This window comes from Sciurus carolinensis, chromosome 11 (assembly GCF_902686445.1).
Source record: "Sciurus carolinensis chromosome 11, mSciCar1.2, whole genome shotgun sequence".
Classification (NCBI taxonomy): domain Eukaryota; kingdom Metazoa; phylum Chordata; class Mammalia; order Rodentia; family Sciuridae; genus Sciurus; species Sciurus carolinensis.
The window spans coordinates 49,595,597-49,667,685 of NC_062223.1; the positions used below are offsets into that span (position 1 = coordinate 49,595,597).

A 72,089-nucleotide genomic window follows, 5' to 3' on the forward strand; every position below is an offset into this window, starting at 1 on the left:
ACTTTATAATTATTGAGACTAAGACAAGATGAACTGAAACTTCAAGTTTTTGTTGACTCCTTAACTTTAACTATTAACTTGTTACTATTAACTTGTGTTTCAGAGATTCTTCATTTGATTCTTTTATCTGAGATTTGACAGCAGCTTTATGTTATTTTCAGCAAAAAAAACTTTTAGTGCTCTCCCCGCAGAAGAAAACAATGGTAAAAAGAATTTATGTCCTTTAAAATGATCAAGAAATAAGAGGGGAATCTAATATTAATTGTATTTATTAAGATTCCTAGTCTTAAAGATGTTAGAAAATGTTTACTCATTTAAAATTTACACATTTTAACATAATATTTCACCAGGAAATACTCTTTATGATTGTTTCTTTGTTCTTTATATGACATCCACACATAATTGTGCCTTTGTGATGAATTTCCACTTTTGAAAACTGGAGTTGTGCTCTTATAAACATCAATTAACTAAAAAATAATTAGATATTTTATAAATTTTATGCCCAGATAGATATTTTATAAATATATGACCAAAGTCATATAAATAACAATATCAATTTTTAAAGCTACAATAATAAAAAGGAATATTAGAAAAAAATTAGTCTAGCAACTAGTCAAGAATATGCCAAACTTCTACATATTTTTTAGATAAATTGGCATCCTGTAGCTTAGCATGATTGTCTTACGGAATTCAACTTATTTTTATTCACTTTACTCTAATTAGTTTTTGTGTGCAGACAAAATGGAAGGCAATGGAAATTTGGCTTGCAAAGTAGTTCTAACATGATCTACATCCACAATCTGGTTGTAATGCTATAGGAATATGTTTATCATGTGAGAATGGTAATTTAAGTCAGTATTCAGTATCGACATAAAGCAACAAGCGATTCGAAGCTAGCTTCAATTATTTATACTGGGAACTCTCTTTTTTTTTATTAAAAGGTCAGTGGATGATAATATGTTTTGTTCATTATTCCCAAGGCCTCCAGGAAAACATGCCTATGAAATAAAAGATCCTCAGTACTAAAGATTTTACTGCATTTGGGAGAGGCATGAAATTCGGGAGTAAAGGAAATGTTTGGGTCTTTGTGTTTTCTTCTTCAGCACAGAGGCTGCCTTGAGGAAGGATGACTATAGTCTGAGTTTGTGTCCTAGAAATGTATTTAATTTGTATAACAGCATCAATATCTAACTTCCAAAATTGGATATCTAGCCATAAACGACCCGTCTCCACACACACACAACTCCCCCGCCCTTTAGAGCATGACTATGGTTAAAGTAGCATAAAATGGGTTTCCCAGAGTGCATATATAGCAGTGACTACAAGAAAAAACTCAGTCAAGGAGTCTTGGAATTTCAATGCATGGCTCCGCTCTTCCCCACTCATTCTTCATTCCACCTAATCTCCCTGTCTTCAACTTTTATGAAACATTTTATTTGCCTTGTTCATCTGCATTGGCATCACCCTTTCTTATCGACAACTAGATTTCCCACTTATGGGTGCCCTTCCTGGCAGACCAGGGTTTCAGAAGTGCCTACTTGCAAGAAATGCTCTTAGTAATCCTTTTCTGGCCACCATGTCCCTCAACAGTCTCACAAAGTGACCTTATGAATGGGAAGTAAATGTTCTCCTCTCCTGCCCAGTTTCATTTTAGAATGTAGACTTCATTCCAGATCTAGCCTAATTTCTTCTTGGGACAATTGGATTGATTTTATGGTCACCATTGAACATGCCATAAACAGACTACGAGTAGTAGGAATGAAATCTGTGGGTCCCATGCCCATTAGCTGGCTATAGAGAACAGGAAGGCCCAAAGTATTTCGACACATTGGGTGGTGACATCATAATGGAGATCTACCTGATGAGGGAAATATTCAGGTAAATTTAATTCCAGGCACCATGTAGATTTGCATAATTCAACTTATTTTTATTCACTTTATTCTAATTAGGTTTTGTGTGCAGACAAAATGAAACAAAACAAAATAAAGTGTTCCATATTGGAAGAAGTGGAAGCTTAAAAAAAAAATAGTGTTTCACAGACCTGACCTCCTAAGAGAAATCATACCAAAAAATAAATACTTTCAGAATGTGAAAGCACTTTTCCAATTTAAAAATTGGAGGTCCATAATTTGGGTTATTAAATGGAGATGGAGTTCAGAAAAATTAATTGTTTTTAGACAATTTTGTTTGAAGGGGAGTAAAAATGAAATAATCTATTCAAGATCTTTTGGGAAAAAAATCTTCATCTACAAGCTAAGAATAGAAGATACAAAGCTTTGATACAAAGACTCATCCTTTTATTAAACAACCTCTCTGTCTCCAACTTGCAAAGGGGGGATTTGTCAATCTGATTGAATCTTCCCTTTAGTTTTTCCCAGCAGCTGTGTTCTGATAATTCATGACTCCCATGTTTCCTGAGCCCTGGATAATTTCACACACATGGTTTGGTTTGGGGCTCTACATTTTCAGAAGAATATGGAAATCTTGGAGGAGGTCCAGGGTAGACCAAGGGAAATGATTAATGGATTAGAAGTTGGACTTTATGAAGGAGGTTGTGAGATCCGATCTTCACTATGAGAAAAGTCTGAGTGGTGACTTAATAACATAAAGAGGTTAGTAAGCAGCTGTTCTCCATCTTCACTATGGTTGGATGAGCTGAAATAAGATATAAATTTCAACAAGAACAAAAATGTGTTACAAGCAGGAGTTTCCAAGCACCAGCATTTCTGGATTCTAGAAAAGTCCTCAGAAGAAGGATATGAAGTCTTCTTCCCCAGTCTGCAGTGATAGGCCTACAAGTAACAAGGAAGATGAGATAATCTCTTAAGATCCCTTTAGACTATCTTTTGAAAAGTATATCTAACCATCTTTAGAAAAAGATACTTGTTTCAAACAAAAATCATTTGCCTCCTTTCTTCTTTACCACCCCCTATCCTTTGCCTACCTTTTGAAAACACTGTTGACCAAGAATAACAGGACACTAATTAGCTGTGGCCACACCTCCCTACCTTCTAGGTGACTCTCCGGCTTTGGGAGCAAGTTTCTTGTCATCAGTATTGTCCCTGACCATGAGGGCATGCTGACAGTCATCATTCTCCATAGAACACCAAACCTATGGTAAGGCAAAATGAAACAATTTCTTACCCCTGACAAATTCACAAGCAGTCAAATGGATTAAAATGCAATTCATGGCCTATGGTATGAACTCCTAAAAGGATTGAAATGTACTTTATTTATCTGCCTGTATCATGGCCCATGGAATAGTGCCTGACTTGTAGTAGGTAGGTGTTCAGCAAGTTTTCATCAACTGAATGAAGCCAGTTGCATATCCTTCCCAGGTCCTTCTTCAATAAGATCATTAAAGGTGGGCATTGCATAGACTCATTTATCAGAATCACACAAATTATTTATTTATTTATTTATTTAGTACTGGGCATTTAACCTGTGAGTCTATCTACCACTGAGCTACAAGCTAGTCTTTTTTAATTTTTATTTTAAATTTTGAGACAGTCTTTCTGAGTTATGGAGGCTGTCCTCGAGCTCGTGATCCTCCTGCCTTAGCCTCTAGAATCTCTGGGATTATAGGCCTGTGCCACTGCATTTGGCAGAATCACACAAAATCTTAGCGTGTTTCTAACCCGACTTTCTACATACTTTCTTTCTCCATTTTTACATGAAGAACATAAAATTTAGCAGTAGAAAAATCTCTCATTCCAATCTTCACACAGTCTAAAATAGATGGGTCTCAAAAATAAGGTGATCTCAAAAAAAAAAAAATGGTCATCAATTCCAAACATGTGATTCAATGTCCTGAAACCCTTTGGTTGAAATTTGTTAATTCTTCTCGTGTTCTCTCAGCACAACCAACAAACACCACAGTAAATTTTAATTGCCAGCTCTAACTTATTTCCCATTCCATAAATTCACACCACTATTGACTGTGCTTATAGAAATATTACAATGAGTAAATCAATTTGTTCTTCACTGTTAATTTTTCTCAGAGAAAATTTGGTAATTCAGAGGATTACAAGTTAATGATTCATATATGTTTGGGGGTGTATCTCAGCAACTTCATGATGATTTTTGTGCTGTTTTTTCTTGATCTAAACCAATATTATTCTTAGGTGGAATTAGTTTTTTTACCCTTTTGCTGTGCACTCCAAATTTGGACCCTAGTAAAATTTTCTTCTGTGATTCCTTGCTTTCATCTACCACTCATAGCCCTATCTGGTTACATAATGCCTGTAGGTGTTGACCAATTTGGTCACATTTAAGTATGACATAGAACAATTCTCATGGTTAATAAAAAACTTACAGAGAAGTGCAACCTAATAAACGGGAAACTATTTCTTTAGTTTTTTCTCAGGACAGGCCTTATGTGATGACAGAATTCAACACTAGAGTGGGGCCTTTGAAGTCATCCAGCATGAATTTGAAAACATCTTGGCCACCCTGCTCAGCAGGGTTTTTCTTTTTGCTTATTATTTTCCTTATACTAATTACTTACTCCAGTTTTCAGCAGTGTTTGAGGTCAATTCATTCAATAGTACACATTTTTTTGTTTTGTTTTTTGCAAGGAAGAGTGAAGGCAGGAGTAACTAGGAAACTTAAGTAAACATAATTAAACATAAAATGCTTACAGTGATAGTAGAATTGACCTCAGCCAATTAAAATTATTAATAGAAAAAAATATGTCAGTGTCAAATCTGAGCCTACTGCCTCTGTTCCCACTTGGGTAATGAGGATTAGTTTCTATTTCCTGACAAGAATAGATGGGAATTCACATTTCTTCCTGACCTTTCGTCCTCTTGGCACATTGTGTTAGGATAGTATTAGACCATATCAACAAAGAAATAAAGACTTGGACTAATTCAAAATTAAATTTTAAGCTCTTCAAAAAATATCATTTTCTTTTTAAGCTGTGAAGTTTTTCCTCCTTTTAATGATCAATTATGACAGAGACCAATCTTTAAGAAGAATCCAAAATGCACACTTTATGTTCTTAGTGTCGCCTTTGATCTCAAACACACACACACACACACACACACACACACACACATTTGACCTTAAACTTCTAAAACTATCTGCATATGTTATCTGAATTAAGCAAATAAAAAATATTAGAATTCCACGCAGGTCACTGGCACTTAGTTCATCTTGGCTTTATTGTTTTTTAGTGTAAGATGTACTTTTAAGGCAAGGTGTTTTAAATCTGGTCTCTTACTGTTTTGATAGCACTTTAATCACAATTTGGGAAATTTGGAAATTCTCAGAAGTGTTAAGAGGCTTGATTCATCATGCTTATCTGAATTGGTAATTGATCTTCTAAATATTTCTGCCTTTACTTTATCCCTTGTCTTTTCCTCAGTAAAACTGCACCACACACTGGAAAGTGAAGATACAAACATTTATTTATACAATGTCAAGTGAGAGTAGGAATAAGATTGGCCATAGACCCACCCAATCAGAGCCTTGGTTGCGAGAGCACTTTTTCCTTCAGCAGAAATGCTGATGTGGCAATGTGAATTTAGTGGGTAAAAGATTTGCCCTAACTTCTAATTCAGCAGCATTGAGAATGCTGGTAAAGATTCTGGACCTCCAGTCCTTTATAAAGTAGCACAAGTATTTCTTTAAATTCATAATACTAGCCTCCTAATTTGTATTGAAATATGAAAAGAAATTATGTCTGCATACAGCCCACATCCTGGGACTCAATACTGAGGGTCTTTGAGATGGCCAAGCCCAGCTTCCTGCCCTAGGTCCTTTACTGCTCTTTGGTTACACAGCATATTTCCCATACATTAAATATTCCCAATAAATTCCACCATCGGTGCTGTAGGGTAGTTTGTATTGACGGTGTAGTCCATCAAGTTGACAGAGGTGTAAAGCTAAATTCATGATACTCTAAGAATATGCATATATTTGAATAACTTGGCTATTTAGCCCAATAATTTGCAAAGGTGCGCTGAATGATCACACATTCTGTTAACACTTCCAAGGAACAGATAAATTTGTCTATTGAAGGGGAGAGAGTAGAAACGAGAATTTCTGCCTGGGGTTTTTGAGTTCATTGAAGTTTTGTCTCTAGTACTTAACTGTGTAAACTTGTGTAAATTGCTTTGCAGCACTGAGTCTGTTTTTTCATTTATAAAACAGGAATAAGCTCTTTCACTGGTCTTTAGAACCTCTAAAATAGATAGTGAATTTATTTTGTTAACAGTCAATCCTTAGATAAATTGAACCCAGTATGTAATAATATTATATATTCTGTTCAACAGCACATTCTGGATAACCACGAGAAAGTCCAGGAAAAGAAACAGCTTATAAATCTTTCCCTTTACCAAAATTAATGTTGGAGTGTTTAGGGAAATTCTTATAGCCATGAGTCTTAGCTTATTAGGTCAAGCCCCCCTTAGATGACAAAAAAAAAAAAAAAATGCACATATACATAAAACTGCCTGCAGAACTTGGGGAGTGGATACCCATTTTTGTATCCCTGGGGAGTGGTTCTCAAGGTATAAATTAAGATTGTCTGCAACCGAATTGCTTGGGTGCTTATTAAAATGCTAATTCCCGAACCTAAAGCACAATTCCAGAAGGCGAAACTTCAGTTTTACACTTTGGTGGTTTTTATGTTCTGTGGAGGTCCGGAAACTCCATGTTAAGTACTGCCGTCTCGTTATTTATTCTAAATTTTAAGATCTGTCCTAATGCATAAAGATTGGTTGAACTAATTGAGACGGACATTCAGCTTTAAAGCAGGAACTCAGGTAGACAGTTGTCAAAGTTCGTCAAAAGGCTAATTGAAAATAGTCCTCTGGCCGCTGGCCATGCATATTGTCTCTAAGGGTCTTGGCTACCGGCAAAGAACTCTAAAGACTGCTCTTCCGTATCCGGCAAAGGGTGGGGGTGGGGTGGGGTGGGTTAAGTGAGACAACCTGCCCCCACCCCACTCCGACCCCAACTCTGATGGAAGCAGTTTTTAATTTATCTTTGCGACCCAGTTTCATTATTAAAAGGGTTGACTTATGTATGTAAGTTTGCTAGGGCTGGAAGTGAAAACATCTGCAAAAGCAGGCAATGCCCTGGAACGGAACTCTTCTAATAAAAGATGTATCATTTTAAATGCGCTGAATTTTGATTCTGGTAATTCGTGCACTAGAGTGTCTATTTCGAGGCAGCGGAGGTATCATATGACAGCGCACGTCAAGGCACCGTGGAGCCCTCTCGTGGACTCCCACCCACTTTCCCATTCACTGCCTAGAGGACTGCTCGCGCTGCCGCTCCCCCCGGCGAGCTAGCATGAAATCTCCCAGCCTCTGCCGAGATCAAATGGAGCTCCTCGCTCAAGGGGTGCGAGTATTACCTCCGCCATGCAATTTCCACTATCAATAATTTAACTTCTTTGCTGCAGAACAGAGGGAGTACCGACTGGGCACTAAAGACTCCCCCCTTCTTTTTTAACCGAAAGGAAGGTGAAAAAATAATATAGTCTGGGAGTTTTGGGGCCGAAGTCTTCCCCCAGAGAAGCTGCCTTGATGTTTACTTTGACAACTAGTGACTGAAAAGGTGGGTTTCTTTTCTTTCTTTCCGTTTTTCTCTAGTCTGCTAGGAAGCGCGTGGTTTTAGTGAGGTCTATCATTGCCTCGGCTTCCTGCCTGGAGCAAGTAACTTGGTGTAATGTTATCTGGGGGCGTTCATTAATAAAAAATGCTGTTATTATCTTGATTGAATTCCTATTAGGCAAACTCGGGAGAGGTCAATGTGCGAACTCTGTTTAAGCCGGCGTGTTTAAGGTAGCGGAGTAAACCAGGAGCCCCCATGCTCTGTGCAATTTCATTGTGTGCTCGCGTTTGCAAGCTCCGTTGTGCGGGAAGGTGCGGGAAGGTGTGTCCATGGTCCGGGAAACGCACACCCTTGTTCCACGGAACTTGGGTGCTGGGATAGGGAAGAAGGGGAGACCTGTAAGCAAAGGGATCCAGACCTTGGCGCGTCGAATTCGCACTCGCGTCCTCCTGTTCTAGGGCAAGCACATTGCCCGGGTTTCCCCGGAGGGCGCGGGACGCGGGGTTCCCCGGAACCCGAGCTTGACATCCCTCTAAGCCGCGGACTCCAACTGCGGCCCCGCGGGCGGGCGCAGCAGGACTCTCTGGGATACATGGCAGACCCCTGGGGAACCCGGATACTGGACAGGCGGCGCGAGGCGCATAGGGGTTCCCCGGGGTCCCCGGGGCTAAGTACCAGCAAGGAAAAGGCGCGGCGTTCCCTTTAAGCGTCCGCCCCGAACGGGTATCGGTAGCGCGGGCGAGCCGGGGGGAGGCGGGCAGCGGGCGGGCGGGGGGCGGCGCCGTTTGACCAATCGAAGCTCAACCGACGAGCTAAATAATGTCTGACCCGAGCGCCAGGCGCAGGCTGGAGCTCCGGGTCCCGGTCGCTGCCGGCGCCGCGCCGGGGCGTACCATTGCGCTTGCTGTCCCGCGCATCCCGTCGTGCCTCGGCTCCCGGGCCGCGCGGAGAAGCCGCCCGGCGCGCCCCCCACCTCTTCTTGGTGAAGCTTTGATGAGACCCTTGAACTGCAGCCGCCACCGTTGCTGTGGGGCCGGTGGAGAGCAGCATCACGACGGGGACCGGGGTTGGGCGCAGGGGCCAGGAGCGGGACAACGATGTGACTCCGCTGCCGGGGACCCGAGAGCTTTGTGTGGACACCGAGGTAGGCGACCGGCGGGCGAGGGCTTGGCGCGGGAACCGCCTGTCCGCCGGGGAAAGTTGGCTGGGGGACTACGAAGTTTTAGGAAGCACGAACTCCTCCTTTCCTCCCCTTCAGGAGATGAGAGGGTTTGGAGTTAACGCTGGGGAGTGTTCTTCTATCCCACAGCACCCTCAGGGAGAGGGACCCCAGGAATCACTGAAGTGAGGGAGAAAAGGCCAAGGAAAGTCCTCTAGTTGCGCCACGGGAGCTAAGACGGCGCCCTGGGGAACCCCAACAGTACTTCCTAGCCGAGGAGGGGTTGTGAGAGGAATTTAGAGAGCCAGCTGCTGGGGACCCTGACCGAGGGAAGGGTGTTGATGCTGGGGTATGAACCCTGATTGCGAGCTGGCCGCTTTCAGCGTGGAGTTTGGCCGAGGCCGGATGGGAGTGGGAGAGTGGGGGTCTTTGCGCCCACTGTTAGCATCTCTTTTCCCCGGACTCAGGCTGGGCTGCACCCAAACACCTTCCCCCCCAGGAGTTGAGACCAAAGCGAACTTACACAGATCCAAGGCTAATGTGTCTTGGAAAACTTGGGGGGCCTTCCTGCCTCTTGGACCTGGAAGGGTCTAGGAAACTCCCACAGGGGAGGGGCAGACTGTACCCACACCTCTCCCCATTCTGCGCGCCTCCCTTGGGGCACCCTCCAGGGACGTAAAAGTTTTGACTCTCGGGGAATGGGTGGGTGTATATAGGGGAGGTCCTGACTGAGGTTGATTTCTGAGGATGCGAATCCAGAAAAAGAAGTGGGTGAATGAGCTGCGCCTAGAAATAGCTGAGAGTTGAGGTCTTTGTGCCCGATGGTCAGGGAGAAGGGGAAATTGAAAACTAGGGGCTCCCCCAGCGGGAAAAGAGCCACAGGCTGCGGGGGTGAACTGGAGTCGCAGTGGGAAATGAGTGTTCCTGCGTCGGAGTTGGAGAAAGGATGAGGAACCCCTGGCGTGGGGGGCGTTGAGGAGGAGAAGGGACAGCGAGAGTGGCGCTAGGGAAGGTAGAGGGTGCCCTCTGCCGACCACAAGGCCAAGAGCAGCTGCTGGGGCCGGGAGGCTGGGGGTGGGGAAGTGGTAAGGGATGGTTTTTGCGGAATCCCTTAGGGAGCTTGTAGGAGGGACTTGTTGAATGACGCTTCTGACCAGTTCTTTGGGGCGTGGGACTCGTCGTTGTGGATTGACTTGAAAGCTTGGTTCCAATGCAAAAATATTTCCTTGTGCTTAGGGTGCTTTGATAAGCGCTAAGGTTGGTGATGTACTAGGACTTCCTGATGTAATTTTAGGGTCACCCGGTTATCTTGCAATACTGAGTGGGTAACAACCAGTGAACATTTTTTGACAAGAATGCCGGAAAGTTCTTCACCAGAAGCAAAGAAAAGCATATTTCTGAATGTTTATTAGTCCTTCTAGTACAGTTATCTTTTAAAGCAAAGCAGTATATAATTGGGAAGCTTTGATTTTTTTAAAACTCATATAAAAGGTGCCATGCTATTAAATGAGACTCCCCCCTCCCCTGAAACTGGCTAACTTCTTGGGAAATATTTCCCTCTTCCTTTATTTTTGTCCAAATTCGATTTTTATAGTTTAGTTATAAGGTCAAGCCATTTTGGTTTTACAACCGATATGTATTTTTTTTTATATTTTTATCTGTTAACGTGTAATTATGGGTTAAATTCTTCTTAACATGTGAGTCCTCAATGTTTATTTCACGCAACATTATCATTTCTGGGTTGGAGTTTTCTGAGCTTATGACATGAGTTTCAAGCTATGATACATAATAGGTCCCACAGCTGTTGAAATTACAGAGTTTTGACCCTGGGAACAGCACCCCTTTAAAACTATCACTCCTGTTCTTTGATTTTGGAAATGCTCTTTGCTTAAGACTTTTTTTTTTTTTTTTTAAGTTTACCTCTGAGAGAGACACTTGTTGAAATGTAACCATAACCTTTACTGGAATTTGAAACATGTTGGTTACCATTACTGGGATTCCAAGACCATAAAGCTGTTTTTTTTTTTTTTTTTCCTTCTACTTTATTTTGCAAAATGTGATAAATGTTGGTAAATATAGACTAGTAGTAAGTATTATGACATGAAAAGCATTATGTATATAGAACTATTTTAAGAGATTACAGAGCATTTTCTATTTATAATGGTATAAGCAGAAAGAAATGATTTCCAGATAAACAAGACTTACGTACATGTTTTGAAGCATTAGAACATTGCAGACACACTTAGACATCACATTTTTTTAAAAAGCAAAATAACAGAGTAATTTTTCACATACCTTTGGAGCCTTTCATAACCCATTCAGAGCTGAATTAGTAACTGGAAATATTGTTTATTTTAAGATGATATTTAAGACCACTTAAGAGGTTAGTGCACCAACATTTGTGTATTCAGAAAATAAAACATTTATTTTAGGATGTCCTTCTAGCAAGTAACTTTTACTTGCAAACAAAATGAAGCAAGAAAATGATCATTTGCCTTGAATATAGTACTCACCATCACCTCAAAACATTCATTTATACGATGTGAGTTAACTATGTGAGTTAATTGTTTAAACCTCATAGTGGCCAAAGAAGGTAGCAGGGAGATGGTGGTGAGCTATTGCTGGTTCATTTTGACTGACCAGGAAGAGAAAATTGTGTAAATATAAATGCAAATTTCTAAAATCTTGGCTCATACCCTTGGGTTTCCTGTTTAAAAGGGGCACCATTAGAATGTAAGCTATTCCCTTCTTCCTGGACTCTTTTTAAGAGTCCCTGTGTTTTAATAGTCAAAATGTGGGTGATTGATAATCTCATTTCTTTCAAATATAAATAGCTCTGGTTTGTAGCTCAGCACACAGAGCAAGCTGAACACGCCCAGCTGATAGTATAGCAAAGAGCTTGTTTACATTTTTTACATTCACTTTTTAAAACCTTCTGTAAATCTCCCTCCCCAACCCTTTCTCCCAAACACACGTGCACACATCCCTCATTATCCAGATAGTGAACTGGTAAAATGTAATACAGCCAACAACCTTGTGTCTCAATCATAGACTTAATCTTCTAAACATCAAGAAAATTGAAGATGTGTACAATGGAAAGGTCAGGTACAAGTAGTTCATTAACATTTTAAGATTTAGGAAGTTAGTCCCAGAGTAGACAGAAGAACAATTTCAGACCGAAAACAGAGAGCGTGGGGAGCAGATGATAGCTAAATCCTGAGTATCTTTTATGAAAGTCACTCCCATTCAGACATCCATAATGCTGATTTTATTTTACTGGTTAAAGCATAATTTTCAACTCGTGTCTCCGGTGTGGAAGGTTTCAGTTTTGTGTGAGGGGGCTTTTCTAGCCCAATGCAAGTGAATATATCCCTTTAATAGGATAATTGCTCACTTGTCTCAACTTGTTTTCAAACAATTGTTATGGAGCACTCTGTTTCCACTAATTGCAAAATTGCTGCTTAATTGAAGGACTCTCAGCCATCCAGTACTGCCATTCAGCCACTGGCAGGCTCTGTGATCTCAAGCTGTGAATTGCATTTTAAAGAGGAATGAAGGAGAGAATTCTGTGGAATTCTAGGCTTAAAAGGCTGGATATTGTTCAATGGAGGAAGGAATTATTTGAACAAAAATTACATTAAGTTATGTCGTGATAAATTTTCTTTATTAGGATGAATAACATGCACAGATGGGCTTCAGAAGTGAGTAAGCAATCTTATTTGGTTACACTCTGCCTCCATTTACTCTATTTTCTATGGAGTAATGTTAAGCAATAAATGATGATGGCAAATGAAATCCGTATGTCATTTGCATGTACATTTTAACCCGAGGAAACATAAGAAAGGTTTGGGTATTTTTAAGCTTAGGCATGTGCATCTTGAAAGTCCCCTTAAACTTCTACTTAAGGCATAGAATCGTTTAATCCTGAATAATGTTATGCTTAAATGCATCACTGGATTTCCACAGTACTTATACCAAAAGACTTAGAAAAGTCTTAGACCCAATTATTGAATATATGAAGTTGTTATTGATGACAGATGCAAAAATAATGGAGCTCACTAATGTATTGACATTGAAAATCCCTTTTGTGAGGGAGAGGTTAAGTAGGTATGTTTTCTAAGTGGAACAGAAGATATTCCCTTTTCTGTAGAAAAGTGTCTGGTCAGATAAGAATTATGGGAGCTTTCATTTGCATGTAATGACTTAAGTTCAAACACAGACAATGAGACACGTATGTGAGACAAATTTGACCAAATATACTGAATGCTAAGAAGTGGTTCATTGCTCTGAGGTTTCATTTACAGATGGCCTGAAGTTGGAGGAGGGGTTGCATTAGATGAGTTGGGGCCAGAGTTTGGGATGGGAGAGTGATTGGGGAATCAATGGAAATTTACAAGCTTTAGTGACATCCATAATAAAGTAAAAGTTTATTTCCAAAGAGCCCAGAGAGTAACAAATGTTATGTAGTTTTCCCCAAAGGTTCACTTGAAAGAACTTTTCATTGCTTGTCATGGTTGTAATGTCCTGATTTTGAAAGCTTACAGAACCTAGTAGCTTTTAAATGTGCTTTCATCTTGGTTCCTTTGGTCTGACTGAAGCTTTATGACGACCTTCTGTGTTTTTGACGTGCCTCTGCGTTTTTGGAGGGAGGAGCCAGGCAAAGAAGGATTTCTTAATTCTAAGATAATATAATAAAGGAATGTTTAAATTACATAATAAAAATGACTATACTTCAAATTGGCATATTAAAATAAAACCTAGAAGGCAACCTATTTTAATTACAACTTGTATACATGAAATTAAGATTTATATAATAGACATTCAAAGAAAAGTTTCAAATTAATTTAAGCAACTCATCAAAAATTGAAGTAATAGTGCCACCTAGAGAACAAAAATCACCAGTCTTAACAGCCAAAGGGCTTATTTCCATAGGAACCATTTTCCAAGGCTGTAGTTACTAGGATTTCCTTGCCACGCTATGCAGACCTGGTGTGCGTGCACTGAGGGTGTGTGTATAAGGAGTGGGGAGGGTACCTCTAGGATTGGAGATGAGATATTAAAACAAGCAGATCCACAGATCAGTGTATATATTTAAGTCTTTTTAGCACTTTAATATAGTAACCAAATGTAAAATAGACTGCTAGGAATCAAGGGCTTGCCTCCTTTTTTAACATATATTATTTTCAAGGGTATGTACTGAAGTATTGAGTACCATGTTCTGATTTTATTCATTTGCCAAAGGCAATTGCCATTACACTTTCTGATATACAATAACACCAAATAGAGTGGAAAGACCTTTAATAATGCCTTTGATCTCTGATGTAATTTTAACTTTAATGATTTGAGAAGACATAAGAATAAAGGGTCATATATATAGCAGAATTTTTAACAGCAAGATCAATAAATAAGAAAAACAAAAGGAGAAGGGAAGAAAACGATGAGGATTGCTTCATCCTTGGAACAGGTAAAGATAGACACCTGAGCCAGCCTCAAAAAGTAGTGATGGAACCAGGAATTCTTTGAACAAGAATCACATTGTTACATTGTGATAAATTTTTTTATTAGGATGATAACTATAAATTGGCTTAAAATTATTCTATGATGAAATTTGTATTCAGTTAGTTTCTGTATACTACCCCAATAGCATCCAGAACAGTGCTGGTGGCAAAGGATACACATTGGTAAATGTTGTTGAATGAACAAATAAATTCAGTAACAGTTGCTTAAGATTGTGATTAGTGATGTAGACAATGAAAAAAACTATAATTATAGAAAAATGTTTGTTTTGCTGGCAGAAAGGTAGAAATTGGAGAAAGTAAGTTTTAATACTTCCCTGTACCTATTATAAAAGTAATTTAACTTAGTTTCTCAACTTTCTTTTTCATAATTTGATTCACTCATGAAATCAGATTGGAGACAATTGAAATATTAGAGTTTAGACAGCAACTATAAACTTACTGATAGTTGTCTTTTAAATGTCTGTGAATTTTTGGATGCCAATAGAGACACCAGTTTCTATGCTTCAGGGACTGAAATATAGTGTATCTTAAATTTGTGCCAATTTCTGGTAAGGAGAGAATAAATAGCATGATAACCAAAGAAAGTCGTTTTACTAGTCTGTACTTTGCGTCAGCCATAGACATAATCAGATACAGAAAACTTTCTTATTCTGAGGAAAAAAAAAAAAAAAAAAAACCAAGACTCTGTGTGTGGAGAGAGAAACTCATTCAATAAAATTTTTGCCACATGGGGTTTAGTCTAATCAGTCTTAGTTTTGGAGCTGCTACCATCAGCAGTTGCATTTTCTACTGCCTTCTTCTGCCTTTGGAAACTGAAAGTATGCCCAAATTGAAACACGTTTCTCTATCTTTTCACATGTTCACTTATTTCTTGAATGTGTTTTTAAACACAGACAAATTTCTTTTACATTACGTAGAATCTGAAGTTCAAGAAATTTGCAGTCATGCTGTTGAAGGGAGATGCTTGGCAGAGTTCCAGGCCACATTCCTAGACCAAACTCTCAAAGGTGTTCTCTCTTATGCAACATTGGGAAAGTATACCCAGCACTGGCCTGTTGGCTGATGATGTGTCTGAAGGCACCAATGATATGCTTATCATATTGAAACGTGAAGTCGGCAGGCACTGCAGACATTCTGTTGAATGATAGAAGCTGGATCATTTACATTTACTTTTTTAAATGTAAACTACTGTGATTGAATTTTAGAAGTCTATTGCATAAATATAGATAGAATGGGGAGCTGGGAGCATGGTTCTGGGGGCTGATTTATCAGCAGATTGTAGAAAGGAAACCTGGATACTTTAAATAACTGCAGGTTCAGTGTGAGCCAGTGCCATAACTAGGTGCTATTAACATAACTACTGAAATTTTGGGCTGCACCAGTAGAAGCGTAGTACTCAAATGAAGAAGCTAATAATTCACTTCTACTTAACTGTGAAGTCAGGAGGTGATTTTGCTCAATTTATGTGGTATAAGCTTCTGTGTGTGGTGTTCATGGATCATGTCAACCTAATTGGAGCACAACTCAGTCATTTCTGTAGTCAACTCAGAAATGTTTAACTTCTCAATATGCAAGGAAGCAAACTTTCACATAGTTCTTTTGTGAATCTTAAACAAACAAGCAAAACCCCACAGGATCAGTAGTTGGTAATAGCTCTTACTTTCCTTCTGATACCAAACCTATAGCCACATTCCTAGTCTTCTCTCTCACTCTTGAGCAGGGTTATCGGAACAAACAGTAGGTGAAAAGTGGCAGAAATTACTCTTTCTCTGCTCTTTAAGGCAAAATTAGAAGGATAGATATGTGTTTACTAACCTGTAAGTTAGTGATATATATGTGTGTGTGTGTGTGTGTGTGTGTGTGTGTGTGTATGACATACATACTATAGGGCTGTTTTTTCCCCCCATAATATGGAATCCCAACACATAAAACAAAGATAAGTATTGCTGGTCTAGTAGAACTATGGGTAGGAACCTCAAGGCTCTGCTCCTTTACCTCAACTTTGTCTCTTTCAAGAGATCCTTTGACTTCCTGCTCTGTAAAACTCCATTGGAAAAGTATTGTTCTAGATCAGAAGTCAGAGGTAGAAGTCCAAAGCAAAGAGAACCTAGAGGCTGTCTTCTTTCTCATGAATGTGACATTTCCCCTGCCTGTTCTTGTGGTCCCTCTTTTGTATTGAGAGCCACACTTGCCTACTTGTTCAAAGCAGTCACAAAAAGATAACCTGATACTGTAGCCATTTCTCCAAAAATGTAAAATTTCCCCCATTGTGTAATTTTTAGAAATAATAATGTATATTAAGCAATACGGGATGACCTTATCATACATAGTTTCTTAATCATTAAGCTGTAATATCAAAAACATTTATTTTAAAATATTTTCCTATAATAGATTTTTTTCTGGTCTTCTCATACCTCACAATGACTTTCTTAAAATGTGATAGATTTGTTTTTCAGAGCCTTTTTTCTTTGAAGACAGTCTCATAAAAAGCTAGGGAAATCCTCCCCATCACAGTTTCATGCAGTATGAGAGGCTATGAAGAAATCCTAGTGCAGTGCCCCCAAGGAGCATGCATGCTAGGACCAAAATTCAAGGGTTGTTGTCACTAAGATTCTTACACAACTTTACTAGTTAAAGTCTTGGGTAGAAAAAAATTGCACTGTCCCAGCAATTATTTTGTCCAAATATATGGACAAAATAAAAAAAAATGCACTAAAAAAAAAATGCATTCACATGTCTCATTCCCTTTCATATTTTAAGTAACCCAATGAAAAAGATTGGGCAGATGTTATTCCTGTGTAAGAAAGAAGAAACTGAGTTCAGAGAAGCTAAATAATGGACGACAATGCACAGCCATACAGGTAGAGCAAGGATAGTGACTTGGGAGTCTGAGACAGGAGGATTTTAAGTTCCCTGCCAGTAACTTAGCAAGACCATCTCAAAATAAAATAAAAAAGGACTGGGGATATAGTTAAGTGGTAGAGCACCCCTGGGTTCAAACACCAGTACTAAAACAAAAAACAAAATCCCAAACAAAAAAACATGGAAGTAGGGCAAGGATAGTCCAGTGACTTCTCCTAACCCTACCATTACTCTGGCTGTCTACAAGCATGGCCTGCGGTATTCCAGGGAAGACACCGTATTTTGCCCTTAGTGCATTAATGCAAGGGGCTGGAGCAGGTCTAAGTAGGGATAGTGTCACCCTTGTCTAGTATCTGCTTTCTCTCTACAGAGACTGGCACACTTCTGTGTGCAAGGAGGAAAGTGGTGATGGAAAGATAAAAGATGTTAATTTTTAGGAGTTTTGAATTTAGTTTCTTTCCTTTTTTATTTTAGGGGAAAAACCTCTTGAATACAAGGAAAATGAATATAGAATTTTTGATATATTGTTCCTTGAGCTTCTTAATTATGTCTAGTTAAAGCTAAGGATCTTAGTAAATGAACTATTGGAGGTGCTTCTATGAACAAGAACATGTGTAACATTCCTTCCCAAACATGGTGGTCACCAGAATTACCTTTGAAAATTAAAAAAATACATAGATATGGGCTCTTAGTCCCTGAGATAAGGTCTAGGAATAGGTTTAGAAACTTCCACAGGTGGTTCAGATGTACAGGAAAGTTTGAGAAGTGCTGAACTAGAAGCCAAATAAACTGAATATTCTGTGATTTAGAGAGACTTATCATTTACTTCATTGTCCAAATAGTTGGATTAGAGCCTGGTTAGAAGGGATTTGCAGCCGTGTAAATAATTAGACATTCAGAGGCTTTGAAATGGGAGGCCTGTTGAAGATTCTTCTGACTTGCCAAAAAATTTACTAATCAAAAATTTCAATGTGAGAGCAAAAGACTTGGGACAATATTCCTGAGCCAAGGATGACTTTTATTTCTCTTCATATGTCATGTACAACTAAGTCCTTTTGACATGAGAGGCTGTGATTTGGATGTTGAATGTCCTCCAAAGGCCCATGAGTTAAATGCTTGGTCCCCAGGGTGGTGCTTTTGGGAAGTGGGAAACCTTTAGGAGGTGGGGCCTAGAAGACATCCTCAGGTCTTTGGAGTCATGCCCTCAAAGGGGACCCTAGCCCCTTAATTCCTTTTTCACTTTCTGGTCTTGAGGTGAACAATTTGGCTCTGATCCCTCATTGCTATCCAGCACCCCCACTAGACGCCTAAAAGCATTGGGTGTCACCCAGTCATGGAGTAGAACCCCTAAAACCATGAGCCAAAATAACCCCTTTTAAATTCATTCATTCATTCTCTCTTCTCTCTCTCTCTCTCTCTCTCTCTCTCTCTCTCTCTCTCTCTCACTCTCTCTCACTTTCTCTCACTCTCTCTCACTCTCTTTCTCTGTGCTAGGAATTGAATCCATGATCTTGTGCTTGTCAAGCAGGTGTTCTATCACTGAGCCACTTACCCAATCTCCCCTTTACTTAATTGTCTCATGTATTTTATTATAGTGACACAAAGTTGACTAGTACATGAGAGAGAAACAAAATATTGACACAAAAGCTGGTTATGACCTTTAGCCCAACTGATCGGACCAGAGCACTGCTGATAAAATAGGAGTTTGTGTCTGTGTCCCTGACATACGCTGTGGAGATGTCAGTTCATTCAGTGGTCCTGTGCCCACCAGCTATTTTTTTAAAGAATTGCTTTTGATCTTGTGAACCTCTAATTAAATGATCAACTATGTCAAACTGACCATCTGGGTTAATACTGAAACCCTTATATAAAAAGCTGTGGCTCAGTGGAAATTTGCCCCCTTCCATGGATCTCTGATTTTCTTGTTATGCTTGAAAATTGGTGATGATTTAAACTCAAGATAATCACTTACTGAATCTTGTTAAGAATTACCAAATTAATTATTGCCACTTTACATGAAGCAAACTTAAAATCATTCTCTTAAGTAAAGCATATCTAAGCCCAGTAAGTTCTTAGTACCCTTCACAAAATGAATAAATGAATTGTGTACTAAAATACAAGCCTTAATTCTTTTTTTCTATTTTTCTTATTATTTTATTTTATTTGTTCTAATTGGTAGTCCTAATTCTTAATTGGAGGGTGGTTAAACCTTTTGTGCAAGAGGAGGCCCTGACTTCATAGGACAGTGAGCCTCTTTGAGAAATTTCTGTGAAGAAACATGGTCTGCCATGAAGCATGAAACTGGAGCTGAGAGGACACTGTATTTGACCCAAAGTGACCGCAGAGCTGCTCAACATGACCTGCAGTTCAGGTTTCTCATTTCATTAATAGAAGGTCTCAGAGTACATTGCCCAGTTAGATGTCTTAGACCCAGTTGGAACCAGGCACCTTGCATAGGGGCCTCCCCCAATCAAAACAGAAAGGAGTATTTTACTTGCTTTTTCTGAACTTCAAGAGGCTGGGTCTGGATAGCAGTACCAAGTTAGGGCATCATCAGTGAACTTCCTCTAGCCTCTTAGAATGTTTCACTTTGGGAAGGTGAGGAAAGCAATGGTTAGATGTCTGTGATTAGTTTAGCATTGTGGGGCAGCTATGACCATCCATTAATGGGAGATCTGCTCTCCAGATGACTGTACATATGGATATAAAAGGGTTTTTTTTTTTTTTGGTGGGGGGTGCCTTTTATAGAGTGGTTTTTCATTCAGTCTCTAAATTTGGAGCAAAAGGTCCTCTAGGGAGCATTTTCAGAAGTGTTTGAAGTTTGCATCTGATTTTGGTATTCAGTGGGAGGCCTACCTGTGTGTGACAGGCACTTGTCTCCGACAGCTACACTGATCACAAAGAATAAGGGCCATCCTTTGGGTCCTTCATTTAATCTTGATCTCATATTTTTATTCATTTAAGTCTGTATCCCTGAAGTTTGCTCCCTACTTGTCTCCTGATTTCCGTTAGGCTTTGTAGAATTTGTAGTGTATTCGACTGCAGATGACCACATATGGAGTCATTTAACCCGTCTTCCTCTTCAAATCTTTCTTTGTCAACCTGTCTTGTTTTCTGTTTATGTTTAGATTCTATCTTTTGGAAGTGTTCTTTCCTCCCCATTATTTCAGTGTCCCAGACACTGGGGAAGGGGTCCCCTCCCCATCCTGTGTTTACCCATGGTCACCTCTCAGCCTTGTGTTATGTTTCACAACAGTTGTTTATGAAATTCCTCTTTCTAGATTCCAAAACCCTTTTCCAAATTCCCTCTTCAGCAATTCTTGGTGTGATGCGGTGCGTCAGGCAGGATGAGTATTCTTATTCTTGTCATATCACAGAGATCAGGCAGCAGGGTCCTTAAATTTGTCCATTCATGAATTTGTCCAGTTGGCTGGTAAAAATAGTCAGATAGCCATTTCATGGGGTCAGCTTTATACAAAGTGAGAGAGGCAGGATCAGGACTCAGGTATTTGGTCCCCAGGTCTCAGTCCCAGGGACTGTCATCTGTATTCAACTGCCCCACCTATGTACTAGCTTCTTCCAGGGAAACCTATCAAGAACTGAGATGGTACCCATGAGACTTTTTCTTACTTGTAGTTATCATTAATCATAGTAGTGTGGGAGGTTGGTGCCAAAAATGAAGCCACTAGATTAAAGGTTTTTAAAAATTTTCTTAATTTCTGAGAGTTAATTTGTTTACATGATTCAAAAATCAAAATCATATTAAAAGAAAGTTGACATGAGGAGTCCTGCTCCACTTGGGACTTACCCTGTCTGGTTTCCCTACCCAGCACATACCATATATAGTTGGTATTAGTACAATACTAGTTTCTTGTGAATCTTTTTTTTTTTTTTTTTTTTTTTTTTTTTTTTTGGGTGCTGGGGATCGAACCCAGGGCCTTGTGCTTACAAGGCAAGCACTCTACCGACTGAGCTATCTCCCCAACCCCTCTTGTGAATTTTTTATGGTGTGTTTTACAGAAATGCAAGTAAATATGAATATTATTATTTTCCCTCATTCTAAAAACAAAAGGCAGTAGGTCATATACATGTTATTTTAAACCTCTTTTTTAAAAAACAACCAGTTTACTCCAGAGCGCTTTCCATTTCACTTTATGGGGAAAGAACATGTTCTTTACAGTTGCATGAATTCTATTTTTAACATGTACTATAGTTTTTCTAATAGAAAAAACTGGGTTGTTTCTAGTATTATCACTCTTATATACCTTGTTGTAATTAATACCCTTATTTATGCATCATTTTGTACATGTGAACCTGTGTCTGTACATTTGTTCTCAGAAGTGGAATTGCTAGGTCTGCAGGAAAATTCTAATTTTGATAAGTATTCCCTAGTTGTCCTACAGAAGACTTGAACTGTTCATATTCCCACCATTAGTGTGTGAGAATGCCTGTTTCTCTGTAGCCTCATTAACAGAATGTGTGAGGAGAGATGAGAAACAGGAAGAGAACTTCAGGTGAAGTCTTCTACCTCACCTCTAGTTTGCAGTGGTGTTATTGTTTAGCTCCAAGAACCACAGGCATCAGTTCCAATGGAAATAATGCATCACCATGGACGTGGGCTTACACCAGCTCTAGCGACACACATGGAATGGACCCACGTTGCCACTTGCAGAATTTCCTACAATGGAAAGTTGAGCATGCATTCATTATTCACTTAACTAGCAAATGCTGGCTCTCAAGAGCACAACAGTGTTTATTGGACAAGAGAAGAAAATTGTTCCACCACAGTGCACTGTGTACCAGGCTTCCCAAGCTCTTTTCTCAACTAGTAACATTATTTCCAAGGACTGAGTTCAAGATATATATCTCAAATTACAGAGGAAGTCTTGCTAAGCTTGGAACGTTCATACCCAAGGGACATTCTTTTGAGAAATGATTGTGCACTTCCCCCAAGATTTGTAATTAAATAATTAGTGTGTTATAAGATAAATTAAAACTGCCAGGGTACAATATAAACAACAAGCTATGATGTAATATTGCTAGATTTCATCCTTAAAGTTGCCAGGCATTTTCTTCCCTTATGCAAATAGTGAAACATGTGAAAAACACCATGATTTATGACCTAGATAACATCTCCACATCTTGAAAAGCATATATTCCAGGATATCCTCATGTAGTTCTTTACCACTGCCTCTGGAAGGATGGATTCTTAATCCTGTTCCCTCTGACAGTGTGCTCTGTTTAGAAAAAAAAATTCTCTTTGGTTCCATTACATAGAAAAGTATGGCAAATGGAGGCTGGCAGAGTGGTTTTTCAATCCAAATGGACTTTTTAAAACAGAATTTTGAAAGGGCCCCTTTAAAGGGGAAAGCCACTTCTCTTCCCCTCTACATAACAGCTGCATTTGGAGAGTCCCAGTGATGACCATATCTGGCCTACACAAGAGATCCTTCCTGGACATAAGGATGGGCTGCCAAAAGTGAGCTGGCACACCCCTGAGAAACACACGTTATCTTTTGTTAATAATGCCTGGGAAGGCTTTCACGACAGACATTTCCAGTTTCATGCTCTTGCTCCTACTCCTGGCATGCTTCTCTGTCTGCTCTCTTCCGAGTGCTGACCATGGCCAGGAAAACGGTGTTTCATATTTTGTGCCATCATCATCTAACCTGCCACCACATTCAGGATCTCAGCCCAGGTGTGTGTTTTGCATCAGCTCTGCATGGCTGTGGGGTCCTTTGCCAGTCATGCAGAGGGCCTCTCGGTGCCAGTTTGATGGGAGATGAACCATTCCCAATGCCTGGGCTCTTTTGACTTGATTGCTTATGTCTGGGAGTCTGCAGCTTTCTTCTGACTGGACCATCCCTTTTACTGTCTATGTGTGGTCTTCACTAGGTTTCCCATTCCTCAAGAATACCTTTGAGGTTGTTCTTTTTACTCACATCTCAGCCCTCCAGCTGTACTCTTAAAAAACAGGACAAAGATCACCAGTATGGTAGAAGGGGGTACCAGACCTCTAGGAGTGGAGGGAATTAGGGTTGGATGTTAACAAGACAGATTTATGTCACAATCAGTTTTTAAAAAGCACTTGGGTCTTGAGTCTTGATTGAAATCATTCTTATTTAAGTGGATTTGGCAGAGAAGTATTTGGTAGTAGGGATCACTGGTCTACAAAGCATGTGGTTCTCTTCCAATGCCCAGAGGTATCTCCGGGGTAAATGTTCAGACATCTCCAACAAATTACCTTCATGTATTGTTCTGACACTCTGTCCTATTAAGTATGCGTGTATGGTTGGTTCCTGGAGGGCATAATTCCACTTTGGGAATTATGTTTGGCAGTAACAGACGTTAGGGTTATATTCAATCTCCATGAAAATTGTTTGTAAACAAAGTGAATATCAGAAATTATCCTATGGGGCTTTCCTTACATTAGTAAGAATCTGATACACAAAGGCTACAGGATATCTTTGCCAAGTAGACCTCCCTTGAAATAGAAAATATCTGCATTTGACCCTGTATGGAAGGAGGCACTGCTGTCCAGATTTAAATTCTGTAAGGCGTATGGTCTTAGGCAATTTACCCCTCTGAGTCTCAGTTTCCTCATCAGATTATCTACCTCTTAGTTAATGAACACTCCCCTTTTTTTTTTTTTTTGGTCATTTTTAATATAAAGATAAACTTGGTATTATTTCTCATTTATCCTGCTGCCCAGAGCACCTTCCAAAAATCTCCCCCATATACACTACCACAGTCAACAATGCTGTCCTTATGTAGAAATACTGCCCCATTCCATTGCTTAGGCATTTGAGTTTGTATGTCATCTGTAGCAATCCAATTTTAGCAGAAAGAGGTAGAGATCATTTTTACTTCCTGACATTCAGAGTACTACAGAATTGAATGTTTCCATGTAGGTACATTCCAATGGCTTAAGTGATGTGAATATTTTCTGACCAGCCATATGGATCTTTTGTCATCTGAGATGTTAATATTTTCCTTATATTTTATAGTAGCTGGGAGCACAGCCAGTTTCTTGAATAGGGTCCACATGGCTCATTATGCACAGAACTCAGAAACTCCCTTCTTTGTATTATTCAGATGAACAGTGCCACTTAGAAGAGTAGGGCACTGGGGTAGGGCAGTGGGCAGGGGAACATATTCAATTATTTTCCCTCCTGCATTGAGCTACAAATAATGAGCACTTTCCTGTGCTTTACTGTAAGTAATTAAAAGAAATTATAGAGTAGGATGCAAAAATAACCTGAAGGACAACTGGATGTGTGGAACCACCAGTTTTCTCCATGTGTGCAGGTTAATCCTTGTTAACTCTCAGAACACTGAGTTTCTACAGAAAGGGTTGCGTGTCCACACATGTTCTGGCGTCTACCCACACACTTCTGTATGGTATGACTGTGCATCCCAGAAGAAGGGCTGTGGTGTGTGCTGCGCTTCAGTGGAATGGAATAGACTGATTCCTGAAAATGGTCTCATAAAGGTGAGCAACAGGGAGCTAATAGCCTTCTCTTGCTAATTTTATCTTTCCCCTAGGATTTGGCATTAGTATTTTGGAAAGAAGCATTATTTTTTTATTTATTTATTTTTTGTCTCTAGAAGCAGTTTATCTTTCCAGTTTCTTCTCACTTTTACCTCTCTCGCTTTTTAAAGTTTATCTTCTGAGTACTTTAGAAGAGAGGGTCTAGAGAGGTTGCTTCTTTAAGTGAAACTTACCTTTTCCTTTCTCATCTTAGCCCTTTTGAATTAATGACATTGAAGCCTGCCGGTTTTGTCTTCTGATGGGTCTAATTATGTGCAGGTATTCTTGCTATAATGGAAATTGCTCTGATAACTAATTAACCACAGGAATACATTGGCCATGGAAAATTTCAGGAGCACCATCTGTGGAAAAACCAGGATGGGCATGCCTTTACCCCAGTTCCCGGGTCCATTAGGAGCGTAGTTATGTGCAACCAAATCTAGTGGGCTGTGGGCTTCCAGCTGACCAAATTCTCATGGAATCTCATGGCAGGGACTCGGGGGTGTCCAACCATACTCTGTAAGTAACCTGTTGATTATAAAGTTGCCAATTCTGAAGGAAGAGACTGACATAAGACAGACGGGACTTTCTTTTTCTCTCCTGTTTTAAATTGTGATTGTTTTGGCACCTTCCAATCAGCACATTATGGCAAACTTCTTTTCTAAAAGGGGGATTCCCTTTATCCTTATGTCAAGAGTTACCACATGTTCTCCCCTCAGGGACAAAGGATGTAATTGCATCATCCTTGCATTGTTTTTTGGTACAGAGCATGCTTACTCTTGGAGGCAGGAAGACAGTGCCCCAATTTGCTCTCACAACACCCCCTCCTAGGAGTTGCCTTGTGTATAATTTGGAGCAGGCAGTCCCTTAGCTGTGTTGACATCTGTACTTGTCAACATGAGGTTGAAGGTGGAACCCAACAACACTCAAGATGCCACTAGGGAAAATAAGGCTCTGTGTCACCTCAGCCCCATCTGTTTGAAAATGGATTTGCCATACCATCAAGGTTGCCAGTGCAAGTCACCTGCATTTGGACTGGTGAACTTGGTTCTAGGTGCTTGAAATCTAGCTGTCACTGCTGTCTTTTGTAAAAAACCTGAATGGTGGACCAACCCTCAGTTCTTTTTAGAACTGCTCCATCAATATTTACCCTCATCTTTTTTTTTTTCAATGCCAAAAATCTCAATCGTTTTCTTGGGTTTTCTAATTTTTTTTTAACCTATTAGAATACTTCAGTCTTGAAGCAAATGATTATAAATATTAGACACCAACTGAGAAATTGGGTTGTCTGCTGGGCATTTTGTTGTAGAGAGAGATTTCATTGTAGGGGCAGGGAGTTGATGCTTGGTACATACACTAATATATAATAGGGTTTTGTTGTTTCTTTTGCTGTTTTGTTCAGTGGGTTATTTTGTTGTTTTTTGCTTTATTTTGAATTTCATGATACTTGGTAGGTCAGAGTTAGATCTGTTGATTTCAGGACAAGTCTAGAAATAAGCAATCTGCCATTGAGTGGGTGAGTTCTCCCTGTCTCTGTTTCTAATTCGCCATTTCAGAAAAGAAGGAATTCACAAGGACCAGAGACATCTGGCTGAAGTAAAAGTACCTAGAAATCTCTCACCTCTATAGCTGGTCACATCACTCCCACTATGATTCTGATTGAATGAGTGTTACTAGGCTGTGTTAAGTGATTAGGGAGGCCGCATGTGCTTGTACTTGTCTTGGAGCACTTAGGCAAAAATGAACAATTAGTAGATGTCCAGATTTAGATCAGTAGTACTCTATAAATTTTTATTTAGCCAATCATGTTTATAGGTATCCTGCACTTTACGGCATAGACACGGAAAAGCCAGTTGACATAAAGAGAACTCAGATTTTACTTAACACCATTACAAAAGCAAAGATGCTTTCCCACATAATGAGTGTCCCAATAAAATAAGTTGAACCAAAGAGGAAAGATGATAGGTAACTCCGTGGCAAGCAGAGAAAGTACCATAATGCTTAAGTTGACTTTAACCCCTTAATTTACTTATCCTAAGTGACTGCCTTTCTCTTTATTATTTAGTCTAGTACTTCTCAACTTTAATGAGTATATGAATCACCTTGAAGTATGTGAATCTAGTTGAAATGCAGGTTCTGGGTGGGTGGAGTGGATGGGATAAGGGAGGGGAAGCTGAGATTCTACATTTCTTATAAACTTCTAGGCAATGCTAATGCTGCTGGTTCATTGATCACACTTTGAGAAGTAAGGTTTCATTTAATTCCAACCCATGGTATTTTATCTCAAACCTATGTTTTCTAAAACTCCAACTTTAGGTTCTATAAACCTCATTTTGTTGGATCATTTTTACTAACAAGTTTGAACTGCCTTAATAGACTTAATTTATTAATGTACCATTCAAGCAAAACATTGTCTGACGTTTGAGACTTTAGGCTGCATAAAATTAATTTCATTCTGAAATTTTTCTATAAACTCAAAAGTATATTTTTAAGAACAATTTAAATGTCTAAGTGACAATAACACTTTTTTTACTCTCCCTGCTTATCACTTCTAGAGTCATTCTCCTTTACAGAAAATCCCCCCTCCCATGACTTCATAGTGTTGAACACATATAATTAAGTATAGTGTTTATTTGATAATTTTTAGAGTCAGTCACTAAAAATTCTTGGAACTAATGGAACTATCATTTAATTAAGGTCACTCTACCAGGTAGGGAAATTTGGTAATATAGTATTAAATCTAATTCTAGTGAATTATAGCAAATCCTACCAAAAATTCCAAAGAAAGGGAAATCCTAATTAAGATGGTTACACTTTTTAATTGAGCATCATCTGCCACTTGTATCTTCTAAACTAAAACATGGTAGTTCTAAAGAATACTTAGAAAGGCATTTTCTGACAACCTACTCATTTGATATGTGAGTAAATTGGGTATGCTTGGTGCTAAGACTTCTCTGTTATAGGCTAAAAGTGTGTACTACTTGGGCAATGTTGCTTGTGACAGAAAGAGAAATGTAAGGCACAGATAGGATTACTAGCTTTGGTGGCTTTGGCATTCAGAGAACCTTCATCTGTTACAGTAGAACAGTAGGTTTCCTGGGAAAATAATGATGGAAGCAGTTGGGACCCTCTGTATGGTGGCAGCTGTGCCTGAGGTTGGAATGCCAGGTGGCAAGAAACATATTATTCACTGACAAAAACCTCCACCTAACTTTAACTGCACCTCTCTAAGAACATTGCAGATAATACCAGCACAAAAAGAATTAGGCCTTTCAGTGTCTGAGGAACCTGGCTTATGCAACATGCTGTACAAATTGCTCTAGGTGATAATTCAGGGGAGAATGCCTGATCTCTATCCTTATCGGGTATGTGATATAGTTTTACTCTTGAAGAAGGATAGGTCTCCTGTCATTCAAATAATCTTATTTTTTTCAGGATAGAGTGGGAGAATAGAGGCAGGACACAGAACTAGAGCTATGATGCTATCAAAGATACATGTAAATTTATTCATGAAATTAATGATTCAGGGAAACATATGTTGTTTATCTCATGGTAGTTACTCCGGGTATGAACTGAAAATCAACAACTTCCCTGGCACTCTTAGGCTAAGTAATGTTTGCAAGTGCTGCTCACTAGGGGCAAATCTGAAAGTACTCTGATATGAAGGACTATGTTTTATAGGAAGTTATATTAGAGTTTTGCAGAGCAATAGAAACAATAGGAGATAGATATAAATATATAGAAGGAGATTTATTAGGTAAGTTGGCTCCCGTGGTTATGGAGGATGAGAAGTTTCATGATATGTTCTTTGCAAGCTAAGGCCCCCTTGGATGTGGGTAGTAGCACTTGGTCTAGATTCAAAGACCTGAGAACCTGAGATGCAAAGTCCAGAGAACTTGGAGTTTTGATGTCCAAGGGAAGGAGAAGAAGTGTATACCAGCTGCGGGAAAAAGATAACCAAATCGTTTTCTGTTTTTGTTCTGTGTGGACCCCCAGCCAATTTGATGGTACCTACCCACATTGAGGGTGGACTTCTCAGTCCACTGACTCATGTGCCAATCCCTTCTGGAAACATCCTCACAGATACACCCCAAAACAATGTTTTACTAGTTTTCTAGGCATTCCTAGAATTAAGAGTTAAGCCGACACCTAAAATTAACCATCATAGAAACAATCTGGATACCCTTGGACATTAACTGCTGTAGGGTTAAAAAGTACATTTTTAAGATACTTCCTTCAAAGTTTTGGAACATCCACATCATCTGATATAATTTTCTAAAATATTAGTTTCAATCAACTAGTTATACAAATAAATAGGTAAGTATTTGTAATAATCATTATTTCCATTTTATTTATGGAATCTGATTTTTAATTATTTTCTTTGAGGTATAGTTGGAGTTTTTAATTGGTGTGACTTTGTTTGGTCTTTTTTAAAAAATATTTTTATTAGTTGTTGATGAATCTTATTTATATGTATGTGGTGCTGAGAATCGAACCCAGTGCCTCACACATGCTAGGCAAGCGCTCTACCACTGAGCCATAATCCCAGCCCTGTTTAGTCTTTTTAAAAAAAATTTTTAATTTTTTCTAATTAGTTATACATAAAAGCAGAATGCATTTATGTACTTTGATTTATCATAAGTAAATGAAGTATAATTTCTCATTTTTCTGATTGTACATGTAGAGCATATCAGTCATGCAGTCATATATGTACATAAAGTCTGTTTCATTCTACTATCCTTCCTATCCCCTTATGGTTGTAGCTCAGTGTAGAGTGCTTGCCTAGCACATGTGAGGCAATGGATTTGATTCTCAGCACCACATATAAATAAGTAAAATACAGGTCTATTGTCTGTTTACTCTTGGCTAAGCAATACATATTCAAAGAGAAAATCATGTAGAAATAATGTAGAGGGATAAAACAAACTAGTACCTGTATGTGAAGGCCTAGTTTTCTTTGGAGTCTGAGTTCTGATCTTGTTCTATCAGGGGAACCACAGCAAGTGGATGAGTTGATTAAAAATTCTGATCCTCTTTCTTCCTGTACAAAATGGGGATAATTATAGTTACCTGCATCTCCAGGGTCCTATGAGTCTTAATTACTTAATATTTGCCAAGTGTTTGGAGATCTTTGAATTAAAAGTGCTGAGCCATGGAACCAATTGTCGGTATAATTATAATTTGAATGAGTTTGTAGTTTCACCATACCTCTTCATCCTGTTCTTTCAGCCAACCCAGACACAGTTAAGACTCAACTCTTCTTTGTACCCACTTTTCTTTTTGTGATCCACTTTCATCAATAGATAGCTCCAGACCCATAGCTCCACACTTAAGTAGCTTCTTAGTATTTATTTTGCAAACTCAATAGTCACTAAGAATAAAATCAGTAAAATAATTTGTTTCTTCTAGTTTATCAGTCTCTCATGCAGTAATAAACTAATCTTGAAGTATTCCCCTGTTCAGTGGCTCTTCAGTATCCATAAAGTAATGTCCAATCTCTTTATCACCCTCAGAGTCTTCTAAAATCTGACAGTCATTCCATCTTAGTTCTCACTATTCCTAGTCCAGATCTCTTCTCTGCAAATGCTTAGTCCGTGGCCTCCCACCTCCTCACCATTAATCAAGCTGCCATCCATCCAGTGGTGTCTTTTGTATGTATTCAAATTTTTCATAACCTTCTCTTCACAAAGTATTCCTTGGGTTGGGGATATAGCTCAGTTGGTAGAGTACTTGCCTCACAAACAATCCCCAGTAGTTCAGTTCCCAGCACTGAAAAAAAAAAAAAAATACAAAATGTTTCTTCATTTCCTGGAAGTAACTTCTCTCACTCCAGAATTCTACCCATACCTTTCCTGGGTCATTTCTCTCCTTTTATTTTAGTTACAATTCTGTCCTGCCTCTCTTCTGGCTGTAAGACTGGAAAATAGACTACATATTTGAAAATTGAACAAACAAAAGGATAACCGATACATAGCTGTGGTGAAACTAGATGCAAGTGAAAGATTTTTTGATATTAATGCAAGATTTCATTAAAGTGTTCTTGGTAGGTTTGTATCATGTACGTTAGGAATTAAATATTAATTGATCATTTCTTTAACATTATCATTATTCTTGTCATTTATAGAGCTGTCTAAAATGAGCCACCATATCATTAATCTATGTTTTCTTTGATGATATGCTCACAGATAAAACCCAGAAGGACAGGGGAACAAATAAAATTTTGATTTTTTTCTTTTTTTTTTAATATATCCAAATTACCTGTATTGTTCTTTGGTTCCCCTTCTTAGTTTGGCCTTGGAAACTTGGTTCTAACATGCCTGCATTTTTTTTGCAAAGCTTTCTCTTAGATGAAGAGGACATTATCTGAAATTCCATTCACTGGAATAATCGGGCCTTAACAAGTTGAAGGATCTCAGGGATCATGCTTAATCCAATCCTACAAAGTAGTGTCTTAATGGTGCTGCCTTTAGAAAGTTGGGCTCCAGGAAATACAGAACCACAGAACACTGTGTCCATATTTTACAAGCTCCTTTGTCATAGCATCTCTCTTCCCTGAGCCTAATATTCTAAAACTGGCAGCATGACCTGATGGTAAATCTTGACTCAGGAGATGGGTGACTGACCTGTTAATTTAGTGGCATTTGTCAGATGACTTAACCTCTCTGAAGTATAATTGTCTCATCTGTGTAATGGGAATAATAACACCTGACCTGTCTCCTTATAACAGTCAAATTAGATAATGTTTGTGAATATTCTGTAGTCTTTTAGAAAAACGTGAATTATTTCTGTGCTATAGCAGGAAAGCATGCTGTGATGGATATTCTTCCGGTCGAAGGTTTAAGACCTGTGAGTCATGCTTCAAGCTAGACTTCTTTTCTAACCTTGTTGATTTTTCTTTTTAGCCCTGTGTATTATATTGAATTTCCTGAGAGTGGGGCTAAGAAAATCTTCTTAGCATTTTATAGATGTGGTTGAGTTGATTGTTGTAAGCCTTGGAACAAAATGAGATAGTACCAATGTATTTATTAACTAAAAATAGATATGTAGACTAATGACCTACTCAGCAATATTACATAGGCTCTGTATCTTTCAATTGATCAAGACTCATCTGAGGGGCAGAAATGACATGAAAACTCTTAATTTTTTATGATTTCCAAGTATAGAATGTAAGATTACTCACTGAAGAGTGTTAAACAAGAAAAAGGAAGTTAAAAGACTGAAAATTCTAAGTTCTGCTCTTCTTACTACTAATACACTTTAAGTCTCCCATAGATCCATTAGAAACAGAGCTACACAGGATGTAGCAGAGCAGTTAATATATCATAGCATTGATTGCTTTTTAATCACTCAAAGTTTTACCCCATTCAAAGAACTAAAGAAATTGTGGCTGATAATTGCCATCTGTCAAATTCCTTAGAGCTTATAATTTAGGTTAGTACAGCCCATAATTTACCTAAGAATTTCACTGTATTCACTGTTTCCTTCCAAACAAAAAGGCTTCTTATGAAAATTATATCAGTACTGTCTTTTTCTTCTAGTTTAATAAATCAATTAGGAAGTTTTTACTGAGTACTACTACTAATTTTTCTGTGTTAGCATTATGGGAGATCAAATGTGATCCAGTCCCTCAGAGAGTTTATCTTCCAACTGAAGACTGGTTTTAATTAGCAAATGCCATTAATGAGTGAGTAGGGAATGAAGTTCTAAATAAGGTAATAATGTGGAATTTTAAAGAAGAAAGGCAGTGTATACTAGATTCATTAGAGAAGGTGGCCGGAATGATATGGTGCTTGAAACAGGTCATGAAGGATAAGCAAGATTTAGTTAGGGAGAGAGGGAGAGAGAGGGAAGGAAGCAGGTGGGAGAGAGATTAATTGATCAATCAATTGACTTGTCAGAATAGCAGAACAAGTCACTTCCAAGCAATAAAGCACTCTGGCCTGATCAGAGCAACTGTGATGAAGCACTAATATAAAAAAGTGAAGCACTGAGTAATCTGAGAAAGTTAGCTAAGTAGGGTGAGGCCAGATCTTGGATGGTATTGAATATGAGGCTAGATTTGATCTGATGGAACACAAAAGCTATTGCAATTTTTTGTGTAAGACAATAGCATGAGAGTGGTCAATCAGGAAGTGTGCATCAGAGTTGAATGGGGCTAAAAGTATTGTTCAATACAGTGAGGGGAAATTAGAGTTGCAAAATGAGATGGCAAGGACTGAGCCAAGGTGTGGCAGTGGGGTAGAGAAAAAAGGGATTGGTAGTAGAAATAGTTTGAAGGAAAACATAGGTTGGCAATAAATGTATCCATTCCAGGATTTCTAGCCTACACTGGAATTGCCCAAAATATCAGAAAACATTGTTGGGCTGGGGAGATAGCTCAGTTGGTAGAGTGCTTTCCTTGCATGCACAAGGCCCTGGGTTCGATCCCCAGCACCAAAAAAAAAAAAAAAAAAAAAAGAAAGAAAGAAAACATTGTTAATAAAAAAGAAAAGAAAAGGTGGAAAGTACCATTGTTCTAAAAGAAAGTATTGAGTTTGGTGTTGGATCCATTTGCTTGAAGACCTTGTGTGTAGCAGATAGACTTGCAGAAGTGTCACGCAGAGGGTAGTGCTGGAGGTGTGGGGTTGGACTTTATCACTATTTAGTTAATTACTGAATCTCTGCAGATGTTCGGCTTTGAATGCTGCCATGTTTGGACTTACAATGAAAGCCAAGTGATATTTACTCAGATGTCAGTTGTTCCTTCAGAGTATTTGCTTGTGGCACTGGTAAGAAAATCATAAAGCATTAATTACTATCCTAATAAAGCTGTTAATAAAAAGGTAAATGGGGACCAGTGAAAGAATAAACCTCAAGTCGAGAACAGAAAAAGGTGTCATTAAAAGACTCATTATTGTAGTAGTGATAACAAAATAACTTTCCAACTCTGTAGCTTAAGATGCCTCAGTACTTCAGACCATTATAAGCTGTTAGTGTGGGTACTTAGTAGATACTTATTAAACTTACATGGCGTTCATTCTAAAATTCACCTTTTTTCTTTTTTAACATTTCTCCAATGGGCTTATATCCTCTAGTTGACATTATTTTGTTATTGTTGGCTATCTAGTCATAGGACAGTTGTCATTGCCTTAAAAATTTTACTTTTCTAGGACTGGGGTTGTGGCTCTGTGATGCAGCACTTGCCTAGTATGTGTGAGACACTGGGTTAGATTCTCAGCACCACATGTAAATAAGTAAAATAAAGCTCCATTGACAACTAAAAAGATATTTTAAAAAAATTCACTTTGCTTTTTCTTTAATATATGCACAAAATTATATAGGATAAAATGTGTCCAGATAAATCTAAAATAATTCTTTCTGTAAAAATAGAATATAAGTTCTAAGCACAGAGCAATAGTTTGTATTTTTATTTCTTAACAGTATATAAAATGGTGAGTTTTAAATTGATGGTATCATAGATTTGATAAATAATAGTATTAAAAAAAAGCAAAAACAGCAAATTTCCACCAATATGATATAGGTGACTACAGTAAAGTATCCTAAATTTGCATTCTTTAATTGACCTACATTTGAGGAGCCCCTGGGGTTATTTTAATTTGGACTGGGAATATTAGGAGAAAGGGTTTTATTTCATTCAATGGTGGAAGTACTGCCTGCTTAGAATAGAAACCTCCTTGGAGGATCCATTTCTTTGATGATACAGCATCCAGAACATTCACAAAACTTTAAATATTAGCAGAATGAACAACCACGTTTTATTCAAACCAATTTGCCTTTCCTAATCTCAGATCACTGTGCAGTCTACACACTTCTTAGTATGCTTGCTTGTGTGCAAATGAAGAGTGAATCTACCAGGAAATTGGTATTTAGGAATGATACAGTCTTTTGGTGGTAAAATGTTCTGTCTTTCAAAAGTAGGGCACAAAACCATTTGCTTTTCAATACAAGAGTTTTCAGCCATTTCTGTACTGTGGCTTACTGATTGGAGGTAGGTTGGCTTCATGTTCAGTAATACTTCACAGGTGGAAACTGTCTCTTTTCCTAGGAACTTGCACAGCATGATGATGATGATGATGATGTGTGTGTGTGTGTGTCTTTTTATAAGTCCATGCTCTGGAACAGAGAAGTAGGATTAACATTAGTGTCAGGGCTGGGGAATGCTCCTCTTTACTACTAAGGGACACAGTGCTTCAGGTAAGTGATTCTGAAGTCCTTTACCACCTGACGGTAACCTTGGGTTGGTTTATAGGTATGTTTTCATTTTCCTTGTTCATTCATCCTAATTGGCTTCCTAGAGCATGCTTGCAGATGTAGAGCCAAATTTAGAGTAGAGAAACCCTCTGGCAAAAAGGAAGAAATTAATTTTGTGGTGTGCCATTAAGGGACTTCCCAGGAAACTTCAAACACACAGAAAGAAACACTAACTGCCTATTCCCAAGTGTGTAAAATACAACTCAGATTTTTTTAAAGTCATGATAAACTCAGAGTTCACGCACCCACACATATACACACACACACACACACAGAGGACCACCTTTCCAATAAAAAGAGAAGTTGAACTTTCTTAGCTAGATCAGTGTACTAGCCAGAAAAGCCAAAGGGTGAGGGCTTCAGAGAATTCGTGGGCATAAACATGGAGTCTGCATATGGGAGGCATTTGAAATTGACTTAAACTCCTTTTTAATGCTGACTTTTCCAGTTTTTTCCTAAGTTGACACATTGTTTTCATGACATCAGCCTCAGGCATAGAAACATCATTAAAATGAATGTAGAGAAAATGATTTCTGTTTGGGAATAAGCAAAACATTTTTAGTGATGACCACCCAGGTGTAGCAGAAAGAACACTGGAGTTGAGAGCCCCAAATGCTAATATAAACTTTCTTCAGGACACAAGGCCAGTCCTATATGGTCTTTGGTTTCCCTATCTGTAAAACCCAGTGAAATTATCTGTCATCTTCACTATAATAGATTATCTCTGTGAGAGAAGAAAAATAATGTAAAATCTCCTTTTAGCTCTCTGATAGCTGTTCGTGACTAGGCATCCCATAAGGAGAGACCCCTCTGACCCCTCAGGCCACTCTGTTTTTGTCACACATTCCTACAAGGGGACAGCATTGCTAACTTGAAAAAAAAAATTATGCTTGCAATTGTTGCTTAGTAACATTTCTGATTTTGTGTTTCTTGTGACAGCATGAGCAGAGATCATTAAAAATTAAACTTACGAAGCTGCTAAAGTGGGAGGAAAGAGGAGAAATGAAGCCACAGTTTTTTCACTGACTTAGAAGCCATTTAATCTCAGGTTTATATGCTAAGTCCTGGGGAGAACACTGCATGTCTCTGGTTTATATTAAACCACATATTGCACACTACTGACATTGATTTGTGTCTAGTGCAGCTGGAGTTGATCACCAAGACGTAAAAAACCTTGACCCCGCAGAATGGTCTGGAATTATAATCAGATGGGCCACATGGCATCCGTGTGAAAGAAAGCCCTAACCAGTTTCTTTGTATTTTTTCTGCTTTCTCCTTTAGTTCCACCAGGTGAGAAGAGTGATGACCATCCTTTTCCTTACTATGGTTATTTCATACTTTGGTTGCATGAAGGCTGCCCCCATGAAAGAAGCAAACGTCCGAGGACAAGGCAGCTTGGCCTACCCAGGTGTGCGGACCCATGGGACTCTGGAGAGCGTGAATGGGCCCAAGGCAGGTTCACGAGGCCTGACATCATTGGCTGACACTTTTGAACACGTGATTGAAGAGCTGTTGGACGAGGACCAGAAAGTTCGACCCAATGAAGAAAACAATAAGGACGCGGACTTGTACACTTCCAGGGTGATGCTCAGTAGTCAAGTGCCTTTGGAGCCTCCTCTTCTCTTTCTGCTTGAGGAATACAAAAATTACCTGGATGCTGCAAACATGTCTATGAGGGTCCGGCGCCACTCCGACCCCGCCCGCCGCGGGGAGCTAAGTGTGTGTGACAGTATTAGCGAGTGGGTCACGGCGGCAGATAAAAAGACTGCAGTGGACATGTCGGGTGGAACCGTCACAGTCCTGGAAAAAGTCCCTGTGTCGAAAGGCCAACTGAAGCAATACTTCTACGAGACCAAGTGCAATCCCATGGGCTACACGAAAGAAGGCTGCAGGGGCATAGACAAAAGGCATTGGAACTCGCAGTGCCGAACTACCCAGTCGTACGTGCGGGCTCTTACCATGGATAGCAAAAAGCGAATTGGCTGGCGCTTCATAAGGATAGACACTTCCTGTGTATGTACATTGACCATTAAAAGGGGAAGATAGTGGATTTATGTTGTATAGATTATATTGAGACAAAAATTATCTATTTGTATATATACATAACAGGGTAAATTATTCAGTTAAGAAAAAATAATTTTATGAACTGCATGTATAAATGAAGTTTATACAGTACAGTGGTTCTACAATCTATTTATTGGACATGTCCATGACCAGAAGGGAAACAGTCATTTGCGCACAACTTTAAAAAGTCTGCATTACATTCCTCGATAATGTTGTGGTTTGTTGCCGTTGCCAAGAATTGAAAACATAAAAAGTTTAAAAAAATAATAATAAATTGCATGCTGCTTTAATTGTGAATTGATAATAAACTGTCCTCTTTCAGAAAACAGACAAAAAAACAAAAAACAAAAACAAAAATTTGAACCAAAACATTCCGTTTACATTTTAGACAGTAAGTATCTACGTTCTTGTTAGTACTATATCTGTTTTACTGCTTTTAACTTCTGATAGCGTTGGAATTAAAACAATGTCAAGGTGCTGTTGTCATTGCTTTACTGGCTTAGGGGGATGGGGGATGGGAGGGGTATATTTTTGTTTGTTTTGTGTTTTCTTTTGTTTGTTTGTTTGTTTTGTTTTTTAGTTCCCACAGGGAGTAGGGATGGGCAAAGAACTTCAGTGTCTATTCTGGTTTATAAAAGATACACTTATATATTGTAAAGATGTTTGCAATATCAATCAGATGACTGGAAAGTGAATAAAATTTAAGGCAACTGCATAAAATGCTCACACTCCACTTCCCATGATGCACCTGCCAGGTCCCCTTCCCCCAGCCCATTGGATGTGGGTCAGGGAAAGCATCTTTTATTGGAAGGACCTACATTTGCTCAAAGCACATTCTTTCCCCTCCTCCCTCTTTGATCCCCTCTTTGTTTTGCTTCACCTTAAAGAAGAAAAATAAATTGCCTGCCCTAAAATATTTTACCACTGTGGTGAACAAGTGTACAAATTGTGTCACATCGTGACACTCGTGGAAACAGTGATTTTTATTTTTTTAAAGAAGAGAAAAAGAACATCAAGAAGTAACCCAGAAGTCAAGATTCTTTTTTTATGAGGAGTAAACATTTGGGTAAATCATGGTAATGCTTTAAAAAAATATGGTTAGGCTTCACGGTGTCTTGCAAGTGAAAGGTAGAGTTCCTTGTGAACTCAGAACCTAGATCAGAGCAGGAATCTACATGCCAGTGAAATGAGTCTGAACAGCCCTATGGAGGCTGGGTAGAACATACCATTTCCTGGCAATGCAGGGGGAATTTTTGAGTGGCCATCCCAAGGCCTAGGTAGAGGTGGGGAATGGCACTTGGGACTTTCCAAAAGGAAAGCATCAGAAGCACCCTTCAGAGGTGACTCTGGAATGACATGTGTCAAGTTGCTTGGACCTCATGCTTTAAGTGCCTACATTATCTAACTGTGCTCAAGAGGTTCTCAGCTGGAGAACCATACCCAAGCTGACTTATGCCCTCCATTCCTCTCCTGGATAATTGTGCATAAAGTTGGATTAGCCTGGAGCAGATTTGGAGCCAAATGTGGCATTTGCTATCATGAGATTAATGCAATGAGATAGAAGCTGTTTGCTACAAGAACACATACTTGCTTTGAAATTACACTTGAGGAAACCAGGGTTTTATATTTTGAGAACTTTTGGTCAAAGGAGAGAACAGGAAAAGGCCCCCAAACTCAGGCTAAATGATCAGGCCTGGAGAGGTAGAAATCTTGTCCAGAGACAAGACTTGGGAAGGTGTTGCTCCATGGAAGAGGCCAGAACAGAGTTGACAAAGCTTTGCTCCCCAAGTGAAGGTCACAGCAACCTCCTGCCCATTCTGTCTGTTCAAGAAGAGGGTCACTGCTTCACCTCTACCATTTTGGGTTAGGAGAAGTCAAATTAGGAATCTGAAATAGCGTTCCTGGGAAAAGTGGACCCCAGTGAAAATTAGTGCTAAGCCTATCTACCCATTCAGCTCACTTCCACACCTGGAAATGATAGTGTTTACCACCTGAAACAGTGTCCTTGAGTGTCAGAAGAAGCTGCAAGCAATTGCTACATCTTAGCAGGGTGAGAAATAAGCAAACAAGGATGTACACTGTGACCCAGGGAGTGAAGATGCCATCAGCAAATTTCTGTTATTCAGTCTTTCATTTCGAAGTAGCCTGTCTTTTAGAGTACCACCTGAGTACCTATTGTTAAAAGAAGGAAGACTTTATGTAGTATAGGTTTGTTTTGTTGTGCTGTTCAACAATATTATCTTTGTAATTATTTTTCATCTGTAAGGAATGCTTTTGGAATATCTGCTGTATGTTAACTTTTCACAGGTTCCTTTGAGGGACAACATTTAAAAAACAAACAAGTCCCTATCCACAATCTTAAGGTACTGCAAAGGGCCAGATCTGTTAAATTTTGCAGGAGACATTTCAGCAAGTGTGTGGTCAGTGGCTCTCTCTTACCCAATAAGATACATCACAGTCACATGCTTGGTGGTTTATGTTGAACTAAGATTTATTTTGTTAAACTCTCTCTCTCTGTTGCTGTTCATTCTTGTTCTGTTCTGTTTTGTTTTGTTTTTAAAGTCTTGCTGTGGTCTCTTTGTGGCAGAAGTGTTTCATGCATGGCAGCAGGCCTGTTGCTTTTTTATGGTGATTCCCATTGAAAATGTAAGTAAATGTCTGTGGCCTTGTTCTCTCTATGGTAAAGATATTATTCACCATGTAAAACAAGAAAAAAAATATTTATTGTATTTTAGTATATTTATATAATTATGTTATTGAAAAAAATTTGGCATTAAAACTTAACCGCATCAGAAGCCTATTGTAAATACAAGTTCTATTTAAGTGTACCAATTAACATATAATATATGTTTTAAATATAGAATTTTTAATGTTTTTAAATATATTTTCAAAGTACATAAAATCTGGGGGTTCTGGGTTTTTTCTCTTCACTGTAAAACAAACATGAAAACGTGTTTTATTATAAATACGTGTGTTCCTTGCTTTAAGATCAACCTCACTAGTGGCAGCAATTTAATAACCCTCCAGAGAGGATGCTAATTTCAAAGCACTGGTGCCAATCCTGCAGTCGGTGAGCTTCTGAGAAGCTCTAGGATTGAGTCTGTCTTCCATGGTGGAAAACAATGTCATTTTCTAGGACACTTGAAAGTTTTCCCCTTTGAAGTGATATACTTTCATCAAATACCAAACCATGTATCCTAGCAACATCGGGATCCATGAATCAGGGCTGGCTGGCTCTATTTGACTATAAAATAACTGTTAAAAAAAAATCAAAGTAGGTCTATTTAGGGATAATTAGAATAAATTGACCCAAATTTAGAAACTTAACTACTGAAAAAAATACATAGAAACTCAATATTTGAAGACAGGTCATGTACCCTTGGTTTGGAAACAATGCCATTTGCGAAATGTCTTTGTATCTATTGCATTGATTTAATTTTTGCACATGGAACACGGAGGTTTTATATCATAGTACCCATGATCTAACAGATTGCTAGGATTTCTAAAAAGATTTGCCTTCGTGATGGCTGCCAAGCCGCTGGGTAATTTAGTTAAAGTGTTTAAAGTTATCACTAAATCTTAGGGAAATAAATGGAAGGATTTTAAATTAGAGAAAGGGCCATTAAGGAAAAAAAGCATCTGTTCCTACTCTTCAGACTCCCCATTTGAACACTGAACAACCCATCCCAGAACGTGGTGAACTATATCTGTGCAATGTATCATTTCTATTTCAAACATACACACATGGTTTCCTCTTGTATTGTCTTATAAATAAGGATCGGGAAAGTCATAACAAACATTGACTTGTGTTGTGTATATGGAAGAACAGATCGAATGAAATGAACTGCTCTATTCTACCCAGTGAATTTGCCCTGGAAGAGTAGACCTTGACTGCCAGTCATGACAGCCCAGCCAAGGAATTAGAACTTTGGTATACTTCAGGCTTAATCAATTATCACAGTTGAAAAAGACTATATGAAGGGATTGAGGAATAAGCGAGAATCAAATATGACATTCAAATTACTTGATGTTAACAGAATATGGTAAACATGACAAAGTTTTTATTAGACGATGAGGTCAGAGAAACAACAGTGAAAAGGAGACATCCATCAACTTAACCAACTTGGAGTTGATGGGAGTAACCAGTTTGTACTACATTTTTTGGGCAAGAAGGTAAACCTGCTTAATCATTAAGAATCTTGGAAATGACTCAGATGGTTGCTTTCATCTATTGTTTTCTGACATATTAGTGAGCCTCTGTGGTCATGCTGTGTCCATGAAGTCTTTTTATTTCCTATACTAGTTCTATGAATAATATCACAATTCTGAGGAAGAGTTTGAACTAAGCCTTAAAAGGAATTAATTAAGTTATCTTTCATTCATTTAAATGGTTGCTAGACTCTAGATAACATGTCAAACACCTCTTGAACTGCCAAAAATCTTCAGGCCTTGCCATGGCTCAGCCAGCACCCCAGCAGCAGTAGGACTTAAGTTTAAAGGAAAACATTCCTGTCTCTTCTGTTCTAGCATTAAACCTACTCTGTCAGTCAGTTTAAGTGAAATAGCTACATTTTCGATAAAGGTAAACAGTGGTAAGAAACAATGCATGCTCATAAATAGAGGTAGATGAAGTATTTAGTATAGAAAGATCCATGTATAAATGTGATTCAACCTCAAAGCAAAGTTAGTGTTTGATGGAGCCTATGGGTTAACTTGTTGTTTTAAGAGTGGTTTTCGATTTGGGGTAGGAGGGGTAGGGGGAGTGGCTAGAAATCTGATTCTTGTTGACTACATTGAACAAACTGGTGGCTGGTGAGCTTGCTACCAAGAGCCAGGTGTAGTGACTAGAGTGGGTGCAACCACTCCGATTCAGCCACTATGTATGGCCATTCCAGCCAATAAGCACCCTGTCTGCACCTCTGTCTCTAATCTTCTAAATATCTTCATCTTTTCTTTCAATTCTTGCCACTGTTCTATATAGGGAAAAAAATGAATGCAAACACCTTGCTTTTTGAAGTGTGATTAGATGCAGTAAATTTCCTGAAGAAAATGTTTAAAAATTAACAAAAACAGACTATGTGGTCTTTTACACCTTATATTCCTCATTAACAAAAAGAGCTATTGATGTGATACACCATAGGGTTTCTTTTGTAAATTTTTAAAATTTTATTTGCTCTAATTAGTCATACCTGACAGTAGAATGCATTTATACATTTTGATAGATCATACATAAATAGAGTGCAATCTCTCATTTTCCTGATTATACATTTCTATAGTTCTTTACCTCAATCTCTTCTGTAATTTGGTAGGCACCAATCACCACATCGAAGCCTACCCCACCCCACCATTTGCTTTTTTGAATAACATAAGTCCTGTGTGCTTGATAATATCAGTAGTGTGGAATTGTAAAGGCTAATTTTCCAATTAATAAATCCTACCACACACACACATGCACACACACACACACACACACACACACACTAAACAAAACCTTTGCATTCATTATATATTCAAGTGTCACCTGCTTTTTTTTTTTTTTTTTTTTTTTGATCTGGCAAAACAAAAATACTTTCCTTTGGAAATATGAGCCATTTATGCTGAAAAAAATCTCACAGAAAATGCTTTAATTAGTGGTAGGATATGTTTTAAGTATGTAAATGATCAAAAAGTGTTGGTTGAAATACTGAGCTTGAGGTTGTACACTCTACATTTAGAAAGCACATAAGGATTCTTCCACAGCACTGCACTTTGGTACTGTATTCCATTTCAAATGGTTCCTTAGAAACCAGGAGCAGATTTGCATAGAATGGCTGAACCCAGGGGAAATATTTTTGTCTAGCATAAGTGCTCACATTTTGGAAAAATCCATATCAAGTACTGCAGCGCACATTCAAATTTGTTTAGTCAGGCTGCTCACTCTACTGAGCCACAACATTTAAAAAATAGTTTCTAAACTGAAATTGGTGCATGTCAGAAGGGAAAAGAAAGAAGACATAAAATAGAAACCTTTAAACAGTAGACACCTCCAAAAGACATCAACCACTGTTTATTTGTAGAGAGCAGTGCCTATGTCTTCTGCCAATGGACTAATGCAGTGATTCTCAGAGCATGGTGTCCAACTGCCAGCAGCAGCAGTAGCAGAATCTCTGGGAACATGTTAGAAATGCACTTTCTCAGGCCCCACCCTAGACTTACTGAATTAGAAGCTCTCAGGATAGGGCCCAGCAATCTCTTTTAACATAACCTCTAGTTGATTCTGTGTCCACACAAATGTGAGAATCACTGGATAGAGCGGATTCAACAATCAGCCTTCCCTGTGTTCTACATAATAGGAAGATAGAAGAGCCCAAGATTTTGGAACTGTGAGTTCTGATCCTAGTCAGGCACCTACCTCTTTCCGTGGCCCCACAAACACCGTTCAAACCCTCTAGATTTCTATTTCCTAAAACACAGGAGCAAGGGATGCTGAAAGTGATTTAAAAGCAAGCATGGAAATGCGTGCCACAAAAGTTCACTGCAGTTTATAGTCAACAAATTTTTTTTTCTTTTCGTTCAAAGCAACAGAAGTAGTGGATTCGGGAACCAGAGCATGTAGTCGTTTGTAACACATTTGGAACAACTGCCAGAAATGAGAAGCAACATGCAGCAAATTAATAAGGAAAGGATTATTCCATCTGGGGAGCTGGGCTTTGCGCATGCCAACATGGCCCTCTCTCGGTGAAACAGAGCTATAATGGTCATAAATTAAATAAGCATTCTGAGTTAATCAGCCGTTAACATGCAGCTGAGGAGTCCTGGGTTCACCCCTGAAGAATGACCCCATTGTAAATACAAAGAGCACCCCTAGTCTTTGTGTCATACCCTTTCCTGATGGTAGGAATTGGTTTCTGGAAATGATAATATATTCCCATGCCCCATACTATCTGTGTATATGTGTATGTCTCTGTGTGTGCATACTCCTGCACTTTTTAGATTTCAAACTAAAGATTTTCTGATCATGGGATAAAGGAGAAGGTATCCAAATTCATTTCCCATTCATTAGGCAATATGGAAAACTGAATTCTAACAACCCTGGCTTAGGAGTCAGGAGTCCAGTTTGTTTAGTCATTAACTAGACTGGCCAACCCATTTCATCTCCCTAAACCTTTTTTAAGCTCTTGTTTGTCACAGGAAGAAGCTGAACAGTACTGACTTGGAGGTAAATTCAAGCCTTAAGACACTACAATTCCATTCTTCCTACTTCATCGTCTGCAGTAAAAAGAGATTAAAGAGATTTCTGAAGCACTGAAATGCTGGGGGAACATTCTTAGATAATTCATGTCCATCTCCTGTATCCTACTGTTGGTGACCTTATTACTTGGCAATTGTCACAAGATTGAAATCAGAGAGCACCCTGGGGCAGGACAGCGGTAGTTGAGGGGGAAAAGTACCTCAAGGAAGGTTTTCATATGCAACTATAAAAATGTCCCCAGCTCTGTCATAACCAGGCAGAAAATGCCCAACTGTTCTTCAAGATGTAAACTATGCCTGGTTCTAAACCTACTTCAAAGCCAGGCAAAGTTACTTACCTACATTTTCTTCCACTCTTATGTGCCATATTACGTGGTGCCTGGCAGAGAGATCTAGTGTGTTTGACTGAGTCACAGATTCAGGAAACCCTAGATTAAACTGCTGGATTTGCATCCTTTAGAGTCACTGTTTATAGAACTCTGAAAAAAAATGGGCTTTCTTCCTAATTCCTTTGAGTTTTATACCTTCACCAAGGATGTGCCGCTCTCAGCTTCCTTCACTCCATCCCTAGCCACTCCAAATAGATCCTTTTCTTGAGAAGATGTCCTTGAGGACAAGAGTGTCTCATGATAAACCATGAGGAAGTCATTCTGAGTGTAGCCTTGGCCAGCTTAGGAGACAAACCTCCTTGCCATACCCGGACCTGGAATTCCTCATTCCAGCCATCTGACTTTTGCTTATTCTTGGCCCAAAGTCCTTTGGCCTTGAGTCTCTGAGAAATTCATGTTTTCTTTCTAGGTCAATCCACTTCTGCTGCCACTTCATGCCAAGCTTCCCTTCTGATGACCTTGGGGGCTCTGTTTCCACTGGAATTCAACTTTTCACCTCTCAGAATGCATGTAGTGTGGTAGTTAAGATCAGATTTTGGAGTCAGACCCCTGGGTCTGAATTCCAGCTCTGCTACTATAGCTGTATGACTGTAGGAAAGTCACTTACCTTCTCCATGCTTCAGTTTTCTCATGTAAAAAAGCAGGTAAAAATATCGCCACTCCCTTCAGGATTTTGTGAGAATAGAAAGAGGCAAGGCACATAAAGCTCTTGGAAAAGTGATGAGCGTACAGAAAAGCCTCGAAAAGTGTTTACAAACATGATAAACTGGGCTCACCTACAGCAGGCTTCGGAGGTCCTTTTCTAATACTCTTTGGCTCACATATTGTTTGTGTCGGGGTCCAGGGCCACTTGTTTTTTTGGAAGACTTCGGCAATACTGCTTGGTCTCGTTAAGCTGTGGCCTACTACCAACAAGGCAAATGGAGGAGATACACTACACTGAAGGTGTTTTTCTAGACTGCACATTCCAAATGAAGCCTATTATCTCTGAGCATCATCCCAGCCGAATGCTGGATGATGAAGCCAGGATGGAATGGATGAACTCACGTACTATGAGAGAATCAGAGCCACAGTCACATTTCTGAAAATAGCCATGGCATAGCCACAAAGCCTTGCCTCAGCCTTCTTCCCTCACTGTAGACGTGCCTCCTGCCCATCACCCAATGACAGCGACCAGAGTGTGCTTCAGGTAGGCAGTGCTTCAGGCATCTAGTGCAGATGTGCCCACTAACGATCTATAAACCAGGTGGGAGTTTTAGTGCTCTTGCCCTAGAGATGAGGAAACGAGGGCACAGAGAAATTGATTAAGTCGCCAGAGGTCACAATACTAGTTAGTAGCAGAGCAGAGGCTGGAATCTATGCAATTTGGATCAGGAGCCAGTCTCCCAGCCCTCGCCCAATTGAAAGAGTATGAAGATTGTTGGGGAGACACAGAAGCAAAAAGAACGGAAAGAAGTTAGTGTCATAGTAAAGAGGATGTGGGCTTCCATCAAAAGGGAAGAACACTGGGGGGTCCTTATTTTTAGTTTTTGAGGGAGCACTGACTGGTTCTTTCAAGGGTTAACATGCAAACAGGCTCAGATTGCGTGAAGGCCCCTCCCAAAGTGGACACCACCCTGCTCTGTGCAGAACAATCTGGGGGCAGAGTTTCTATAACTTTGTGCCAGCTGTTTCCAATACCTGGCAATGGGGCAGCTGTCATCCTCGACCTCATTGCAAATCCAGAAGGCTTCCTGTGGGTTCTAGGATTAGATAGACAGGGGAGTGTTCTGGAACCACTTACTAAACTCAGGAATGCCCGATTCTCCCAGGTCAGTACTTTACGAAGTTATTTTGTATTTGAGATTGGTGGTGAAGAGAGAGAACTATGATCAGGGTCCTATGGGTCTGTAGTAGTCTCAGACATTAGCACAGGCCTTGTCTTCTCCGCTTTTCCATATATGGCAGATATCACACCTAAGTCCTAACTGAGCTCAGTTTCAGCCTCAGAATCCTTCTTCAGGCTATGCTCTATGTAATTACTGCCAGTTGAATAGAACTGACCCCCCAAATGGACTTAGTTTGCTTTCCTAGCTCCCCCAGGTTTTAATAACAAATCCCATAGGTAGTGGGATAGATCAGGAAGCGAAGTCAAGATGCTGAGGACTGGATGTGCTGTGAGGTCAAGCAGAGGTTAAGGGTAAACAGGTGAAACATGTCTGTAGACATGTACCTTAAGAGTGGTGTCCATGGACTTCAGAGAGACAATCCATATGTGAGAAGCCCAGTAAAGGATGATTACGGTAGGAATTAATTGAACACATGGACAAGAGTTTGGCAAGAGACAATAATTCCTAGTTTGTACCAGATGTCATGCTAAATGCTTTGCATGCTATGTAAAATACTCATCAACCACGAGGCAGGTATAATTTTAGACAAGGAAACTGACAACACAGGAGCTAAACAACTTGCCTAAGGTCAGACAGTTAATAAATGGTAGAGTTAGTTTTGAAGCCACATCTCTATTATACCAGAGCCCCAGTCTTAACCACCAGACCACTTACTCTCAATTTTGACTTATACATTTGAATCACATAGAAAACTTTAAAAAATTATCTATGCTTAGCAGGTCACCCCAGGTGAGTTAAATAAGAATTTCTGGGGCTTCAGTCCCAGAAATATTTTTTAAAAATTCCCTTTGCTTTGTTGACCATCCAGGATCAAACTCTTGCCATAGATTCCTATTCTACTGAGAAAACAGGAGTCAGAGATAGTAGAAAATTCTGCCTGCAGAAGCTGGACCCTAACCTGGGGACAAAGACTTGATCATGAGATTCTAAGGATTGGAATCTAGATGGCTAAGCTCCTACTTGTATTCAAATTCCTCTGGGACTAGGGTCCTGTCTGTCATGCCAGGGGTGGAAAACAGGGCTCTGTGAACTTCTCATAGGCAGGTCATTACCTGTCCCCCTCCAAACAACCTGCTTTGAGCCAGCAACACGCCCCTACATGTCATTTCACTAATGCTTGGTTTATTCTGCTGGACTCTGAAGGACTTTAAAAAGTTCAAGCAAAGAGAAGGAAAAAAGCCAATTTATGTTGATTGTTTGGAGTGTTTTCTGTTTCCAGAAGTGATCACTAAGTTAATATTTGGCTTTGTCTTCAGCTCCTTCTAATCCTTTTATTTATTCCCCACCCTATCTCAAACTGCCAAGTAGTCAGTAGTAATTGACACTTAGTAGGAAAAGGAAAATCTCCGAATCTCATAGCCCCTTCCCGAAGGGCTTCTTTTAGCAGCAATGCAGGACATGCCCAGCTTAGCCAGGCCATGGGGCTAATCGAATTTGGCAGATGCTCTGCGTCAGCAGGCACCAGGGTGCTAATGCCCCAGGTCAGCTGGTGAGAGGGTAAGTGGGCAAGTGTCTGGCTTCTTCCCCATGTTTTTGGAATAGGAATCTGAGTCCCAGTAATCACCAGCCTGTGGGACCAGAGGCTATTTTGGGCCTTCCCTTATCCAATGGAAAGTTAGGTGGTGTCATCTGAAACTGCCAAGGAGCATCCAGTTTCACCCTTTATCCAGGACATGTCCCTAGAGGAAATGGAAGCAATGTCAAGGAGACCAAAATGCAGGTGTCAGAACTTCCCTTTGTTTTTTATTTCTTCACTCTTTCATTTTTTCCTTCCACTTTCAGCTCACCTTTCCACTTTGATTCAGGTGTTCATTACATCTCACGTGGAATATTCTAGCAGCCTTCCAGTGGACTTACTACCTCCCACACAATGTCCTCGGTTCCTTCTAGTCCATCCTCTGTGAGAGCTGAATGATCTTTCTGAAGGGTCAGTGGCAATCATGAATGTGAAGGAAGACTGAGTAACACCTCATACAAGTCCCTACATCCACCACAGTGGTAAACAAATCACCAATTTGGTCCAGGAGATGAAGATGCAGTCCTTACTGGGACTACACAGGGATAAGGTCTAGTGCTTCTGTAAGGGATGAAATAGATAGACTGAGAAGAATGTTTAAAGGTCACAAGGGTCTACGTTGGTGCACACATTTTTGGAACTGTCTAATTACTGACCTGAAAAGAATTCAGGTGGTCCTGTCTGTTTAATGATTGTATATCAATGTGAAGTATAGAGTGCAGATCTAATTGTGCCCATTTCTCAGGGAACTAAGCTGAAGGCTGTGAGTTGCAGAAGATCACTATTATCCTACCCATAATATAAATTCAGAGGACATTGCTTTCCAATGTGCCATATTAATACAGATACATTGATATGGATGTGTGGGTGGATGGATGAATGGATGGGTAGATGGATGGATGGATGGATGGATGATATGACTTCCCTCCCTTCAACACATGGAAGGGCTCTTCATTGCTGTCAGAGCACAAATAAGTCAGACTGCCATTCAAATCCTTCTAGGATGAAGCTTTAGATTATTTTCCTACTTTAATAACTAGATGATTCCCAATACACCTCACACTGCACTCCTGCTCTACATTTCCATACTTTTTAATCATTTTCACTGTCCCTCCTATGTGCCTTTGTTCATTTGCCTGTCTCCTTCCCTAGTCATGAAAACTCTTACCAACCATAATCCATAGTAGGATTGCCAGATAAAATATAGAATGGCCCATAAAATTGGAATTTCAGATAAACAATGAATAATTGTTTAATATAAGTCTATCCAAGTACTGCAAGGAATTTCTATGGTTTGGGTGTCCCCTGGAAGGTTCATGTGTTTTGAGGCTTGGTGCCTAGAGTGGTAGTGTTGGGAGATGGTAGAACCTTTAAGAGATGAGGCCTACTACAAGCTCTTGAGGGCAATTGAGGTTGTGCCCTTGAATGAGTTTATGATATTTTTCATGGGACCCTGGTCACTTCTGGAGGGAGAACTGTTATTAAAAACCAGGACCCCCGACCCTATCCAGCTCTCCTCATGCTCATGCCCTGCCATTTGCTATGGGGCTCTTCCCAGAGCCTATGGTATATTGTTTGAACTTTCAACCTCCAAAACTATGCACTAAAGAAACTTCTTCACTTTATAAAATTAGCCTGATCAAGTGTTTCATTACAGTAATGAAAAGCTAACTAATACGAAACATATTTATACTAAAAATTATTTGTGTTCACTTAAGTTCAAATTTTACTGGGTGCCTTGTAATTTGAATTCCAATGACTAGCAAAGATTGGCAATGACTTTCCCAGAAGGTAGCTGTCCCTTGTGCAATCTCTGGTTTTACTTTGCCCATCTCAAAATGGGATTCAACACTTCTTTGTATTTTCCACTCAGAATCCACTCTCACCAAAAGATTAACAAGCGATGTGTATTTCACAGATTTCTTAGTAAATGTGGAAAATGGTGTTTATACTCTTTAAAATTCTTATTAAAAATGATTTCATTAACCTTCATTCTTGGTCAGAAAGTCACTGAGTGTTCTCGTGTCCACTTCTCCACATAGCATTCATCCCTGATCCCCTGTTCCCACTCTATTATGTAGGGAAATTTCTATCTTCCAAACCTAGAATTCCAAGGCTTATTGATATTGCATGGTGGACTTATCCAAGCAACTTTTCAATCGAGCAGGTTTCCTTTTACAAAGGAATCTTCTCCTAAAATGATTAAAAATGTTCTTACACTCTACAGGTTCTTCAAGGTTCTATTCCATGAGGTCTTTAGGATTTTTCCAGCAGTAAGTAATTGCTTCCTTACTAGATAGTAGTTATTTGTATAAGTGAAGGAGCCATGTATTTTGCCCTGTGCTCTTCTAGGGCAGAAGACATTTCCATTCACATGCACCTATTGCAGTTCATCTGGTCATGAACCAGAAGGTATCCAACAAGTGTCTACTAAATTGAATGAATGCAGTGGAAGACCACATTTTAAGTGTATTTGGTTATAAATGGTAATGAAATAACAATAGCACAAGAATGAATCTCAGTATTCAGGAAAATCTACTTAAAAATATACATGAGTAATTTCCTACCCTAGATGTACAAATATGAACTTGGAGTTGCTGGATCAAGTTATTTCTTCTCCAGTATCACAGCTCCACTTTTAAGGTTTTGGATTCTGGTTTCACCAAAAAGTAAAAAACTGTGGTATTTTCTTGGTACAAAAAGATAAAGAGGGCTGGGGAGATAGCTCAGTTGGTAGAGTGCTTGCCTTGCATGCACAAGGCCCTGGGTTCGATCCCCAGCACCACAAAAAAAAAAAAAAAAAAAAAAAAAGATAAAGAATTTGCTAACACCAAATTATCCAACCTTCCAAATCTCTTACCCTGCCACTCATGGATCTGAACTGACTGTGCAGAGGAATACAAAGGGAACGGTTTCTTCCTGGTTTGGATACTTTCCACTTGAAGTTCTTCCAGGCATTGTGAAGTGGAATTCCTTTTAGTATATGTGACTGTAAAAAGATGGATTCTTGAAATGGAGACTTTGAAAAATAAGGATGAGTATATACAGAAGGAATATGTGCTCCTGGGAGTCAGCAGATTGGAATCCTTGACCTTACTCTGCCCCTTCACCAGCCATGTAAGCTGGGCAAGTCCCCCTCATTTCTTTCAGGCCTGCTCTTCTCCTCTGTGAGAGGAGTATCTTAGTCTGTATGTGCTATGATAACAGAGTACCTAACACTGTGCAATTTAACAGAAATTTATTTTTCACAGTTCTGCAGACTTGGGATCATGGAGTCAGCAGGTTCAACTCTTTTGTGGGGGCTGTTTCCTGCTTCCAAGATGGTGCTTTGATGCTGCACCCTCTGAAAGGGAGGAACATTATGTCCTTAAATTGGTAGAAGGGACAGAGGGTGAAAGGGACCAAACTCCCTCTGTCAAGTCCTTTATAATAGTGTTAATCTATTCTTGAAAGCAGAGCCCTCATAACTTAAACACCTCCCCAAAAGTCCCACCTTCATACACTGTTGTATTGGGGACTACATTTCCAACACACAAATTTTGGGGGACAGAGAGGCATGGAGGCTATTATGATTTGGATATGAGGTTCCCCCCCAAAGCTCTGTGTTTCTGCTAGAAAATGACTGAATTGTGAAAGCTGTAGCCTAATTAGTCCATACTAGTTTGAATGGCCTGGGTGGTAACTGTAGGCAGGTGGGCCATGACTGAGGAGGTGGGTCACTGGGGACTCCTCTGGAAGGGTTAACCTTCCCTGTGCTTCCCTCCCCACTACCTGCTTTCCGAACTTGCCATGAACTGAGCAGTTTTCCTCTGTTGGACCCTCCCCGCATGATGTGCCATGTTGATTGATGACCCAGAGCAATGGAGTTGGCCAACTGAGACCTCTGAAACTGTGAGCCCCAGGTAAACTTTTCCTTCTCTAAGTTGTTTTTGACAGGTAGTTTAGTCACAGTGATACAAAAGCTGATGAAAAGAGTGGTGCATAGCTGTACTCCCAATGACTCAGGAGCTTGAGGCAGGAAAATTGCAAATTCTAGGCTAACCTCAGCAACTTAGCAGGATCCCCAGCAACTTAATGAGACCCTATCTCAAAATAAAAAGATATAAAAAGACTAGGGATATGGCTCAGTAGTTAAGTGTCCCTGGGTTCAATCCCTAGCACCAGTTTACACTAATTAATTTGGTGGCACGCATTCAAGCTATATTAAAGTGGTTGATAATCTTGAGGATCTTCAGGTACTCTTCAGTTCTAAATACTCAACAGATTCAAAGACTTGAAGTAGTACATGAGGAATCTTCTGAGACTGAACCATTTCTAAGATGCTAATTCTTCCCCAAAGCCCCTGCATTCACATGTGCTTAGATAGTGCATTGAAATGAGCACTAGGTAAGAAAGAACAAGCTCAGGCTTCATCCTGCTTTAAACTGGCATGTGTTCTTAAAAAGTCACATTCCCTCTCTGAGCCTTAGTCATCTCAGCTGGAATGTGAATGTTAGACTACTTCATCTCTACTGCTGCTTTCAACTCTGCCTAGGGAGGTTAGGTGCCCAAGTGGCTAAGTGGCTGAGGACTTATGTCACAATGAATATGAAATCTCAACATAAGACAACATTCAGATCCAAAAGACTTTTCTTTTGGAAATTAAAGAACATGAAAACACCTGTTGCCTACGACAGAGGAGTAAACCCAGCTCAAATACAAGCAGAAGCAAGGAAGAAGGGAAGATAAAGGGAAGAGAAGAAAAGAATTCACAAATAAGATTTAAATTTTGAATCTCTTTTATTCAAGAGAAAATGAGTATAAGTGCATTTTAATTTAAATATGGAAATTATATCACATTTCAGAAGTAGGCTTGAACTTGTCAAACAGCTGGTTGTTTGCAAAATCCACTCTCTTTTGTGGTTTCAGAATAAGCCCCTTTTTTCTGTAAATTGATGGGGCTTTTTTCAGACAAGAACTAACCAGGTAAATAAGCCCAAGTTTGGCAAGCTCTTCCTGATAGACAACATGTCTGAAGTCTTATGTCTTATTTTCTATTTCAGTTCTTTTCCATTTGGTATTTTAAAGCACTGTTTGAAGGACCTTCTCTTTGAGATGCACTCTCTTCAGTGTTAATATATGAGGTCCCTTGTGATCTTACTTCAGCTAGGGTTTCAGACTTCTCCCTCCTCTCCTGCACATACCCCAGAACCCACTGGTATGAAACAACCACTCCCTGTTTCCCGTCTGCACCTTGCCTTTCCAATTCCTGGTTCTTGGTTTGTCCTTTCTCAGTCTTGTGTCTATGTAAGACTCAACTCCAATTCCATCTCCTTGAAACTTATTCTGATTTCCTAAGCTAGAAACACCTCCCAGACCCTGTTCTAGAAAGTCTATCCTACATTGTTTCTATCTCTGTACACTTGATATTTTCAGTCCTATGATAATATTGCTGGAATACAGTTTTCTTAAGAGCAAGGTTTATGTCTGAGGGCAGTACTCACCACAGTGTTTAGGTGACCAGGGCTGTCAGACACACCTGGGTTTGAATCTTGACTCTGCTGCTGGTTGCTGGGTGAGCTTAGGCAGGTTACTTGAGCCCTCAGCTTAAGTATAGTCTTCTATAAAAAGATGAATGGTACCTACTTCAGAGGGTGAGGATGTGACTTAGTCAGATAATACATAAAATAGCAGTTAATATGACATTCATTATATGTCAGACACAATAAGCACCTAATAATTATTAAATTTGTGACCTTAATGGCCAACTATTAGTAGGCCCCACATGAAATATGAAGAACTTGAAGCACAAAGAGTAAAAGGTCTTGCTCAAAATCACACAGCTAGAAAGTAGTTAGGCTGATACTAAGAGTCCATGCTCTTGGACCCTGAGCTATACTGTGATATAAATGACACTTACTTCTATCTGTAAGTCAGATACATATCTTTATAGAACCTGACACACTGTTGGCATGCAATATATGCTCAAGAAATTATTACTTGGATAAAGTGACTTGATATTTAATTTGAAGGCACTTACCTGGTTAGATGCATCTTTGCTGTTATGTGGATGGTGTGTTTGCAATGAGCCAACAAATACCTGCTGAGCCTAGAGACCACTTTTGATTTCCTTCCACTGGTCCATCTCTATAATACCATCACCAATTCTCAGATACATTGTATTGGCTTTTAGGAGAAAAGATGCATTTAAAAAATGAAATTTTTTTCTTGAAATGTAAACTCTCTCTTTATAAGGATATGCCAATAATACTGAAGACATCTCAGTATTTTAGAGAGAAAGATAACTATTTTTCTGTGTGATCCTAGGCAAGTCATTTCATGTCTCTAAGAATTTTTCATCTGTTAAATGATGAATCTGAAAATAATGATCTTTAAGCTCTAACATTTTGTGATTCAATGCTGTTATATGTTTATTTCTTTTTGTGACATCTCAAAGTGTGCCTTAAAGCACAAAAATGTAGAAATTTAACCTGAATATTATGTATTTACCAAACCTAAAGAACAGAACAGAACAGAAGTAAAAGTAAGTTTGCTTATATAGTTATCCCTTCCATTAGTACTCATAAATTTGCATGGTACTAGTGGTAATAGTACCTCCTATAAATTTCATAATGCTGTTGCAGTTATACACAGCATTCAGAGATTTTTTTTCCCCCAAAGCCTTCTATTTCTATTGTTAAGAGGTCTCCAGACCACTGGGAAAAAATCACAACAAAAACATGAGAGAGATGCACAGAAAGGCTGAATTTTATCTGTATACCTAGAATTTAGTAAGCCTTCATCATTTTTTAAAGGCCGTAAAGATACTTGAAAGACATACTCTAAAGTCAAAACTCTTGCAACCTAAAAAGTAAGACATGTAAACATTTGCAGCTACAAACTGAGAGTATGAAAATACTTTGAAAACAATGGCCTTTCTAAAACATCCTGGGAATGAGACTATAGGCCAAAAAGTGATTCTGGGATTTTTCTGCCTTAATAACCTCTTGCAAGTCTGTGGTGCCTTTGGAGTTTCTAGAACATTTCACTTGCATTTTTAAATTTAACTCTTAGAACACATATACACACACTCACACCTATCACCACCACCAACTCTAAATGTTGTTTTACAGATGAGGAAACTATGACTTAGAACTATAAAAACACTTTTCTTAGTTCAAGCAATTAGGGCAATGTGGAATAAGATTCAAATTTAGATCTTCTGACCCCAAACCCTGCTTCCTGACATTAAAAATTTTTTTTCTCTGAGATCAGTGTTTCGTGGAGATCAGAGGGGTGAATGAGGAGCTCTGGAGGTTTTGTTTAAAGTCAGGACAAATAAGAACAGGTGTGCTTGAATGAGCCAGGAAAGCCCAGGTATATGGAGGAAAATAATGCTTGTCCTTAGTTGCTAAGCTTAAATGGTTTTCAATTGTATAGATATTTATATCCATTTACAGATTAGGAAACTGAGGTTCAGAGGGATTAGTCCAAAGGTCACATAGCAAGTGGCAAGAAGTGAATGCAAGAAGTTGGAAAACCATATGACCAAGTAGAATGTATTTGTTTATGGCTGTCCAGCTCACATTGCCTTCTCTGTGGACTCTCTTTGATCCACAGGTGCAGGCTTGGTAGGGGCAGAGCTGATTGGGTCAGAACAGTGACCTAAACAGAAGCAGTGATAGTCTTTCTAACAGGAATTTGCAATTGAGATTTGTAAAAGACATGAGAAGCCTTGCATATTTCTGAAACTATTACATGTAAACCTAAGAGCAATGAACTAGCCATGCATATGTCACTCTGTGAACTGGAGAGGCAAAAAGAGATAGTCTGCAGGGAAAAAGGATGAAGGAGGTCCACAAAGGAAGAGAAACAAGGGAAAGTTCACTGCCTCAGCTATAACTCTCTCATTGGGTTCTACTTCCAATTCCTCCTTATTGCTTAAACTGTTAAGCCAAGTCTATAGACCTTACTATGATACTGTATCCCTTTTTTACTCAGTCCACATCATGCTGAAGTCCAAAGCCCCAAATCTCCTTTGAGTCAGTCACAAGACTTGCTTCTTTAGGAAAGAGGACACTGAAACTGCATGCCAAGCACCCAGAGGAACACTTAAGCCATTCTGTTTCTGGACTGAGGCTGCGTGCTAAACCTATTTAAGATGATTTGGGCTTTAAGGACACACAATTATATAAAATACTGCCATCTAGGATTTCAGGAGTTCCAACTTGACTCTGAGCCAATCCATCACTGAGATCCAATATGCCCAGCGCAGCCATGTTTCAAGGGTTTGCCCAGGGGAGCAAAGAGCCACCTGTGAAAAAAAAAAAAAAAAAAAAAAAAAAAAAACTCAGTCTATGGGAAATAGTATTAAGGTGTTTAGTGATAAATTCTTAGTCATCAAGGGACAGGCGCAAACCTTTGGAGAGTATTATGTCTCCCAGCGCAGTTCCCTGTGCATCTCCTCTGAATCCTATGGAGTGATATAAGGATATGTCTAGACCCAAAGGAGTACTGTGAAAAAAGCCAACCAAGCTAAGACTCTCCAAGACACTGGGCCTCCAGGCAGTTTAGCCATGCTGAAACATAGAACATGAGAGAAAAGCATTCTCTCTAACTTTTACTGCATGGAACCCCATATGCCTTAATGCCTCTTGGTGGTGTTTCAGGTGGGAGACTGTAGTGCACAGTAAAAGTGAACCACCAGGGATATTTGGCAGAATAAGGTGGATGCCATGTAAAGAAACCCAAAGGACAACGTGATATACAAGCAGCAACCCCTGGGGTTCTCAGAAATAACTGGGAGAGGGAAGACTTTTAAAATAATAAGGAAAGTACTGCAAGAACAATTAAGGGTGAGGAGTAGGTGGGAGCAGTAAAGCACAGGTTAGAAATGGCAATAACTCAGGGGACATAAATATGCACTCAGGCAACCACAAAAGATTGGGACCAGATGACCTGAAAGAATTTAATGAAGCTGAAAATTCAGGCCAGTGATGTGAAGTGCAGATGGCTGCTGAATTGCTGCACTGAGAGTCATCCAGCCTCTTTTCCCTTAATGCAAATGGTAACCTCAGTGATATACAAAGAAGTTTCTCCCATTCTATTTGAATATCATTGCAGGCTTTCTCATTAGGGACTCAGAGAGCAGAGAGAATACCAGCCAGCACAGGAGAAAAAGCAAGATTCCACTTGGATTTTTCTAGTGTCACAAATGGTGACTGGTACAATATGAACTCCAGGATACCTGACAGGTCTTCAAGTCCCCTGAGAATGCAGGCACATGTGGATATTCTCCATTGGGAGAAGCAGGTCCTGTGGGAGGCCGCTGTGTAGAAAGACAGAATGGGATTTTCTGGTCATTGAAATTGGAGTCAGTGAGACCCAACCTCAAATTGTGGTCCTACCAGTTATCAACTATGTGACTTTAAGCATGTTAATTAACTTCTCTGGTCCCGTTTCTCTGTATGCGAAACTGGAATAATAATATTAAAAGACAATAATTGCATAAAGTGTCATTTACTTTTCCTGTTATAAATTAGATTAGATTATCAGCTTTTAAATTCCTTCCTGCTCCTTCTTTCAAAACTCAAGTGCCCAGGGGACTAGACATGTATCCTAAGTGAACTTGGGGTCAAGTAGGGCACAACAGGGCACATAGGAGAATACCTGATCCATCTGAAAATGCTTCCTTAAATCCAGTTTACTCTTATCTGTGGAAATGGCAGCCCAGGACTATCAGATATGATTTTTCAAGAGAAGCAAAAAATCTGGAGTTTCATGTGAAGTCTCTCATTTTAAATATTGCAACTGATTCCATTGTTTAATAATGTGGCACATTATAAGGCACATCCACAGGAGGTTTCAATCATCTGGTGACTGCTGGCTTGCATCTTCTGACTGTGCTTTGAGGGAGGAGATAACCAGCCCAAATCTCTCCTCAGAACTGGTTTAGAAACTAACCTCAGAAGGTTAGAAACTAGTTCAAACCTTCTACCACATCATTGACTGCCCTACATGGAAAGTCATGAAGAAGAAGGGAAGACAGGGCTCAGACTGCTTCTGTACATGCTATCTAAGCTGGCTCCTGGTTATCCAGGATCAAGGACTGCCATGTCCCACCTGCAGCTCCCAGAAGTCCCCTGGGACATCTCTCCACTCCCATCTTCCCACACTGGGGCTCAGGTGCAATGAGATGGAAGCCTCCCCATGAGTGAGATTTCATGTTCCAGCAAAGTGTTGTAAAATCCTAGTCCTCTTCTCTGTGGCCCCTCCACTTCCATGAGAATTGGACAATACAGATATCCTTTATGCAAAGCTGAGGGATTGTATTTACAAAGCATATCAGGGGATTGATTGATTTTGACATTATCTCTCAGGCTGCTCAAGCTCCAATGAGAAACAAATTATCTCCAAGGATCAGGTAAAGGAGGAAATGTCACTGAGAGACAGCCACAAACAAATGCAGATGGAGGTCCCTTGAGAAACACTGGCGGCAGAGGAAGTCAACACATTACAACAGGGTCACGGCCTCTGTGGATTAAGAGGCTATCAAATTCACAAAGACCATGATGACAGTTAAATGAATCCTAGCCCAGCAGAGAGCAAACACTCTTCCAAGGGTTTTATCTTCAATAACAGACAATTTTAAAATCGTCTATAGATAATATTGCAGGAAGAGTGAAAGGAGAGAACTCGCATGTGCTAAGCACCCCCTGTATTCCATACATGTCTTAATGTCTTTTCTGAAGCTATGGAGCCTGGAAAAAATTGCTTAACCACACTGAGACTCAGTTTACATCTCTGAAATAAGAACAATAAAGTTTATCTTGTAGGTTAATTATAGGAAATAAGACTAAATGTGTGAAAGCCCCTAGGACTGTGCCTGGTGCATATTAAGTATGCAATAGACCATTGCTATATTTATTTTATTGCCTCAGTCATTCTTCACATCAAACCATGGGTATTATTTGTCTTGCATGATGAAAACTTAAGTGTAGAGAGGTTACCTGTCCAAACAGTCCAACTTTTTCCAGTTAGTAAATCAAAGAGCCTGGATTCAAATCTGGGGTTGCTTTTGATGTCGTTTTTCAACAAGGTTGTTCCCATCCCCTGCCTCTCCCCTGCTCCCCCAATTAATGATATTAGCAAGACAGTGTTCTAAAGTTTTCTAACCAGTTATTCTTTCTTTAACCAAAATGGAATCAGGCAATGTTTCATACCTGACTACACCTTCCCAAGGGTCCCAAGGGTCATCATCAATGCTTTCACCACCACCCTATCTGATCCCTGTGCTGTCAGCCTCCTCTCTGCCCCAGCCCTTGGGACATTAGGGCATCCATTTCCAGTCAACTCACTGGCTCACCACACAGCTGTTATCCAACGCCATTGAGTCCTGGCTGGGCCTGCACCTCTGTACTGGGCTCTTATTTCCCACTGACTTGTTCCTCTTATTCCATTCCTGAACTTTGTTCCCTGTTACCCCATTTTTTGGGAGGGCTTCCTTTGTCCTCTTGGCATCTGAATTAGCTGAACTCTTTTGACATGGCTTCTGCACAGCTCTTCTGTCCCTTTGTACTTTGGGACCTCACAAGTCTGCTCCACTTATACTTGATCTGATTGGGATAAGGCTGGTCCTCAGTGAGGCGGCAGATTCAGCTCCTGAGGTTGTGCTAAGGAGAGTGGTGGGAGAATGAGATCCACAGCAATGATGAGGCACCCCAGGAATCTGCTTTCTTCTCAAACAGGACCGAGAACTCTTTCCAGGTTTTCCATTACTTTGAGGTGTAAACTACATATTATCCATTTTAATAATAAAGCCTACTACTTATTTAGCAACAGCTTACTTCGTGAAATAAAGGCAGATGAGGTGAGAAAAAACATTTCGATGTTAAGACTGACTCAACCTGATAACAGAAACATTAAAAAGTTGGGTGCATCTTTCAAGAACGTCAGTATGTCTTAGAATAAGGAATGTTTATTATTTATTATTACCATTTGGTGAAACCTACATTATACTTAAGGTGAGGTTTAATGTGTGAAATTAAGGTTTCTGTTTATTGCCCATTACAAATGGCAGGCTAGGCCAGGGGATGCAACCTAACAAGTCATAGTGATGTCTTCCTGGAGAACTCACTTTCTGCAGAAGAAGACAAACTTGTACATGGAAAATATCACCATAATTTGCTAAGAAGAGGCCTGACCTCTTAACCTGTCCCGAGTTCTCAGGTATAGATTTTTCAAGGTACTATCACTTGGAGAGGATATTCATAATAAATACAATCATGGATATTTATTTATTTTTCAAAGATATATTAAGTGATGGGCATTGTGGTAAGTGCTTTCCACCAATGTCATTTAGTCCTAATAAGTGTTTTGTGAGATAAGAATGATCACTATGCCTTTGGTACAAATCAGGAAATCGAGGCACAGAGAGCTTAGCAATATGCTCAAAGTCAGTCAGCTAGCAAGTAGCAAAGGTAGGACACAAATCTAGAAAATCTAAGGATTACAAATAAATCAGAAAGAGGAATGAAAGACAAGATGAGAAAGGCACAGAATAAACTACCATGGGTGTAAAGGGGGATCATGGTAGTTGTGCAGCAGATGCTGTGAGTGTTGTGAGCATACACCCTCACTGTGTTCTGTAGAGCTCTTTTTGCACTCTTGACCTCAAGGTTTTTCTCTGAGCCAAGGTGGGCAGCTCTGCCTTTGCATGGCGGGCTAGATGTGCTGGCAATTAGCACATTAGCACATCAGGGTGTGCTGATGGGAGTTGGTATATAAACATCCCAGCTCCCTTGTTCTTCAGGTTGGAGCATGTGTTTCTTGGCATTGCCCTTAGGGATTAAGCTCGATGACAGCTGGCTTGATAACATACCTCATGTAGGCCACCTCCCTTCACAGCATCGCTTCCCCATTCCATACTGGACTTGTTTGCACTTCCCACCAGGGTCTACTTCTAGGGGAACACAAGCTAACGCAAATTTAGTATTGCTAAAGTGTAAAGTAGGAGACTGAAGAGGGATGGCAGGGTCAACCCAGTCCAAAGTCTGCAATGCATCGACAGACAGATGGTAGTTACCAGACTAGAACCCTGTGTATTTATGGACTCAGAGGACAGATAATCTAAGTGTAATATGCACTATCACTTCAGAAAGTTCCTAGGAGATCATTTGTCTGTCCCATTTACAAATTATCCACCTGAGACCTGAGGGTCCCTTAGCTCCTTAGTTGTAAATCCTAGGTTCTTAATGCCTAAATACTCATAGTGAGACTCCTATTCACTGAAGCACACTCAAGAGATGTTTGGGATAATCTCTGCACCGACTCTACCATCTTTATTAAACTTATGAAAATTAGGACCTTGGAAAACTCATTTTTGGACTCCATCTTTCTTGAAAACTAGCATGTGCTGACTAACCCACCAGAACTGGCCAGGACCCACAGTCTGAGAAATGAGAACCAGGCAGCAGTTTTCAGCATAGTGTTTAAGATCTATAAGCTATTTGTAGACTAATCATTTCATTTCTAGGAGGCAATGAGAGAAAATTACACAAAAACATGCATCTATGAGCACAATACAGCCTTATATGTAATAGCAAAACAATAGAAATCACCGGAATATCCACCAATAGAGTAATACCCAATGTTATTACATAAAATAAGGAGTCTAGAAAGATATTCTTGTTAAGTGAAAAAAGCAATTTGAAAATTGTATGTATTGTATGATCCCCTTTTGTTGTTTTCTTAAAGCAAAGATTATATGTAGATATTTTGCTTTGTAAGCACAAGAAGATTCTATAAAGATACTGACCAACTGTCAACAGTATGTGGTGGCATAATCTTTAAGGTATTAACTTGCATTCATCCTCCCTGTGTTTCTTCCCTCCATCCATTGTAAGCAGATGGTCAGGCTTTTTTGTGGCCTCTTGCCATAAGGGAAATGTTTAGCATAGGGCCAGAAGCCAAAGTTGTCTGCAAGACACTTTCGATTCTGGTACTGAATTTTATAGGAACTAAACCCATTGAGGGGATGACACCTGCTGCCCTGGAGATGCTGGAGAGAGAAGAGGTGTTTGAAATGGGATAGAAGTCTGAGTCTCAGAGAACTCTCAAGATGAGGAAGACCTCAGACCCACCTAGGGATTCCGAACCCTTACACCTCACTTTCAGAGAAGCAGCTGAGGAACCAAAACCACAAAAGACCATGCTGTCTGAGACCATGAACATCTAAGCAGTAAATATAGTAGATTAAGTGCAATGGCTGAAGAGATGTCCCTTGGATTTGATACTAAATAGAATCCTGGGGCCCTTGCTCATCCTGAGGGTGATGATAATGACTGAGATGGAATTCCTAAGAGAAGCTACAGGCTCAGAATTGAATTGAATTGAATTTTATATAAAAAAATAAAGTGCTGTATTTTTGTGCTTCTGAATTTGTGAAATAAGATTCATATCCATAGCTGGGTGCCATGTCACAGGCCTATAATCCCAGCTACCAGAGAGGTTGAGGCAGGAGGATCAAAAGTTCAAGATCAACCTCAGCAACTAAGCAAGACCCTAAGCAACTTAGTGTGGTCCTGTCTCAAAAAAAAAAAAAAAAGGGTGGGGATGTAGTTCAGTGGTTAAGCACCCCTGTGTTCCATCCCTGGAACCAAAAAAATAAAAAAATAAATAGAAAGAAGATTCATATTCATCATAAGTATTGGGATTAAAGATTTAGAAGGGAGAATGCCACCTCTTACCTTATGTGATTCTTAAGTAATGGAATAGACAGTTTTGATTTTTCTTTTTTCTTTGCTTTCCCTCATTTTTCTAATAACATGGGCTTTAATGTTCATTAATCTATCCTGCCCTCTCAGTAATCTCGTGGCAACTTCTCCTGTGACACAGGGTCATCTAACAAAAGTCCTATTTCTGACCATGGGGTCATGGACACAGTTCATTCATTTACTTACCACTGGAAAGATCCAGTGATCTATGGTGGTTGCAGAAACCCTCTGCAAGAATGCTCACCCTTCTGCACCCTGGACTTCCTGACACCCTCAGTTCTCTCAGAAGAGAAGCCTCTGTCTATTCCCCTCAATGTTGTCAGTCTTCCCTCATACTCATCCATTCTCTGGATCTCCTTGATGAAATTCTTGCTCTATTTTTTTTGGCAGGAATCCCTCTTCTTTGGCAGGAAGCAAAAATGCCTCTAGGGATGAATAAAAAGAACAGAGGACAAGGTTACAGACAGGGATAGCTGCAGACCACCTGAAGTGGACTTTGTTGTCAGAGTGCTACAGAATAGATGACTCCATTATGAAAAATGCAATAATTCTCTTCTTAAGAATTTTTATTGGTGCATTATAATTATACATAATAGTAGGGTTTGTCATTACAAAATATATAATAAATCTATCTGAACCTCCTGCATGGAAGAAAAAGAAATAAGTCATTTCTACTTATCAGTCTTCAAGTTCTACCAATCCTTCTAGTTTCCCACTGCTTTCTAGAACACAACCTCCCGACTGTGAGTCCAGGACTCTCCATTGACCTCTCCAAGGCACAAACCCAATCTCCTGGTCTTTGTACAAGCTGCTTTGCTTCTTGATGGACCACTGCATTGCACCTCCCCTAATATACACATGCCAGTATTAGTCCAGGTTCTTCAGAAAAACAGAAATACATGTGTATATCTGTATGTATGAATTTGTGTATGTGTGTGTGTGTGTGTGTGTGTGTGTGTGTGTAAAGGAAGAGGCAGAAAAGTTTTAAGTAGTTGCCCAATGCAGTGTTGGAACCGCAAGTCCAATCTGAAGGGCAAGCTGGAAGGCTGGAAATTCAGATAACTGATGTTGTAGCCTTGAATCTAAAATTCACAGGGTAGGGCAGGTTGGAAATTTAGACTTACTATACAGGATTTCTATGCTATAGTTTTGAGGACTGATTCATTCTTCTCTGGGAAACCCCAGTCTATGTTCTTAAGGCCTGCAACTGCTTCAGCAAGGCCCATCATACTATAGATAAATGACTTCACTCAAAGTCTGCTGATTTAAATATTAATTACATCTAAAAAATTCCTTCAGAACATCATCTAGACTGGTATTTGACCAAACATCTGCACACCACACCCTATCCAAGTTGACACATAAAATCGACAATCAGGTTAGTCAAATTGTTTTATTATTTGATATATTTGAATCTTCTCTCCTAATAGAATTTTAAGCTCTTGGAGGACATGAAACAGAATGATATCATGAGCTCAGACTGAGATATGTCTGTTGAAAGACTTGGTATAGTAACCAGAATCCCAAAGTCCTTACAGTTCCTGTAAGTATAAACTCTAAACCAACCAGGGACAGAAAATGTGGGGCTCTCATTTATTCTGCTATAGCCTCCTGGAAGATTGACATGGAAATAGGATTTCCATTGGCATTTGTTTGACAAGATGTCAGAAAGCAGTTCTCCATTAAACCCTCAGTTATCAACTGACATAAGGGGCCAGTATGGGTTAGTTATTGAGAGTTGGGATTGAAATAAAATGTATGTTTAACTCTGGATTTCTTTAAGCCACACTAACCATTACAGATGATTGGTCAAACATTAATTGAGTCATTCTCTCCTCTCTTCATCCCTCTTTGCTCTAACAGACAGACAGACAGACAGACACACACACACACACACTGATATGAGTGTATCTTTGCCTGAATTAACTGAAGGTAGATTAATTACTTTGAAGATAAACCTAAGGTATTAATCATAGATCCTATCCTCATGGAGGCTGCTGGGGATCTGAGTCAGAGACAAGCAGGGTCCCCAGAGGGGAAGCAGAAGGGACAGCTTGTCTGCCTCACAGCTGCGATTCTGCTAGCTGCTGGAGTTAACCACAGTAAATGCAACACTTCAAAACGGGTCCCCACTGCAGTTGACACTGACCATAGACACAACCCCACTTGCAGAATATCTCTAGTGTAGTAGGACTGAAATGTCTCTTGGCTGTACTTCTTCTTTCCCTGAAACCTGTCATCTCCAAGACAGATGGGATATATAAAGTTTTAATATTTAATATAAAACACATACAAGTAGTAATTCATCTCCTGTATCATGTTCCTAGAAGTATATTTAGAATTTTAAGCTGTTCCAACAATGACACATTTTGCCAAATTTTAGTCATTGAAGGATCTGTGTTTAAACATCTGTTGATTGCAGATGTTAAACAGTGTGAAATATTCTTTTAAGATGCCAAAATGTAATTAAAATCACAATATTTTTTCCTAGTAACACATCAGACTACATCAGTGGAAATTCATAAAAATAAAACTCAATGAGGAATGAATAGTAATAATTCCCTAAATAAATCAGCTGTGGTTCATGGCAGGGGAGAATTAAGTTTTAGCTAAATTATGTTAAATCATCAATACCAATTTCCCAGCTCTTCAAGACAGCTAATCTATCTTTCTCTGCTCCCTCAAAATATGTTTTATATTTTCATGAGGACTGGGCCTATATAAATGGTTCAAACATCTTAATTTGTTGACTAAACCAATCCAAAAAGTCAGTCAAAATTCTTTTTATTTTACTTTATTTTTTAATTTTTTTTTTTTAATAAGCCAGGCCAGGTAGAGTAAAATAGGAAGACTGGCACCTTTTTGGGATAATTAGGTAACACGCTTTCCTTACTTTCAGCCAGGCCATCAGTCCGGAAGACGTAAATACTGAAATACTGAAAAGTTGACTTTTCTTCTAAAGCCAACACAGAGGTATCTGATTTACACCTGGGCTCAGGATTCAGGGAAAGGTACGTGGAATACAGCCTTGACATGCTTCAACCAGGTTCCTGAGCAGGAAGAAACACATCTAAAACACGAGGAGAGAGGATTTGTCTTCTGGATTCCTAGGGCTTGAAGCTGCCTTGTTTTGGTTGCTGGGTAGAGAAGTGGAAGCAAGAATGGCACTCCAGGAGAGAGAGAGAACAGCCTCTTGAATGTGAATTAAGCAGCGCCAAGATGCCTCAAAATAGTTCTCCCTCCTTCCTGAAATTCTACTGTTAGAGATTTTCTTTAGGTTGGTTTGAAATCTTGAAAGCTCTATAATGTTCCTGAGTAGAACAATAAAGCCATTAGTAGCCAATGGCTCTCTTTAGTTCTTTTCCATTTCAATTTTATGTCTAATTTTATCTGCTTAAATTATGTTTCATATTTTCATGGGGACTGGGCCTACATATGTAAAAGGTTCAAACATCTTAATTTATTGACTATACCAATCCAAATTCAGTCAAAATTATTTTGGAAGCAAAAATGAATTTCAGCAAACTGGTGAATTCACTATTTTTAAAATTGATCTTTGAATGATTATCTGTTATGTGCCAAACTAACACTAGTTCCTAGTTTAATAGAACTTTATTTCTACACTGTGTCAGTTTAATGGGGATACAGGACTATAACCAGACAATCTTAATGCAGTATGATAAGTGGTCATGGTGTGCATAGATTGCTTTTGAGCATGGAGCCACAATGAACCTGTTTTGGCAGTGTATTGATGACTATGTCCTTTAGTTTTCAAGTACATTGAAAAGCATGTTATAAACAAATGTTAAATTAGTAGGTAGTATTTGTATAAAGTGCTAAGATATGTCCACTTCCGTGCCAGGTGTTTGGACTGGAGGTGGGTGTTGGGAAGAGAAGAATAGAAATTGGAAAGGAAGAAAACAGTATTTCGGTCAGCTGTCAAAAAGTTTACAATTCAACTGGAGGAAAGAAAAGTGTAAGAAATTAACACTAATCAAGACAACCTAAAATTCTGTCAAGTATAAGCATCAAATTGTGTGGGCAACCAGTAAGAGAATCAGGTGTTGAAAACAGGTTGAGAGAGACAATGATCTCAGAAAGGTCCTCCCACAAGAGGCAGGGGAGACAAAAGCCCAGGAGTGGTTCAACTTACACCTGTCAAAGCAAAGGGCCTAAGTCATCGGAGCAGTGGAAATGGCAGGGGCAAGTGTCCAAGCTGGCCACAAGGGGCTGCTACATGGGTATCATGTGTGGGGACAGGAGACTGTGCAATAAGAGACCAGCCAGCCTGAAGTTGAGTTTTGTGCCAAGTATTCAACTCACCCATTATTGAGGTCCATGCATAGGGCTAAATACTACAGAAAGAGGAACTAATAAATCCCTGCCATCTTGAAGTTTCTAATCTAGTCCTAAAAAGATATTTACAAGACAAATTTCTCAGGGCCTAAATGTGTTCTGGCCTGGACTTCTTTGATTTCATCCTTTAAATAATTTCTATCCAATGACATTTACCTAGTGCTTCAGCTAAAATAATTTATAAAGATAATAATAGATAATAGTATTAAAAGTCTCCTAAATCAGTGTATTATACCAAGCACTTTGTATGCCTTAGTTGTAATAATAACTAACGACTTTTCAGTGTTTCAAGGTACCAGTACAGCATTATGTCCTTTACAAAGATTATGTAATGTAACATTTACAACAAGCTCTGGAAGTATGTACTACTGTTATCCACGTTATCTAAATGAGAAAACTGAGGTTCCATAGGGCTAAAGGGTTTCCCCAAGGTTACCCTTAACTTTTTGTGGGGAGAGGGAGAATGCTTAGAGTGGTCTGATCAATATTGTGTGCCTCCTAATTTGATACAACATGTAGTACACAGCACATGCTTGCCAAAAAATGTTGAACATAAATCTGGTTAAATCTTAAATCTAAATCATTGAAAACAGAATAAAAGATCAAGGTAAATGATTAAGATAAATGAAAAATTTAAAATTTGGGAGTGTAGGGACTGGAGGACAACTGACCTGATTTTTTCAAAATGTCACACACACACACACACACACACACACACACACACATACATTTTGATACGACAGAAAATAGGTTTGGTTTGGGTTAACTTAATGTTTGGACTTTGTTTTGTTCCTGATTTGAACAAATCAATTTTTAAATCAGTTTTTTTTTATAAGTAGGAAAATTTTATGTGGACTGATTACTGGAGGATACCAAGAAAACATCCTTAATTTTTTTGCTGTGATTATGGCACCGTGGTTTTGAAACAAAATGCTCATATTTTTTGGAGATATGAAGTCTGGAATTTGCTTCAAACATTTAGCAACAATAACTAGGAAAGGAAAAAGCATGAAAGTGTTTCAAGCGCTTGCTAATTTTTAAAGCTGGGTGATGGATACATAGATTATTGTATTATTCTCTCCATTTTTCTGTGTATCTAAAATTTTTTAATAAAAATTCATTTTTAAAATTGCTTAAAAGATGAAGTAGGCTGAAAATGAATCTTCGCATAACACCGAGTCCAGTTCCTTGTACATAGTCGATGCTTAGTAAGTGCATGGTGAGTTTGCAGAATTGGAGCATGGAAAGCAGTCACAGCATGAATGGAAAGTGCCTCTGTGCTCCCGAACACACAATCATGGCAATGTGGGCTCCAGGCAGGAAGACTCTTTCCTTTTTCAGAGTGTTCATGCTGCATGCTGCTTTTTTTTATGAATATTCTCCTTCTCTCTGAGCTTTCAAGTCTGCCTTTAATGTTAATTTCCATCATTATAAAATGTCACCTCTGCAGTGGGGTTCACCTTGTAAGTCTTGCTGGCTGAGTGTGGTGAGCTGTGAATACAGACTGACATTGGCATTTGCAGCAAAAGCAGCCACACCTCAACATGGACGTGATGAAGCCAGGGCTTTATGGAGCCCACTCTCCAACTCCTCTGTCCAGCCTACCTGCAAATCTGTCTTCCACAAAGGCCATTTCCCTTGTGCTCAGGTAGACCCTGTGGAGGAGTCAGGAAAGACACTACCAGGGCTAATCTAACTATTCAAACATGACCAAGCTATTTTTTTTTCCATATCAAACCCATGGGGAATATAAAAAATGATGTCAACAAATACTCTTCCGGAAATTGATTTATGAAACTGAATATGAAATCACTGATACTTCTCCAAGAGGAAACAAGATTGAAAGTTCCTGCATATAGTCTGCTTATAATAAGATTTTTTGTGTCTCAATTCCAGAAGCTGGTGATTGAACTCCCAGAAATAAACTGGCACCAATTCTCATGAATGAAATGACTATGAATCATTTCATTCTTGAAAATTAAACAAAGATGTGACTTAACAGGTGATGAGTTGGGTGGATGTGCAATATTTCCACAAACACTCAGCCACAATATGCACTCATGTTATTGGTATGATTCGGAAACTTTAAACATTCTTGCATCTGAGTCTTATGAAAGAGAAGAAATCAGCATATCTGTTTAAACATGTTGAACGAATTGTTTTTGTGGAAGTCTGTCTTTCAGTGTTTCAGATGAGGTGATGGGTAGTTCTTAGGGCATGAATGGTCCCACAGTCAGGACACCCTACTAGAAACAAGTGACTGCTTTTGAATTATTTTCTCACCTAAATGAGAAACAAGGAAGAAAGAAGACCAGAATTAACAGCCACTTCATGACTCTTTATTTACAAATCCAGAAACCCATTTTTCCATCACTTTGAGCACATATAAGACTGTGTTGTGAAAAACAGTAAGAGTAACCACACTTATGACCATGTAAGTTTAAATTAATTTAAATTCAATAAAATTTAAAATTCAATTTCTCAGTTGCACTTGTCACATCCCAAGTGCTCCATAGCCATATGTGGCTAGTGGTCCCATACTGAATAGTCAAGATCTAAAACATTTTCATTGTTTCAGAATGGGTTTATTGACATAATTCACCATTTTTCAAGTCAGAAGATTAATATTTATCTCAAAAGCCCTCATAAAAAGATATCATAGAATCCATAAAAATATAACAAATTAATTTTACTAAAATTTATTCTGCAACTGTAGCTTCAGTTTAAATAATATATCAAGTAATTAGATCTCAAAATATTCAGAAGGAAATGTCAAGAATTTTGGAGTCTATTTGAAAAGTTAAATGAATTTTTGATCTGTGATTCAATATAATAGTTTATCAGACCTCATTAGAAATAAAAGAATAGCCTAGTTAGTATATTTTTATATAAGTAGGAATACATTCTGAGGAATGATTCATGAGGTGATTTAATCATTGTGGGAACACCAGAACATGTATTTATACAAAATAAAATGACTATAAGGTCACTAGGCAGTATAATCTTAAGGGACCACTGTCCCATATGCAGTCCATCATCAGATGAAATGTTATTTTTGTGGTGCACAAAACACACAATAACAAAAAATGTTATTTTTGTGTGTGTTTGGAATACTGACTGGGAAATCTCAAACATGATGAAGACCTGCATGAAATACTAATTTTTTATCTTATGCACTATTCATGAGGAGAAGAGAACATAGAACCATAGAACAAGAAACAAAATAGCAAATGGGAGTCCAATAAGAGCAACTCACTTGTTAGGTAGATGGTCAAGGACAAGTGGAGAAGATAGCAGTAGGGCAGGAGGTGAAGTTACTTTCAAAACTGTAGAGTTATTAATTTATTTCTAAGAGGCCTTCTAAATCTCAATGAAATTATTTTTATCCAAAGATAAAACCAATGTTAGATTAAGCAGTGCCTGTTAACCAGTAAGGATTACTGAAAAGGAATGTTACCACTGTGAATAAAGAGGATTCACCATTATTTATTCAAAACAGAAAGGAGCACCAGCCCTGTACTCAGAATTTGTTGGGAGAAGTAGGCATTAAAGGAATAAGCAAATGGATACTTAATTATAACTAAAATAAATATTTTAGTTATAGGAAAAGTAAAAGGTCCTGTAAAAGAATAGAATAAGGGGATGGAAACTTTTAAGAGTCAGGGAGGGTTTCCCTGAAGAAATAACGTTCATTGAGACACCTAAAGGGTAAGCAGAGTTCATTCCAGTGAAGAAGTGGAAAGAAGGCTTTTTGGGTGGAGGATATGTGCATGGAATCCCTAAAACAGGAAACAGCATTTGCATTGGCTGTATGGCAGAGCGTAGCAAGTGAGAAAAAGAAGAGTGTGACACGAGGCTGGGGATTTAGGTGGCACCTGCTCATCATAACCCTATAGACCACGATCAGTGAATATCTTAATAAACAAAATATGCATCTGTGCAAATATTGCTGGATTGTGTTTCAATGAACAGTTAAAATTCACAGAAAAAGCACAAGTCGGCAGAAATGCATGATATAGAATGTTACTTAGTTATCCAGACCTATGAAAAGAAGGATTTCCAGATGGAAGGAAACAGTGTTTTCAAAGTTGTAGAGGTAAGAAAAAATATGGTGTTTTCTAGAAATAGTGAGGGAAAGGACAAGAGGAAAAGCTAAATCATAGATGAGGCCAGATTTTTTGAAATTTTTAAATGACAGGATAAGGTGAGTGAACTAAACCTGTTTTGCAGTAGGAAAATTGACAATTTTCAATAGAGAAATAAGAACTCCATGTAGGATTATTGGTCAAGTGGTGGTGAATGGTTGGAAAAGGAAAAAAATTTAAAACAATATGAGAGTTTGGATTTGCCGTTGTGGCCAAAGCAAGTTATTCTAGATTCTTAAGGTGAGCATAAAAACTTCGGTGAGGAAAATAATTCAGTGTGTGTGGGAGGAAAGGTGGTAGTTGGGGGTTTGTGGATTTGAAGAGCTAGACTCTAAAAGCCAGAGGGGTGGGATTTGATTGTGGTTGGTGTTCCTGACCTCTATTGTCCTCTCACTACCAGTATCCAAATTTTCCTTTCGAAACCCCCCACCTCAGTTTCATGGTATTTGGTAATTAATTAAGTAGGTAGTCATTGGTTCAGGGATATGTAGATGATTCTGTTTGGACAAATAAGAAACTGAAACCATTTGCTGGACTTCTCTGGGAAAGAAGTTTCTTGGTGTTTTTCCAGGAATGCTCAGAGGTGGTGGTCTTTCTCCCTCTGAAGGGAGTGAGCCCAGGTTGTGGAGCTACAATAGCTGTAGTCTTTTTATGCAAGGATCAGGAACCAGGATGTGGATGAGTCTATCACAGGGGCCTGAGAAGAGTCAAATGATCACAAAGAAACTCTTCCAGTCCCCTGATGACATTGAGGACCTCTGGCTCAACCTCTGCACTCCAGTCACATGAACGGTAAATTTCTTCTTTTTGTGTTGGTCAGTTTCTAAGGGATTTCTGTAGCTTGACACCACCGTAATGT

The 72,089-nt window shown here is 39.2% G+C and overlaps 1 protein-coding gene across 1 annotated transcript; it reads left to right on the forward strand.

Annotated features, from left to right (window-relative positions):
• Positions 1-8,385: 8,385 nt before the first annotated feature.
• Positions 8,386-39,776, forward strand: Bdnf (brain derived neurotrophic factor). The gene is given in 3 exon segments (XM_053743272.1): positions 8,386-8,415; positions 8,417-8,710; positions 36,170-39,776. Coding segments are annotated over 3 exon segments (1,089 nt in total). The 3' UTR covers positions 36,935-39,776.
• The last annotated feature ends 32,313 nt before the right edge of the window (positions 39,777-72,089 follow it).